Source organism: Saccopteryx leptura, chromosome 1 (assembly GCF_036850995.1).
Source record: "Saccopteryx leptura isolate mSacLep1 chromosome 1, mSacLep1_pri_phased_curated, whole genome shotgun sequence".
Lineage (NCBI taxonomy): Eukaryota > Metazoa > Chordata > Mammalia > Chiroptera > Emballonuridae > Saccopteryx > Saccopteryx leptura.
In genome coordinates, this window is record NC_089503.1 from 303,270,109 (window position 1) to 303,321,394 (window position 51,286).

Here is a 51,286-nt window from a genome sequence, read left to right on the forward strand (position 1 = left end):
GAGTATTCTTACATCTCAGTTTCAATGTTGGGGATACAATATCAGGATTTCTTTTTTTTTTTTTTTTTTTCATTTTTCTGAAGCTGGAAACAGGGAGAGACAGTCAGACAGACTCCCGCATGCGCCCAACCGGGATCCACCGGGCACGCCCACCAGGGGGCAATGCTCTGCCCATCCGGGGTGTCGCTCTGTCGGTACCAGAGCTACTCTAGCGCCTGGGGCAGAGGCCAAGGAGCCATCCCCAGCACCCGGGCCATCTTTGCTCCAATGGAGCCTCAGCTGTGGGAGGGGAAGAGAGAGACAGAGAGGAAGGAGAGGGGGAGGGGTGGAGAAGCAGATGGGCACCTCTCCTGTGTGCCCTGGCCGGGAATCAAACCCGGGACTTCCGTACGCCAGGCTGATGCTCTACCACTGAGCCAACCGGCCTGGGCCATATCAGGATTTCTTAAAGCTAGAACTCTGGTACTGTTGCATCATCAAAGTTTCACTATTTCCCAACATTTGTGGGGGGGGGGGGTTGAAAAAGAAATAAAAGATATAGTACTGAATATATTTTAAAACCACTCTGATAAAAATGGTAAACTTTGCTGTGCATACTTTACCACAATTAAAAAGAAACCTTGAAATTCTACATCAGAACAAAAAGTACTTTCCAAAGCTGAACAAAGCCAGGGATTACATAAGAATCCATTTGCCACCACCTCCCAAGTTAAAACAGTCAGTCTCCCAACTTTTGGATATAATATGCTTGCAGACAGGTTCTGGTAGTTCTGCAAACCATCTTTCTGAGAATGTCCTCCACAGTTCTGAGTTCAGGTTACATCTGCTCATCCAGGACAGTCCAGTGAGGTCTTTGACGCCCTTCCTTAAGTTTTCCTAATTTATTAGATGTCATTAGGGGGCAAAACACCAACTGAATATGGGACCTGAGATATGGCTCAAATATCAGACAGCAATCTGAACATTAATACTTTAGTGAAGATTACAAATAGTATCTTTCTTATTGATTTAAAACAAAGCCGAGGTCGCCGGTTCGAAACCCTGGGCTTGCCTGGTCAAGGCACATATGGGAGTTGATGCTTCCAGCTCCTCCCCCTTCTCTCTCTCTGTCTCTCCTCTCTCTCTCTCTCTCTCTCTCTCTCTCATCTCTAAAAAATGAATAAATAAAATAAATAAATAAAACAAAGCCATTGTTACTGCTTTTTTAATGTGTTGTTACATTCTTCTAAAATTTGGGACAATATCTAAAATTTATCAAAAATCTTGGCAATTTGTATGTACTGAAATCCATTAAAAAGGTCTGTCGGATGCCAAAGTTTAGTAGAAAGTAGGAGATTTAGAAAGCGCACTGGATTGTGAGCCAAGAAATCTAGATTCTAGTGTTTTTTCCTTGGCCGTGTTCATCAACTTCTGTAAGTTTTGATCTCATCTGAGAATAGATTGGCACTTCCTCTCCTGGCTTCCTCACAGGGCTTCTGTGAAAGCAAATGAGAAAATGGATGCACAAGTGCTTTGTTATCTTTGTAAGTCTTTGTGCAAATATACTGCTCATAAAAATTAGGGGATATTTTATCGCTTCATATGAGCAGTATATATAAGATGAGAAAAATTTTAAAAAAGACATCTGCTCTGGCCCTGGCTGGTTGGCTCAGTGGATTGAGCATCAGCCTGGCATATGGATGTCCCAGGTTCGAGTCCCAGTCAGGGCACACAAGAGAAGTGACCATCTGCTTCTCTCCCCCACCCTCTCCCCTTCTCTCCCTCTTCTTCTCCCACAGCCAGTGGCTTGATTGGTTTGAGCAGCAGCCCTGGGCGCTGAAGACAGCTTAGTTGATTTGAGCATTGGCCCCAGATGGGGGTTGCTGGGTGAACCCGGTTGGGGGCATGCGGGGATAGAACCAATAAACCAAGGCTTTGTTCAACTTTGGAAAGTAGTTTTTGTTCTGATGTAGAATTTCAAGGTTTTTAAAAAAAATTGTGGTAAAATACGCACACACGAGAAGTGTCTCTACTTCCCATCCTTTCACTTAAAAAAAAGAAAAAGACATCTGTCCCTTTGGCTTCCCTTTCTTTTCATTCCTTTGTATATGTCCCTACCAGCTGTCAGCCTGTTCTCCACCCCACCCCCCGCTGCCCACTGGCTTTGCCTGCTGCCCCACCACTATCTTGGGGAACAAGCCCTGCTTGCCCCTGGTAAAGACAGTGGCCAGGTATCTCTAGCTTGCTCTACTTTTGCTGAGCCCCAAGGTTCTCTGTCTATCTCTATCCATCTCCTGGGCTCCTTTCATAATTATTCTGATGAAGTGAGAATTCTGATCAGCTTGGAGCTACACAGCTCTCTTACATACAATGCATATACCCCCAGGCCTGGCTGCAGAAATCTGTCCCTTATCTCCATCAGCTCCTTAGCCCAGCCTCTATCTCATTCCCTCCCAAGGAAACCCACACCTCACATTCCACAGACAGACTCCATCCCCCCACTACTTCCGCTATAGGCTGGGCAGCTCTGCAGGGTTCTGATCCAGAAAAGGGAGAGGACAGCCCCACCCTGCTGACCCCACCCTCCAGGAATGAATTTATGTTTCATTGTTGGTGGTAACCATAGAAATGACAGGTGACTGTGAGTCAGATGGTAATAAACAAGATCCGTTACTAACAGAAGTTGCCTAGGACAACCTTGGATGGGGCAGAGCCTTGGATTTCTTGGTTTGGCCTCTGAGAACCTCCAAGAACAGTAGAGTCGACTGTCATATTAAGTAATGCCAATGGTTACCCAAAGCAATTTATAAATTCAATGCAATACCGATTAAAATACCAATGACTTACTTCAAAGATATAGAACACATATTCCAAAAATTTATATGGAACCAAAAGAGAACACGAATAGCCTCAGCAATCTTGAAAAGGAAGAATAAAGTGGGAGGTATCACACTTCCGGATATCAAGTTATACTACAAGGCCATTGTACTCAAAACAGCCTGGTACTGGCATAAGAACAGGCATATAGATCAATGGAACATAACAGAGAACCCAGAAATAAACCCACACTTTTATGGACAACTGATATTTGATAAAAGAGGTAAGAGCATACACTGGAGTAAAGACAGCCTCTTTAACAAATGGTGTTGGGAAAATTTGGACAGCTACCTGCAAAAAAATGAAACTAGACCACCAACTTACACCACTCACAAAAATAAACTCAAAATGGATAAAAGACTTAAATGTAAGCCCTAAAACCATAAGCATCTTAGAAGAAAACAGGCAGTAAGCTCTCTGACATCTCTTGCAGCAATATATTTGCCGATTTATCTCCACGGGCAAGTGAAATAAAAGACAGGATAAACAAGTGGGACTATATCAAACTAAAAAGCTTCTGCACAGCTAAAAACAATAAGAACAGAATAAAAAGACAAACTACACAATGGGAGAATATATTTGATAATACGTCTGATAAGGGGTTAAATAACCAAAATTTATAAAGAACATGTAAAACTCAATACCAGGAAGACAAACAATCCAATCAAAAAATGGGCGAAAGAAATGAATAGACACTTCTCCAAAGAGGACATACAGATGGCCAATAGGCATATGAAAAAATGCTCAACATCACTAATCATTAGAGAAATGCAAATTAAAACCACAATGAGATATCACCTCACACCAATCAGAATGGCGCTCATCAACAAAACAATACAGAACAAGTGCTGGCAAGGATGTGGAGAAAAGGGAACCCTCCTGCACTGCTGGTGGGAATGCAGACTGGTGCAGCCACTATGGAAAACAGTATGGAGATTTCTCAAGAAATTAAAAATTGCCCTGGCTGGTTGGCTCAGTGGTAGAGTGTCGGCCTGGCATGTAGGAGTCCCAGGTTCGATTCCTGGCCAGGGCACACAGGAGAAGCACCCATCTGCTTCTCCACCCCTCTCCCTCTCCTTCCTCTCTGTCTCTCTCTTCCCCTCCTGCAGCCAGGGCTCCATTGGAGCACAGCTGAGGATGGCTCTGTGGCCTCTGCCTCAGGCGCTAGAATGGCTCTGATTGCAGCAGAGCAAAGCCCCAAGATGGGCAGAGCATTGCCCCCTGGTGGGCGTGCTGGGTGGATCCCAGTTGGGCGCATGCGGGAGTCTGTCTGACTGCCTCCCTGTTTCCAACTTCAGAAAAATACAAAAAAAAAAAAAAAAAAAAAAGATATTAAAAATCGGACTGCCTTTTGACCCAGCTATCCCACTGTTAGGAATATACCCCAAGTACACCATAGCACTGTTTGAAAAGAAGAAATGCACCCCCATGTTTATGGCAGCATTGTTTACAATAGTGAAGATTTGGAAACAGCCCAAGTGTCCGTCAGTGGACGAGTGGATTAAAAAGCTTTGGTACATATATACTATGGAATACTACTCAGCCATAAGAAATGATGACATCGGATCCTTTACAACAACATGGATGGACCTTGATAACATTATACTGAGCAAAATAAGTAAATCAGAAAAAACTAAGAACTATATGATTGCATACATAGGTGGGACATAAAAATGAGACTCAGAGACATGGACAAGAGTGTAGGGGTTATGTAGGGGGGGGAGGAGAGGCAGAGGGTTGGGGGAGGGGAGGGGCACAAAGAAAACCAGTTAGAAGGTGATGGAAGACAATTGAACTTTGGGTGATGGGAATGCAGCATAATCAAATGTCAAAATAACCTAGAGATATTTTCTCTGAACATATGTACCCTGATTTATCAATGTCACCCCATTAAAAATTAATTAAAGCTGTTAAAAAAAAAAGTAATGTCAACGAACACAGGGAAATTATTTGCCATTCTCAGGACCCCAACTCCCACTTGAACTGAGTTCCCTGTCTGAGCTTCTTTGCAGTCCACAAACTCACCATTCTGTCTCTTGACTCTTGACTTTTCTACTTGAACTTCCAGTTTCTTGAAATTTTCTTAATTCTTTTTACTTTCGAAACACCTATTTGACCTTTAAATCTCAGGCTCTTTCAATGTCAAGTCCTTCTCTGATACCTGGGACTGTCAGGAACCCAGTAAAAGCTGGAATCTTATTTCTCTCTCACTTAAATAAGGTTTGGAGATGCAGGGTGCTCTCCCTGGAGTCTTTGATATCCAGGCTCCTTCCGTCTCTGCTGGCCCTATAGGGACTCTGTCAGCCTCCTGGTCCAGTGCCGGAATCCAGCCCCGGGGGGAATCCAGGGGTCCCACAGGAAGAGACAGCGTTGGCACGAATCGAGTGAGAGAGCTGAATTCTTTTTTAGCATTCACTGCCAGGCATCTCTGCCAATGGCTGGTCTAGCTTTATTTTTATACACACACACTAAGTTACAATAACATGGTTTTCAGAATACATTGATTAATAATTGTTTTTGTTTCACTATGGTTACATATTTCTAGGCAACAGTTAATTCATTTCTATAAGCGATAAATCAGGTGGTAAGTCATTCTAAGTATAGTTATACAATAACTTGAGCAGCAATAACAATATTGGCGCAAACTTCTAAAAGGTCAGTACTGATTAATAACTCTACCTTACCTAATGTCCTGTTGTCTAGTCAAATTTTATTTATCTACTATATTCATACACTAGTTAAGTTCTAACTTTATTTTTCTCAGAGTGTTCCACCACCTGCAGGTCAAGTATGCAAGAAGAAAGGAAAGTTTCTCTACTCTACCACATGAAAAGGCTAGGGAGGTAAAATAATGAATTAAGTGAAGGCTGAAAGGTGCTTCTGTGTATAGTTACTGTTTCCTACCTATTCATAAGTCACAATCTATTTTTTCTAACATGATTAATAAGAAGGAATTCTCCTACAAACTTAACCCTTTTCAAGGGATATCATAGCCAGCCTCTTATTTCTATGAGCCCAGGCAAAGGGGCTTATAGGCTTTTCTGTGGAACTCACACCCTCTGTCTCATTTCCAAAGAAATTACTATGAATCTACAGGGAAAGCATGGTGCTATTATTCCTGTGCCATAAATGATAGCACACACACCCAGAAAAAGGGGGAATAAAAGGCCAAATTAATTCAAAAGGGGAAGTATCGTTGTGCCTTTTCTCTGCTGTGACTTTGTCAACCAGCAGCTGTTGATCTTCTCTGCTGTGACTTTGTCAACCAGCAGTCATTGATCGGCTTCCAACAATCCAGGATGGCAGGACCTGTATCCGGACAGCAGGATGGAGAGAGGAACCAGTAGAAGAGGAGCCGACGACTATGCTGTAAAACAAGGCATTATATGCACCATGATACTCAGCACAGTTAGAAGGCAATTGATTTTCACCATCATCTCCTTCCTGAAATATTCCTGCCTACAGTCAAGGCATCTTCCTGGTCTCTTGACATGAGCCACTGTTCCGACACATTATAAAAGAAAGGTAGAACTCTTATCAACCAAGTGCAAGAGCAGAGTCGTGGAGACAGTCTCCCTTCACCTGTCACCGAGGGCCAGCAATATGGTACATTGTCTATACAGAATTTTAAAGCAATAATCAACCAGAAACCGGCTGCTCTATATTATCACCTTGACAGCAATTTTAAACAGCAGTGATAACACATTCCTCCCATAAGAAAACATCTTGTTGATCTAAGTTTTAAATCGAAACAAATGCTGGGATATTATTGGCTTTTGAGGGACACCAAAATTTTGTCACCCCGAAATATGCCTTTTGAGATATTGATCTTAAGCTAGTTATTAAGAAACAAAAGACTCAAAAAAGAACTTTTGACCCTCCCCCCTTCAGAGAAACAAAACTGGTTAAATAATTATAATATAAACTGAAATTGGCAAATAGGGAGAAATCTAGCAAAGCCTGTTTGTTGGCCTCCCCTCTGTGTCCCATTGTTTCTGTACAGCCCAGAAAGAATTTGTTTACCACATATTTGCTTGTTCTTGTCTACCTGTGAATTGCCTATTTTTCCTTTGAAATCCCAGACTCCTGTCCCTTCTCCTTTGTCCAAAACGGCAAATAAACCTCAACTGCCTGATGCTTCTTGGGTCTTATATCTTACAGCACCCCATAAGTACATCCTTAATAGATTCTAGACCTTTTCTCCTCTTAATGTCTCCTGTTAATTTGATTATTATCCCAGTTAGAAGAACTTAGAAGGTGGGAGAAAAGTTATTTTTTTTCTTCTTCATACTTTTGATAATAGATAAATTTCTAATTAACATTTTTTTATAACTTATCCTTTAAAAAACATTACATTTTACATAGAATTTCATTCAAGAAACTCTAGTTATCAGTGGGTCCCTGGAGCCCCCAACTCAGCCACATGGGCTGCTTTGCAGAATGAGGTTATGAGGGCCCCTCCTTTGGAATCACCCAAACCCCCTTCATTGTAGGTGGGCACTGCATCCCTGCAGAACTGCATATCTCTGCATTTAAACAGTGTATTCAAAGGAAACAAAGACCATTGTTGTAAACCAGTAGTCGTCAACCTGGTCCTTACTGCCCACTAGTGGGTGTTCCAGCTTTCAGGTGGGCGGTAGCGGAGCAACCAAAGTACAAATAAAAAGATAGATTTAACTATAGTAAGTTGTTTTATAAAGATTTATTCTGCCAAACTTAGCAAAAATCTGACATAAAGTACTTGGTAAGTAATTATTTTTATATGCTTTAACTTGCTGTAACTCTGCTTTATAAATTTTATAAAGTAAAGTTACTTCCCTACTTTATAAATCACCATTACTGTGGAACCGGTGGGCGGTTAGAAAATTTTACTACTAACAGAGATACAAAAGTGGGCGGTAGGTATAAAAAAGTTGACTACCCCTGTTGTAAACACAAAGAAATAAATCAAGTTATTTTACCTCTACTTACTTATACTTTTAATTTGTGTTTAAAATTGAAAACAGGCCCTGGCCGGTTGGCTCAGCGGTAGAGCGTCGGCCTAGCGTGCGGAGGACCCGGGTTCGATTCCCAGCCAGGGCACATAGGAGAAGCGCCCATTTGCTTCTCCACCCCTCCGCCGCGCTTTCCTCTCTGTCTCTCTCTTCCCCTCCCGCAGCCAAGGCTCCATCGGAGCAAAGATGGCCCGGGCGCTGGGCATGGCTCTGTGGCCTCTGCCTCAGGCGCTAGAGTAGCTCTGGTCGCAATATGGCGACGCCCAGGATGGGCAGAGCATCGCCCCCTGGGGGGCAGAGCGCCGCCCCTGGTGGGCGTGCCGGGTGGATCCCGGTCGGGCGCATGCGGGAGTCTGTCTGACTGTTTCTCCCTGTTTCCAGCTTCAGAAAAATGAAAAAAAAAAAAAAGAAAAAAAAAATTGAAAACAGTAAAAAGGAGGGTGAATTGCAAGTTGGACTATTTTTATTTGGTAAGGACATGAAATGTTATTTTACTTTATTATTGTGGTGTTAAAAAATACTCTGTGCTATTGTCACACATCTTAGGTACACCTTTGCCTGTCATCCTCACAAATTTTATTAAGCTTGGAATGTGAAAGCTTCATAGTCCCAAACAAAAAGACACCAAAATATCAGTTTTGGTGAATTCTCTTTAAATGTAATCACCACAGACCCGTGGTAGGTCCTCATATCTTCTCTGTCATGTATATATTTTTGTTATGGGCACAATGTGAAATTAAAAAGATCTTTTGGGCCCTGGATGGGAGGCAGAGTGGATAGAGTATTGTTGTGGCGTGGAGGTCACCAGTTTGATCCTGGTCAGTGCACATATGAGAAGCAACCAATAAGTACAGAGTAAATGGAACAGCTAAGTAGAACAAGTTGATGCTTCTCTCCTTCTCTTTTCCCCATCCTCTCTCTCAAACAAATGGGGGAAAAAAAGGAGATATTTTGACCCATGTTGGAATATTGTGGATTCAGATATAGAGTGAGGCAGCAGGAGTGATGATGGTATTCATTTCCATGGGCCCCAAATTGTCCAAGAATGCCTGCTTCCTGGTAGATAAATCCCTTGAGCAAAAAGCAATGACATACTAAAAGTAATGGCACCTTGTATTATGCAGGTGACAAACCCATGGCAGAGCTCCAGGCCTTATCTATTTATCTTAAAAACATTTATCATTCTTAAAAAGCATCTGGGCAATGACTATGGGCTACTGAGCGTGCTCGGTGCCTTTGCTTGGTTCTCAGTGGTTAGAAAGAGCTTGGCCAGCACTCTCAGCCACCCTGTCTGGGTCTGTTCCCCTTCGCATATTTGCATGACTTCAAGGAAGAGGAAGTGAAAGTTTCACATTTACTTTCAACAGATGAACATGACATTTTTAAATAAAAGGAACATATATCAGAGGCACTTCAGTGTTTCATATTTTTGTAAACATTTACTGACTTGTAGAAAAAATTTGTTCAGTACCTTTTACCCCCAAATTATTGGATAAGAGAAGGTCACATTCTTTTTTTCTTTTTAATTTGGGCACATGTCTCTTGCTTGCTGTCATTCAACCATCACTTACTGACTCCTTTGTTTATTCCTACCATTCCAAAACCATTCTTACCATATTCTTATTAGATTAACTTAACAACACTATGATGTGATCCTCCTAAAAAAAAATGCAGTTAACAATCATTATTACATCTTTTGTAAGCCTTTAACTTATTAATACTATAATCTCTTCATGTTGTTCATTAGCTCTGAGCTCTAATTCTTTTAACAATAAATAGTCATTTATTCATTGATACATTCTACTTATAGTATATCATAAACATGTATTGTGCTTATAAAATATCAGGTGATATTCCAAGCACTTTATAGTACTAGCTTATTTGGTCCTCACCATGACCATAGGAGTTAGGTACTATTACTAGAAAGAGTTTGAGGCACAGAGAGATTAAATAACTTGTCAAAGGCCACACAGCCAATCAGTGGAAGAACCAGGATTCAAATCAAGACTGCCTGACCCCAGACATGAGCACTACACTGCCCTTCTGAAAAATTTAGGGAAGTCACGGGATGTTCTGCCATTCTCATGGGGAAGTACAATCCTAATAAAATGTTTCCATTTAAATTCAATGTGAATTTAAAATATAATTCTGTTTTGATCAATTCTAAGGCTATGCAGAGAGAGTGTGAGCGAGAGCAAGTGGGGCAAAATGATAATAAAGGATGAACCTAAGAAGGGGTATAAAAGAAGTAACTATTTTTTGGCAAAAAAAAATAAATTTTTTTTTGTAAGCGAGAGTGAGAGACAGATGGACAGACTGACAGGGAGAGAGATGAGAAGTAGGGAGATGATACAGTCACAACAAAGACCTTAGCAGATCCCACAGGCAGCTCTGGGGCTAGGATGGCCCGGCAGAATTGTTCCAAGCTGGAACAAGAGGGCTCCAACTTTATACTTCCACATTAGCTGGTCATTGAACGTAGGCTGCCTCAGATAGGACCTAGGGTAAGGCAGCTTTTCAGCTACAGTAGTCACTGAAAGGGAGACTCAGCTTTGAGTTGTCAATGTTCACTATGTTCCCACTTTACAGAAAAGAAAGTTGAGGTACATAGAGATTAAACAGTTTGCCCAAGGTCACATAGCTTTAAATGGTGGCATCAGTTATCTATTGCCACATAAGTGCTGCATAACAAACACCCACAAAACCTTGAATTGCTAATGATAATTATTTACTTTTGTATGTGAGTCTATAGGTGGGCCAGGAGTTCTGCTGATTTGGGCAGGCAGGGCCAACCTCAGCTGGGCTCACTCATACATTTGGGGTCGTGGGTCAGTTTTACTCTACCTGGCCTAGAATGGCCTCAGCTGGGATAACTGGACTTTCCTCCACATGGTCTCTCATCCTCCAGGTTATCCTGGGCTTGTCTTCATGATGGTGGGAAGATTCTGAGAGAATGAAAGCACCTTAGGCCTTTAGGACCTAAGATTGGAACTAGTGCATCATCACTCTTCCACTCTATTGGCCAAAGCAACTCCAGACCACACCCAGGGGAAGATGCTCCCAGAGAGTACAGATCCACAGAGCACGGAAACCCAGGGACAGTCTACCACAGAGATGGAGCCAGGATGCGGGCTCTTAAGGGCCAGATTCTTAACCATTATTCTACAGCCACCTGTCAAATCTTTTATTAGTATCTATTTCAAGTTCCATCAATTTATGTGCCCAGCATTTGATGGACACCGTGAAGGGACAAGGTCCTCCTTTTAAGGAGCTTACAGCATAGCTTAAGAGACAAGACGCCCACCAAGGAAAGTTTGGTAACAATAAAGTCAAGACAAATGGTAGCAGCAGGAATCAAGGGTAGGAAAGGGTACTGTGGGTTGGAGAATCGGGAGGACTGGGGGCAGGAATTGATCTGGGTCTTGCAAAATGTACAGAATTGAGTCAGATGGTAAAGAGGGACAAATAACTTTACTTCTTCCTCCCTTCCACAGGTACTGACAGAGAGGGGAAAAAAGGGAGATGGAATGAGGGACCCAGGAGGAAAGTAGTTTTCTAAACCTCCTCTCAGCTGTCTATCAGCCCCTTAGGAGTTCCTTCTACCTGCCTTGAGTGCTCACAGACAATCATATTCAATTCTTATGTGGGTTTACTACCCACCTTTTGAGCATGGTGAGCTTCCAGAAAAATCTTTGGTTTTACTAACAGAAGGATGGATAGCACTCCCAAAGGGAAGACGAGTAGATGGCTCTAGAAAGGAACGGGAATGCAGCTATGGGAGGAAAAGCAAGCAGGAAGAAGGGATGGAAGGAAACAGAGAGTGGGAGAGGTCTGAACAGATGCTATGAGGAGTAATGTTTTGGGGTCAGGGACTGATGTGTAGAGATGCTCTTTTGGGAAATATTGCTGTGCGGTGAGCCACAGAACCTTGTGCTTCAGGTCAACAGCCTTTAGCAAAGACCAGTGTCACTTCTCAAGCCTTTGAGAGTTATATTTCTGTTACTTTGAATGCTGGGATGACCTTTAGGGTTGAAACGAGGCAGTCAGTTTTCTGTGGTTTTCTTGCCCTATGGCAGGCTTACCCATCGCAAGCACATTTTTTCCCCTATACAATAGTGGTTGTGGAGCGAGGCAATTTGAGTTCAAACACTGACTTTTCTTCCAGCTAATTCCATCATCTTGAATATGGAATGGAACCTCTCTGAGCCTGTTTCTTCATTTTTTATAAGAGGATAATGTCTAACTCATAGGGTTTTGTGAATATGAAACGAAATGTGTCACCTGACCAGGCAGTGGCACAGTGGATAGGCTGTTGACCTGGTATGCTGAGGACCCAGATTTGAAACCCTGAGGTCACCAGCTTGAGCGTGGGATCATAAGTGACTCCGTGGTCACTGGTTTGAGCCCAAAGGTCACTGGCTTGAAACTTGAGGGTGCTGGCTTGAGCAAGGCATCACGGACTCAGCTCAAGTCCCCTGGTCAAGGCACATATGAGAAAGCAACCAATGAACAACTAAGGTGCCGCAGCTACAAGCTGATGCTTCTCATCTCTCCCTTCTTGTCTGTCTGTCCTTATCTGTCCCTCTCTTTCTCTCTCTCTCGCTCTCTCAAAAAAAGGGGGGGAGAAAAAAGAAAAGAAATGTGTCAAGTGCTTAATTATGCTGGCACATAGAAATTGCTTTATTAAAAAGATAGCTGGTATTATTATCATCATCCTAAAATTTAGTCTTATTGTCCTTGTTTTACATATAAGGATAAACACCTAGAGAAGTCAGGTCTACCTGCCTCTAAAACACTTGTAAATGGCTTGCTTTTCAGCGAAGACACTGACATGAGAAACAAGAAACAAAAAACAGTAGGAAGGCATAAGACCATGAGTGAAGGATGAGAAGGACTGATGCAAAATTAGGGTGGAGACCAACATAAAATGGGCACGAGGTCAGAGGAAGACACAGGCCTAAATGCTCCCAGAGACCTTCTGTCTGGAGGCCAGCGGTCGGACTAAATGCCCGCTCTGAAGCCTTGTTAGATGCGGGGGTTGGATCCCAGCTGTCACGTATGCGGGCTTTGTGGCCCTAGCCACGTTACCTTGTAATGTTACCTGGGAAACTCAGTCTTGCATCTAATAATGGGATAATACCAGGAGTGCCTATCTCTCTGAGTTGCAGTAAGGGGGAGGTCGATTAGTCTATGCTGAGCATTCAGCACAGGCCTGGCACTCTGGATGGGTCCTGAGACCTAGGTGCCTGCCTGTGTGAACCCGAACTGAGAACTTTGGTCTCTGAAGGATGGGGTTTTGGGTCCTGCTAAAATGACCCGAATTGTGGTTCAATGATCCAAAGAGGAGTTCACAATACAGAGAAAGATATTTTCCAGAGCATGAGGAAATTACTTGAAGCTTAAGCTGGAGGTATTTGGGTCAGACATACAAAAGGACTTCCTGAAAATCAGGGTTGTTAAATTAAATTAGAAATAAGGATTTAGGACTGCTGTGCTAGCATCTACTCTCAGAGTGAAATATCTGCCTGTCTCCCTGGGCTGGGCATGGTGTGTCATAATGAGATGGGCTGAGACAGCCATAAAACACATGTGCCCTGAGCAGGCCGTGACCCTGGGCTAAGTGATATGGGTCACAGAGTTAGTAGTAGTTGACCATAGTACAGAGTGGGGCTGTTTATAACTTTGAAAACTGACCCAGAACCTTAAACTTCTTAATTACTTGTACTTTCGCTCACCCTCAGGGTAAGGAGGTAGAGACCCCATGTCAGTACAGACCTGAGACTGGAAATCAAACGACTGCTTAGAGCTGAGGGGACTTGAAGGAAGTGACCACACTTTCACGGAATAGAACCACTTGAAGGCACAGACTGAGAGCAGCATTGCTGGAGGTTACCAAGCAGAGGCAAGGGTCATCTGCCACCGCTGTCAACCAGCACTCCTGCATGGGGAGGAATGTTGGATTGCAAGGCCATATCGGTCCTGTTCAACTGGGAAAGACCAGGACTTGGGGGGCTATCTACTCCTCGCTCCAGGAACCATCAAATTTCATTGCATTTCCAGGGGCTGCCACTAGGGGAGACCATGGCTCCCAGATGCAATGGGGCAAAGATAGACAGCTATGAAGTAAAACACCCCTAGAGGTCACTCCCTTTTGTTACGTTTTTGTCATTCTTGAGGGCCTGCGCTGCAAGACAGGAGAGAAGAGTGGGGAACATTCTCCCAGGTGGGGGACTCAGTGTCATCGCCTTCGCCTCATCTGCTAAGGAACCTGTCAGGGATTCCTGAGCCACAAAGGCCCTATTGGCCTGGCTAAAATTCCACAGGCCCCCTGGGGGCTTGGTCAGAGCACACACCTGGATATTCAGACATCTGACTCCAAGCTCTGCTCCCAAGGAATTCCAAGAAGGCAAACCTACCTTTGGAGCCCTCTCCTCTTCTTCTATCTACACCCCCCCTCAGCTTCCACCGGAGGCAAAGGTCCCGTGACCTCACAGTGCCCCAATCTTGGTTTAAGGTAAGAAAAGTATCTGATAAACTAACCTCTTCACACTAAGACAGAAAGAGCCCCTCTAACCCCCCCCCCCCAGGCAGGCATTGCTAAGCCATCTTAGTGCTCTTTCTTCTGTGCTCTTTCTTCTGATTTCTCCACTTCAATAATCCATAGAACAGCGGTCCCCAAACTTTTTACACAAGGGGCCAGTTCACTGCCCTTCAGACCGTTGGAGGGCCGGACTATAAAAAAAACTATGAACAAATCCCTATGCACACTGCACATATCTTATTTTAAAGTAAAAAAACAAAACGGGAACAAATACAATATTTAAAATAAAGAACAAGTAAATTTAAATCAACAAACTGACCAGTATTTCAATGGGAACTACGGGCCTGCTTTTGGCTAGTGAGATGGTCAATGTCCAGTTCCATATTTGTCACTGCTAGCCGTAACAAGTGATATGACGCGCTTCCCGAGCCATGACGCGTGCATCTGGCGTCACTGGAAGTAGTACTGTACGTGAGCGACGCTGTGCTTTGCTCCTCTCACTGACCACCAATGAAAGAGGTATACCTTCCAGAAGTGCAGCGGGGGGCCAGAAAAATGGCCTCAGGGGGCTGCAGTTTGGGGACCCCTGCCATAGAATCTTTCTTAATAGACTAGGGAAACCACTACTAATCCATCAGAATTGACACGTGAGCAAGGTAAAATTTGTATGACTTGTTGGTCTGAAAGGGTTAGAGCCTTCAGAAGGGGCACCAAAGAAATGCTTAAGCGACAGTAATGAACCAGGTATGCCAAATGGAAGTTATGGAAAAATTCCAGTTATTTACAAAGCAAAGGCAGGAATAGAGAGATGACAGAGTAGGCAAGTCTACCTAAATGTCGATTCTATATGATTCTAGCAAGTCAACGCAGCTCAAGTCCATAAACACCAACCCAGAACCTTATACTTCTTCTTTTCCTTTTTTTTTTTATTTTTCTTGTGATAGAGACAGAGGGAGGGACATATAGAGACAGACAGGCAGGAAAGGAGAGAGATGAGAAGCATCAATTCTTTGTTGCAACACCTTAGTTGTTCATTGATTGCTTTTTCATATGTGCCTTGTGGGGGAGGGAGGCTTCAGCAGAGCGAGTGACTCCTTGCTCAAGCCAGCGACCTTGGGATCAAGCCAATGACCATGGGATCATGTCTATAATTCCACACTCAAGCTGGTGACCCTGCACTCAAGCTGGATGAGCCTGCGCTCAAGCCGGCAACCTCCCGGTTTTGAACCTGAGTCCTTTGCAACCCAGTCCAATGCTCTATCCACTGCGCCACCGCCTGGTCAGGCTTAAACTTCTTAATTACGTATACTTTTGGTCACCATGAGGCTGAGGTGCCCAGGCCCCACTAGGAGCTGGTCCCTGCCCTCAAGGAGCTCAGAGTATAGTGAGGGACACAGACATATATATGCAGCAGTACTAGGCAGAGTAAGAGCGATGCCTTTTGGAGAAACACAGAGGCCGAGGCAGTTGAAAACCGGGAAGAGAGTGATCACTCTGGCTGGGGGAGCATCAGGAAAATTTTCCTACAGGAAGCAGTTCCTGAAGGGCCTTGAAGGACGAGGAAGTGGAGATGTAAGAACAGTATGGCATCTGAGGAAAAGTGCTTGGGCAAAGGCGTGGAACTAGGGAAGCCAGGCAGATGCAGAGAGGAGGGACATGTCCAGGGGTAGAGCAGGAAGTATATCAAGGTCACATTGTGGATGTCCTTGAATACCAGGAAGAGGGTTTGTCCTCCTAAGTCACCACCCAAAGATCAGCTGCTTGGAAGATGGAATGTCCCCAGAAGTCCATTTATGCAGACTTTTAGGAGGCCATTGAGAAAGCCTGCCCTCTCCTCCTTTCTTTTTAACCATGCTTCTATACATCTCTGTCTTTGCTCATGCTGTTCCCTCCTCCCGAAAAGCCCTTCCCTCCTACTCTGCCCAGCAAACTCATCCTTAAAGTCCCAGCACAAAGCTCACCTCTTCTATGAAGCCTTCCTGATTCTCATATGTAGTTATTAGTCCCTCCAAAGTGTTCCCACAGATCTTGGTTCGTTCTTTATATGTATAACATATATCAACATTCTGTTCACCATTAGTCTGTCTGTCTCCTCATATTAGTCTGTAATCTCCTGGAGGTCAGGGGCTGTCTCTTTTTCCAGGAACAGAACAATCCCTCATACTAGGAATATATATTCTGTATACTCTTAGTGCCTTGAGCAGAGGAGTACTACCAATAAGCATGAAAGGAAGGGAGGGAGGGAAGGAGGAAGTAAAAAAGAAAAGAAGAGGGCATCAGTTCTGGACTAAGACACTGGCAGCTGTGACCAGTGGCCTCACCTCTCGGTCATGCCTCACAGGACCTGGCACCCTCCACACTGAGCCCTCAGCTTCCCCAATCCCCCACTCTAGGCCAAAGAGGACACCCTTCCTCTCAGCTGCCTCCATTTGTGCCTGCTAGCACCTCATTAACCCAGATAGCTGGCTTGGCCCTGCCCTCCAAGGTGAGGACTGGGCAAAGCCCAGAGCCCAAGTGAGTCCTCCTTGACCTTCCCGCCTGTGAGGGAGGGGAGAAGAGACTTGGGTCCCCTAGGCCAGCCCCAGAAAGTTACCTCGTGCTGTGTGAGATAGAAGCTTTTGACCCTCAGAGCTCTGAGCTTGGACAGACACCTTCTCATCAGCTGTGGAGTCCAGCTGGGGCCTGACAGGGGTATCTGCACTAGGAGAGAAAGAGGCATGGAGCAGGGATAGGACTAAAGCTAAAGGTGTGAGGAAAGTCCGGGTTGGCCAGCAAGAAAAACAGGTATCCAGGTTTCCTCTCTGGGCCAAGGGCCAGGTGCTCCCCAACACCACTTGATGGGGGCCAACCCTCCAGCCTCCTAATTCTTCAGGCTTCATTCAGCAACCTGAGCTGTGTCCCCTCAGCCTGTCACGCGTGTCTTCTCTCCATAACACAGAAGGGGCTAGGAAAAAACAGAGGTTGTGCATGCAACAATCTGGCAACAGGACCAAAACAGAACATAGGAATCCCGCCTCCCAGCCTACACACTTACAGGCCACACCTCCAGCTTTAGGACTCCGGCTTTCCCGGGAACCTCTCCTCCCAGAGAGGCTGAAGACAGGCCCTGGGGCAGTAGGTGGAGACTGGATCCCAGCCTTGAGGGAAGTGACAGGGAAGTGAAAGAAGTGCCCAGGCCAGGCTAGCCAGCTCACCCCAGAGTGCTCTAAGTCCAGGTTTTTCTCTGGTGTTCTTTCCATTTCCCCCTTACTCTTCCTTCTGCCTCTTTCTGGGAGACATTGGGGGAGAATCCTTGGCACCGGCTCTCTGTGCAGTGTCATTTATTACTGCCGGTAATCACCATCTCCTGGTTTCTTATCGGCTCTCTTTCCCTCGTGGCTACTCTTGTTATCCCTGGATCAACTGATCTCTTTCTCTCTCTCTCTCTCTCTCTCTCTCACTCTCTCTCTCTCTCTCTCTCTCTCTCTCCAACAACAAAAACAAGGTCTATTCACACACACACACACACACACACACACACACACACACACACACACAGTCAATGGGAAGAGAAAAGGGCCTCTCTCCGCTGCAGTTCTTGCCCTAAAACCCTGAAATCCGTTGGGAGGCAGGAAGCAGGAGGTAGGATGCAGGGGCTACAGGTACAAAGAACTCTTCTAACCAACAGAGCAATCCCAGAAGAGCAAGCTCAGGTATCAAAAGGCAAAGAAGAGGAAGATGGACAAAATTAGAAACCAACAAATGATAAAGATTCCTCTCCTAAACAAAATAGCCATCAGAGTCAGAGTGAGGATTAGAACACTTCAGATCATTTATGCCTTTAGCATGCCAGGCAGGAGAGTGGACAGCTTTCCCCTAGTGATATGAAATTATACTTTTGAAAGTGGTTTTGTAAATTTCAGAGTACTCTACAAATGTAAGTTATACCTGAAACCTCTATAATTTTATTAATCAATGTCATCCCAATAAATTCCATTAAAAAAAGATGTATCAGTTCCTGCATAGCCAGTTTGCGGGAGGAAGACCACAGGATAGGGTGGAGAGGGGGCACTCAGACCTGCTCCTGCTGGCATTGCAGGGTCTTTGGCTTCATGATGATGAGTATATATGATCACACATCCATGGACATTCTGAGTCCCAGTATCCACTGTTTCTGTCAGACAATGTGTCATGATTTGGGGATGTGAAAATGTGGTCCTTTCATGTCATGCCCAGCAAGTGCCCTTCCGTGGGCAGGTCTGTTCCCTCAGCTGCTGCAGGAGCTGAGACAGCCCTGTGAAGCCTGGAGTGTGCCTGTTTGCCATGAAGTGTGAGGGGCCCCCATCTGATGCTCCTGTCCTCCCACCCCAGTCTCAGATCAAGGGAGAAGTATTGGGTCAGGGGCCTGGCACCAGAGGCGGTCCCCAGAGCAAAGGCGAAGTCCAGCCTTCCACAGATGGCTTGGGCAGTGAGATAAGGGTCATACTTTGGACTCCATGCCAGAGAGCCCCACGATGTTCCCAGTGTCCCTGGGCCCTATGTTTCTTCAGTTGACTGTCCTGCTCCCCTCCCTGGTTAAAGGAGGAAGACGAGGCAGAGGAAGGAGGGGATAGCCGAGCACTCAGGGCACCCAGAAAGCGAGATGGCACCTACCGCAGATCACTCGTTGGTTCCCCGCGCCGCCTCCCCCAGCGCGCCCAGCCCCGCGTTTATGCCTCATTACTCCGGCGCCTCCCCGGGTCCGGCCGAGAAGTGGGCGCCTGAAGACGGCGCGCGGCTTCCGCCCTGCAGCTCGGGCTCGGGCCAGGTGGGTGGTGAGCTCAGGTGCAAAGGAAAGAGGAGAACGAAGATCCTCCGAAGCGAGCTCTCCTTCCCGAGAGGGTGGTGCTGTGTCCCGGGCAGGGGCTCCTCAGTCCCCAAGGCCCCACGGGCGCCCTCGGTGCGCGGCTGGTCCAGCGCCCACGGAGAGGGGGCGGTGCCTGCGCGCGTTCCCGCCCCCCTCCCGCCACCTTCCCTCCCGCCCGGCCCTGCGCTGCGCTGCGCTGCGCTGCCCGGGTCCTGCGGGCCGCTCGGTCCCAGACCCAGGCCGGGCAGCGGGGCTGGCATCGCAAGAGGAGCCGTCGGCTAGCGGAAGCCCCGAGGGCGGGGGCTGGAAGCGCGGCCGGCCAGCGCCGGGACACCTGCAGACACAGGTGAGCGATCGGGGGCGGGGCAGGAGGGGGCCGCGGGGGCGACAGACGCAGGGAAACCCGGTCAGAGCTCAGAAAGGACCGCGGGTAGGAAGAGAGCGAGAGGGAGACAGAGCTCTTGGAGGGAGACGTACTGGGAGGGGACCTGGGAGACAGTGACCACTTTTCTTCCCTGCTCATAAATCAGAGAAAAGGGGGAGAGAGGACCAGGGGTCTCAGGCCCACCTGGAGGGGGACTTCTTCTATTCAGGCCCTGCCCACCCAGAAGGTGGGTCCTCTACCCAGATGGAAGGGGAAAGGATAGAGCCCCACACCTGGCCCCCAGCTCCATAGAGGTGTTCCCAGAGGCTGGGGAAGATCAAATGTAGCCCAAGACCAGAGACCTCGCTTTCGTTGGCTCATTTCTAAGACCGACTGGCTTGATAGCTGTCCCTCCCTCACATCTTTGTCTGTAGCCAACAGGGTCCAGGTAAGGGCTGGACACACTTTTCAGTAAAGGGCCAGAGAGTTAATATTTTAGATTTTGAAGTCTATATGATCTCAGTTGAAACTAGCTGGAAAGCAGTCAGGGACCATCAGTACATGAGTAATGTGGCTATGTTCCAATAAAACTTTCTTTATGAACAACTAAAATGTAATTTTATTATCATTATTATTTTTAGAGAGATAGAGGGAGAGAGAGAGAAACATCAATTTGTTGTTTCGCCTGTTTATGCATTCATTGGTTGATCTGACCAAAGATCAAACCCTCAACCTTGGCGTAGCGGGATGACACTAAGCAATTGAGCTACCCGGCCAGGGCCTGAAATGTAAATTGTGTATAATATGGTTGTGTGATGAAATAGTATTCTTCTATTCTTTTTCCAACTATTTAAACATAAAAAGCATTCTTAGCACGGAGGTTGTCCAAAAACAGGTGACAGGTCCAGGCAGTCTCCTGCCCTCTCTCTCTCCATGACCTCCCTACAGCTTCACCCCAGGCTACGTCTGGGGAAAGGAAGGCTGTAACTGGATGCAAGGGGAGCCCCCCCCCAACCTGAAGGCATCCAAAAAGCTGGGGACTCATCTAGCACCCGTGCTCCCAGTTACTCTTAGGACGAAAGCATCATTTGAGGCCAGTGTGAGCTTATACACCAAATGTGCACAATTGTGAGGTAGGAGAAATTGCTCCAAGGGGCTTTCTACCCAGCATGTGGGGGCATTCCCCACCCACCCAGACTTAGATGAGGCAGCCATACTCTTCCAGCAAGTGACCAAGCCCTTGTCCCTCCCGCCTCCTTTCCTCCTTATCCCCACCACCTTGGGCTCAGGCCTGGTGCCACCCACTAATCAAAGCCGGCCCTTCCATTCCTTCATTTTCTTTTTGCAGCCTCAGGGGACCCATTTCTCCTGGAACTTGGAAATATGAAGCTTTGGAGGTGACCTAGGAGAGAGGGGATGCAGGCCTTTGGTTCTCCAGATGAGGGTCCCCTCCAAGGACTCGTGGACTCCCTCATTGAGAGTTATGAGGGCCGGCATCAGGCCTCTGCCCAGAGCGCTGCTGGCGGTCTCTATCCCCGAGGAGGCCTTGCGCTGGTGAGTCCAGGCTGTGCCCCAAGGGTGACCTGGGTGGGGCAGGAGGGAGGACACCGGGCTTTCAAGTCCCTGCCTTTTACAGGTGCATGGGTTGCTCTATTCTTATCCCGCACCCTACCTTCTTTCCTGGGTTGGGAGAGTGAGGAAGGCAGTGTTGGGCCAGGCTCCCAGGACTCCACACCCATCCCAGACAGATGGGGCACTAGAGGCAGAGAGCCAGGAGAAGCCAGGCCTTCAGAAGAGCTGCTGTTAGACAGGTCTGAGGCAGGTAGCTAGGGAACTTCGCCAAGCCCTGAGGATGGCATCTCTCAGGCTCCCACCTCTATCTGGGAGGAGCCTGTGGGCTCTGAGTCAGGGCTGGAAGAAGAGCAAAGGTTCAGAGTGTCCCTACTATGAAAGCAGGGAGGGGTGTGAGGGCTCCCTGGGCTCCACCCTCCTGGCCTGCTTCCAATGCTGACCAAGGAAAGGGGTGTGGAGGCCAGCGGTCCTTCCCTCAGCCTCTAGGCTTCCCTCCACCTTGAAAACAGTTCTGCTTCTGGATGGGGGTATCCTCAGCCTTACTGGAGGGAGATCTGGCCCTAGAATACAGGGAGGACAGCCGGGGACTCTCCAAGCTAAAGGTGGAAAGGGAGACTAAGAAGTCTGTAGAGTAAATCAGGCCACAGGCAGAACAAAGAATGTGACCAGGCCTGTCCAGGAGGAAACTTGTGGCCATGGCCTCAATCTCTCACATGGAAGGGCAGCTACTCCCCACTGGATGGGACACAGGCTGCGTGCCCCTGGATGAGGAGCCGCACATATATATGCTCTCATTGCACATATAAAGGAGGGTGTTTGCAAACCAGGGAAGCTGTAAGAGACCCAGATGTAGTATGCACCATGCACTGTGCATGTGAGCCTGTGTGCAGGGAGCACACACATGAGTGGATAGACATGGGGGGAGGGGAACACACCAGTGCCCAGGCGTGTGCATACCTGTGCACTGCTCTGCAGGAGGCCCCTGCTTCTGCCCGTAGGCCCACTCAAGAAGCCAGCTTGGCATGTCCCTGCCCAACCCACTTGGCCTCCCTGGCAGCAGCCACTGTGACTCAGGGCAGGAGCGGCTCACGCCGAACTGGTTTGAGGGGAGAAGTGAGTCAGCTCAACATGCACGGGTGAGGGATGCCATCTTGAGCAAAGCCTGCACCTCTTTACCTCCATAGGACTTCTCGGGGAAGGGAAGCACCCTCCCCTCAGATTTTTCCCTGCTCTTTTCCCAGGATCTCAATCGCCTACGCTTCCAGGACAAAATCTCCTTTGTCAAGGGTTCTGGCCAATCCCGAGGCCTGTCTCCTCTGAGGTTACGAGAACCAGAGCTTGAGAAGAGGCATGGAGGCCATTTTGGGGCTGGCCCACCTCACTCCCCCAAATCCAAGGTAAAGGGTCCCCTTCCTCCCTTCCCCATGCACACATTCTGAGTTGTGATGTCCTCCACAGACATCAGAGCTGAGAGTTTAGGCAGCCCCTCCAATAAGCTGCCTGGATCTGTCTACAGACCATCTCAGGGGTATATCCCCTGAGCCACACCACCTTATAAAATGTCCACATTATGGGCAAATGTCACAATGCTGCCTGAGGCCACTGATTTCCTAAGTCCTAGCTGGTCTCCACCTGAAGGTCCCTCTGAAGGGTTCTGTCTCAAAAGACCCCTGGAAGGCACCCTTCTGGTTAGGGAGCCCAGGTCAGACCCCTCTATCCAGGAACCTTTCTGCAGACCAAAGTGCCTCTCCTTTCATGTCCCAGTAACACCCTTGCACCTGGAATCCCAGCTGGGGTCGATCCCTGTGCCCCAGGCTTCCACATCCTCATGCGCATTCAGTGCTCTCTCTCACACGCACATGTGCATGTGCAGCCCTCCATGGGCCCATTGGGCTAGGTGCCCAGGCTGTGGCCACGACTGATTCTCTTCTCCCCAGGACGTCACCAAGGTCCGTGAGCTGGAGGAGAGGCTGTATAAGTTCAGCGTCTATGGGATGCCCCGCCTGCCCCCTGAGGACAGGCAGCACTGGGAGATAGGAAAGGACAGTGACAGCAGCCCGACCATCGAGAAGTCCTGGAAGGAGCTGGTGCCCGGGCACGAGGTGGGTCTGCAACACAGACTGTCCCTGTGGGGTTACAGACCCACATCTCACCTCTGCCTCTTTTCAAGGGAAAGGCCTCAGATCACGTGGGGAAGTCTTGCTCTAGGTTCAAATCCCAACTCCATCACTTATTAGTGAGACCTTGATCACAACAGCAAACCTCATTGCGCCTCAGCTGCCTCATCTGTAAGATGGGAATGACACCTACACACTGGAGGACTGGTTAGAGGATTAAAATGGCATCTGTGAATTAGATCCAGTAGCATTTAACAAATGGTAGCTGCTGTTCTTGCCATTGTTCCCCAACTGAACCAGCCCCATCTCCACCCTAGGAGATGAGCCTGGAGCTTTGCCACCAACAGGAAGCACTCTGGGAGCTACTGACCACTGAGCTCATCTACATACGGAAGCTCAAGATCATGACTGACGTGAGTCTCCCTCAGTCCCAGCCCTGGCTCCATCCTCAGCCATATACCCATCTCCCCTGCCTTTTCCCCAGGTCTCGCAGGCCATAGGGGCAGGGTTGCTGGGAGCTGGAGGGGCACTATACCAAGAGATCCTTCTGAATTGAGAACTTCCCAGGATCTTGGGAGAGAGGCTGGCAGGACTGAAGTGGGGCGGGGGGGATGCATTGAAAGGCTGGTCCCGAGAGGAAGAGGTCAGGCGCTGAGACCCTCATCTCTCTCTGCATCTAGCTTCTAGCCGCCGGTCTGCTGAACTTGCAGCGAGTCGGACTTCTGACAGAAGTGAGTGGAAGCTCAGGAGCGGAGCCTGGTGCATCCCAAGCTCTGAGCCTGAGGAGTTGGGTGTGAGGTGGGGGGAGGGTCACAGAGAGCCCTCCAGGCTTCCCAGCCTGAATATCCCCTGCTCCGTTTTCTAGGATACCACCCACCCTCCCGAATCCCCTTCTGTTCTAGACCCCAAGCAGGCCAAGGTCCCAGCCTACCCCCACCATCCAAGCTTACTTAGCCGTTCTTGTGTCTCCACGGCCAATGCTACTTGATGGTGACCTGCCAAGGCACGTTGCTAAGTTCCGCTCCCTCCTCCAGGTGTCAGCTGAGACTCTGTTCGGAAATGTCCCCAGCCTGATTCGAGCCCACCGACGCTTTTGGGAAGAGGTGCTGGGGCCTACCCTGGCGAAGACTCGAGCTTCAGGCCAGGCTCTGGACCCTGTCAGCCTAGAAGATGGCTTCCTGGCGGTGAGGCACTGCCAAGGGCTGGGGGAGGCGGAACTGGGAGAGGGGGTTCCTGTCTGTAGGGTATGTCTATGCAACGGGAACCCTCCCATGGTTCCTTTGAGGGGGCTCAAGGGCATAGCTCCTACCCCAAATATCATCTCACCTCCTGCCCTTCACTTGATAGTCTGACCTCTGCCTCAGAGGTTCTCTGGGCTTCTCAAGATCCTTAGGACATAAAAATGCATTCGTCTCAGGGAACAGTTACACCTAAGCTCTATCAACTATAAAATCCTACTTCTCAGACAGAGATCCATTGACAGATAGCTGGGAGCAAAAAGGGGACCTAGGTGAGGTGTCCCCTTGGGGACTGAGGGAAGGAGGGTGTGTAAAAGACCACAGGGATACCCGGAGCATAGAGAAGTATGACAAGAGAAAGCAAGAGGCTCAGGATCCGGTTTTCTTCCCCGGTTTTCTCTAGCCAGGATGATGTGGACCTTGCAAAGTTGGGATGGGGTACAGAGGTGGCTGGTCAGTGTCCTGGGAGCCTTAGGTGGCCCCCTTCCACAGGACAGGGCTTCTGGGCAAGCCTCAGGTCACTACCCCTCCACCGGGTGAAATGGGATCTGCAGTGTCCTGAGAACGTTCCGCTGAATTATTGATGGCAGGAGTCAATTCAGAGCAGCAGGGCACAGCTGGGGCTGTGGACAGGAGCTTAGAGAGCAGCCATGGGTCCACCAGTCAGGTCCTCAACTCTTCCTTGGAATCCAGAGAGAAGGGCTGGCAGTCATGGGAGGTAGAGATTGGCAAAGCTGGACCAAGGGTCTATTGGAGGCTGTCCCCACCCCCACCCCTACCCACTGCTCCCATGTTCTGCTGCCAAAGCCTGTATCTCATGACCTTCTTCCCCTGCCCCCCTACATCTGTCCCTCTAGTTCAGCCAGCGGTTCCAGCCCTATGTCCAGTACTGCCTGAGAGTGAAGCAGACTATGGCTTATGCCCGGGAGAAGCAAGACAGCAATCCTCCCTTCCGTGCCTTCGTGCAGGTGCGAGAGGGGGTGCCGGGAAGGGGGATGGGCAGACCTTAGATGACCAGGTTTCCCCCACCCACCGCACCCCCAATCTCCAGCTGGGCCCAAGGTGGGCAGGTAGGAGCTTGCAGACTGCTGACCCCCTGCCCACCTTCCCTGGCAGTGGTGTGAAAAGCATAAGCTCTCGGGGAGGCAGACGCTGGGTGACCTACTCATCAAGCCCCACCAGCGCATCACCAAGTACCCACTGCTACTGCGAGCTGTGCTCAAGAGGACCCCTGAGGCACGAGCCCGCAAGGGCCTGAAAGCCATGGTAGGTGGCCTGGCAGAGCCAGGATCCTCGGGAGTCAGGGACTGGTGGGTGGAAACTGTTCTCCAGGAACTTTTGCGGGTCTCTTTTTCCCGTGTGTATGGGTCAGTGTGGCACGGACTGGCCAGCCTGTGTTCGCATGCTGTGGTTGTCATCGACTGGGGGGGATGTGTGGGGTGCAGAGCTGAGCTGCTCCTCCTTCCACACCACGCCCGCCCCTAGATTGCATGTGTGGAGTTATTTCTGCGATACATCAACAAGCAGGTCTTCCAGGGCGAAAAGCAGCAAAGCTTGGTGGCTGCAGCCCAGCGCATTGGGCCCTATGAGGTGCTGGAGCCATCCAGCGAGGAGATGGAGAAGGTGAGAGAGGGAAGGGGCTCAGAAAAAGCAAGATCCCAGGAAAGTGGTTGAGGCAGAGGCCTGGAGGGGAAGGGACAGAGGTGCCACAAAAGGACGTGCCCAGGATTCCTTCCCAGTGGTAAGGGTCTGAGGAGCAGAGGTCAGAAAAGTAAAAAGGAGGCACTGAAACGTTTCATGTCCTTCCAAGTGGAGGATGGATGGGAAGAGGCGGTGCTGGTGATGGAACAAAGAACCACCTTGGCTGGAGGTAGACACAAGCCCTACCCAGTCTCCTGACCCTCTCCTCTCTGCGTCCCTCAGAAGCTGCATCCATTCTCCAACCTGGACCTGATGTCCCCCATGTTGGGGGTTGCTCCTGAGCACACCAGGCAGCTGCTGCTGGAGGGACCCATGAGAGTGAAGGAAGGGCGAGAAGGGAAGGTGAGAGGCCAGTGAGCGGGAGCAGTGATGAGGAGAGATGGATTGAAGGGAAGGGAGAGATGATGGGTGGTAAGATCAGAGTCACATAAGTAGGAAACAGGAGGGGTGTGTGTGTGTGTGTGTGTGTGTGTGTATTTGTGTATGTGCCTGGTTATGTGTGTGTCACATCTGTGTGTGTATTGGGAAGAGGACATGGTTCTGGCTAAAGCTCTGGTTGTCTAAGAGAAGGGACCAAGCTGACACCCTCTCCAGCTCTAGCAGTGCATAGTGTGCACTGGTCCCTGTGTATGTGGGCACCCACGTGTGCACACTCAGGCATGAGCACCATCCCTGTCTGGCTCCGCCCCCTGCTCCAGCCGACCCTTCCTCTCTTTCCTGTGCATGCTCCCAGCTGGACCTGTACCTGTTCCTCTTCTCTGACGTGCTCCTGGTGACCAAGCCCCAACGCAAGGCAGGCAGAGCCAAGGTTATCCGCCCCCCCTTCATGCTGGAGAAGCTTGTGTGCCGACCACTCCAAAACCCTAGTATGTCTCTCCTGAGGGGACCTTGTCCTTGTCCTTTCCTCTTGGCAAGGGGAAGAGGAGTCGGGATGTAGTTCCAAAGCAGTCCAGACCTTGAAGCAGACCTTCTCCTCCACCCAGACAGCTTCCTGGCGATTCACCTCACTGACTTCCAGTGCGCCTCCAGTGCCCTCACTGTGTACTGTCCCAGTACCACAGTCTGTGCCCAGTGGCTGGAGAAGATCCAGCAGGCCCAGGTATGTGACAGCCAGGTGTGGGAAGGGATGTCTTGGGTCCCCAGAGCTCAGTAACTGGAGCACAGAATGAAGAAGCAGGAGAGAGAGGCTGCAGCGCGTGCAGACTGAGGCTGTCCTCAGGAGAGGGATGCAGCCTTGCCCACCTGGAAGAGCAGGGAACTGCACCTTGAGCTGGCTGCTCTGCCCATCCCTGGGAGAGCCCAAGACAGCAACCCCGAGAGGTTTCTACACCCTGAAACAACTCACTTCTGAACTTCATCCTCCATTCAACACGCATTGATGGGGCCCTGGCTGGCTGCAGGCACTGGCCAGGTGCTAGGGAGTCAGAAAGCAGTGAAACACCATTCCTGCTCTCAAGGAATGTGCACTGCAGCCTAGCCAGACAAGTTAGTGTACGAACATAGAAACATGCATGCGTAATGGAACTTGGGCCAGAAAGGAAGAATTCGTCCTGCCAGGTGGGTTGGTTAGGAAAGGGATAGTTTAGAGGGAGGGTACACTGGGAAACCTTCGCAGAGGAGCTCTGATCTGGTCACGTTTGTGAACATATCTAGGAGTATTTCAGACTAATGGTGGGAAGGAAAGGTATTTGAAATGGAAAAGCAGAATGTGCAAAGATCAGAGGTATAAAACAGTTGTGTGTGTCGCAAGAGGCACAGACCTAGTAGTTCGTATCACGGGGACGAGAAGCACTGGGCAGGCACGGCGGCAGAGAGGCTGGGAGGCAGGCACCAAAATGCCCTTCACAGGACGCCACGTAAGGAACTTGAACTTTGTCCTTCAGATGACAGGGAGCCCGCGAGGGTGTTAGCAGGGGAGAGATGTGGGCAGATTTATGTGATTAAAGCTACAGGAGTTCATACAAGAGAGCGAAATGGAACTGTATTGGCACCACAACTGGGTACATTTAAAGTAACAGAAACTCATTCTTTCCCAGTCTGGATGGACACCAGAAGTTGGAAATTAAGGTGTCAGCAGGGCCACTCTTTCCAGTGCTCTAGGGGAAGATCCTTCCTTGCCTCTTCCAGCTTCCAAACGTCCCTTGGTTTCTCCACTCTCTGCCTCTGTCTTCTCACAGCCTTCCTCTCTGCCTCTCTGTCCAAATTCCCCTCTCCTGAATCTTATAAACACACCAGTTATTAGATTTAGAGCCCATCCTAAACTTAGGATGATCTCATCTTGAGATTCTTGATTTAGGATCTTTGAACCCTCTTTCAGAATAAGGTCACATTCACAGGTCCTGGGACTTGGGACCTAGACATTTTTTTTTTCTGGAGCCACTGTTCAACCCATTGCAGGAGCAGAATAACCAAAGAAGTATGGGGAGTTGAATGTTTAAGGACAGGGAAGACTGTGAGCCGAAGAATCAGGGGAGTGCTTGGGCTGGATTCGCTTTGGAACAGTTACCTTGTCTGCCTGAGTCTGGAGCAAAGGGTTTATGTGAGTTGGTGGTTGAGGGGCCAGGCTTTGCAGGACTCCAAGAGCTACAGAAGAGTATAGACTGGACGGGACTAAACAGAGCTGGGTTGACAAGAGAGAGCCACCATAGATTCTTGAGCAAGGAAATGCCGTGATGAAATCAATGTGTTTTGTCCTGAATTGTGAAGTGGCAGTAATAGGTGAGTTGGGGGAGGGAGAGGTTGGTGGCAGATTTACTCTATTAGTTTGGGTGTGAAACATTGAGGTTTAGTGCCATGGCCTTAGAGACATGTTCCAAAAGGCAAAAGGGAAGGAAAGAAGAAAGGAAAGGAAGGAAAGGAAGGAAAGGAAGGAAAGGAAGGAAAGGAAGGAAGGAAGGAAGGAAGGAAGGAAGGAAGGAAGGAAGGAAGGAAGGAATAGGGAAGGGAAAAGGAGGGGAGGGGAGGGGAGGGGAGGGGAGGGGAGGGGAGGGGAGGGGAGGGGAGGAAGAAAGGTGCTAAAGAAGAAAAGACAGGTGAGCTGTAGGGAAACTGGTTAAAAGCCTATACTGAATGCATGAGAATCTAGACTTATTACCAGTTCACCTGCTGGGTGACCTTGGCTGGTTATGTGCCTTCCCTGAGCTTCTATTCCTTCACCTGCAAATGGATATAAATAATAACAGTCCTTGCTTCACAGGGAAGAGTCAAAGATCATTCTGATTAAGCACACAGCATGGTGTCAGCTCTAGGTAAAAGCTCTGGGACGCTTCTACAAAGACAAAGGATGATTTGCTTCCTGAGGTTCCTGCTTTGGCAATGGTGCCGCTGACGGAAATGAAATCAATAGAAAGGGAAATCTGTTTAGTTGTTGTTTCCTGGGAGCTGTTGTTTCCTAGGGTAGCAATATTCAGGCTTAAACAGAAGCACATTTAAATGCATCAGTGGGAGACAGCCAAGCAGAGATAGCTTGGGGGCTGGCGGAAGTAGAAACACAGATCTGGAGGTCAGGCGAGAAAGGAGGCTGAACAATGAGAGTTGCTAAGAGTAGATCTTAAAAGTTCTTATCACAAGAAAATTTTTTGTAACACTCTATGGTGATGGATGTTAACTAGACCTATTATGGTGATCATTTCATAATATATACATATATTAAATCATTACCTTGTATACCTGAAACTAATATAATGTTATATGTCAATCATACCTCAATTTTAAAAACAGAAGAGGCATTTTGAACAAGGCAAGATATCTTATTGTAGACTATTTCTGAAGAATGCAACTTCATTATTTTTAAAGCGTTTCAATCAAATTAGTGTTCTTCATCGGACTTGCTTTATTGACTAGATAATAAAGATTTGTCATTAGCACATTAGGTAGGTAGGGCTTCTGAAACTTTTGAGAATGTATGAAGAGTCTGTTCTTTAAATAACTATAAGCATTCTTTCCACAATCCTATCTACGATATTGTATCATAATGTAGAGAGCTTATTTGAGAAAAGGAAAGCTAGAGCTTTGTCTCTTTCTAAATAGGGTATTAAAAATGCTAAATTAGGAGAGTAAAAAAATAAATATGATGTTTTTGGCATTAAAAAAAAGAAGAATGAGGCCCTGGCCGGTAGGCTCAGTGGTGGAGCGTCGGCCTGGCGTGCAGGAGTCCCGGGTTCGATTCCCGGCCAGGGCACACAGGAGAAGCGCCCATCTGCTTCTCCACCCCTCCCCCTCTCCTTCCTCTCTGTCTTTCTCTTCCCCTCCTGCAGCCAAGGCTCCACTGGAGCAAGGATAGCCCGAGCACTGAGGATGGCTCTGTGGCCTCTGCCTCAGGCACTAGGATGGCTCTGCATGCAGCAGAGCGACGCCCCAGAGGGGCAGAGCATCGCCCCCTGGTGGGCATGCTGGGTGGATCCCGGTCAGGCGCATGCGGGAGTCTGTCTGACTGCCTCCCCGTTTCCAGCTTTGGAAAAATGCAAAAAAAAAAAAAAGAAGAATGAATTAAGATGAAAGGTTGAACCTCAAGATGTTGTGTCCTCCAGCTCTGCATGGCTCCTCTTCCTTAAATACCTAAACAAGATGGTGACAGTCCCCAGGAAGGCAGAAGGTAGGGGGTGGGGTTGGGAATGGTTTGTGTGGTGAGAGTAGTCTCCATCTGCCCTGCTTCAGCCCCTCTCATAGTCCCCTCTCTCTATGTGACAGGGACTTCTGTCTCCACCACTTTCCCCAGCACCCACAGTGTCTACATGGCTGGACTGGCTGACGACTGACATCCCCAGTGGTTAGCTGAGTTGCCCTGGAGGCTGGGTAGGAGTGGCACAGAGGGCAAAACAGGCCCCCCCCACCTCTCCAGGACCGCAGGTGGGGGCCCTGAGTGGCAGACAGCCTCTTTCCTTGACCACTCCCACCATCAGAAGGTTCTCCTTTTCCTTCCATTCTGACTCCCATGACAATATCTCCCCTTCTCTTTTTTTTTTCTTTTGTATTTTTACAAAGTGAGAGGGTTGGGGGAGGCTGCCTGCAACCGTAGCCATTCTAGCACCTGAGGTGGAGGCCATGGAGCCATCCTCAGCACCTGGGCCAACTTTGCTCCAACGGAGCCTTGGCTGCAGCTGGGGTGGGGTGGGGGGGAGGGTGGAGAAGCAGATGGACGTCGCTTCTCCTGTGTGCCCTGGCCGGAAATCGAACCTGGGACTTCTCACATGCAGGACCGATGCTCTACCACTGAGCCAACCGGCCAGGGCCTCCCCTTCTCCTTTAAAAGGTTTTTTTTTTATGTTTATTGATTTTAGAGATAGGAAGAAAGCAAGAGAGAGAGAAACAGGAACATCATTCTGTTCCTGCATGTACCCTGACCAAAAATCAAACCGGCAGCCTAGGAGCTTCTGGAGGATGCTCTCAACTGAGCTATCTAGCCAGGGCCCCCCTTTCTCCTTTTAGAGCTCCCAGGAGACCTCTAAAAATTGCTGGTATTTTATGATGCAAAATAATTTAGCTCGCAGTAGTCTCCTTCCTGGCTAATAGAGGAAAGGACTCCCGTTCTGATACCTAAAGCTTCGGGCTTCCCTTTGCAAAACAAAGAACTGAAGCTCTGAAATTAGTTTGTCCTGCTATTATCTAAAATCAGCTTCTTAGAGAGTCCCACTCTGTATCATCATTGTAAACTGCAGAGGACAGAAGCATATCTACTTGGCCCCTGAGACAGTGACCCCCAGGGGCCAGATGAATTTTTCTCCCCCTTACCAAAATGGAGATGGAGGTTATTCCTGGTGGATCTACCCACGCTGCCTTAAGCTTTTAGAGAAAAGAAGCTTCCTCAAGGGAAGAGAGACTGACTCTTGGGAAATGCCCATATTTAGGGGATGACAAGAGGGAAAGACCTTTTCACGAGTGACAGGAACAGAAAAAGTTGTCAGAGAAGTTGAAGGAAGGGAGGAGCCAGGCTTCGAGGGCGCAGAGCCCAGCTCTGGTTATCTCTGGGTTCTGGTAGGAGTTACTTCATTGCTCTGAGCCCAGTCCCCGTCTGGGAATTGCAGTGATAATGGGAACTGCCACGCAGGATAGATGAGAAAAAGATGTTTGTAAATGGCCCAAGACCCAGCACTTAATGAGCACTCCATAAATGCTTGTTATTGCCATCATGAGACCGGGGGGAGGGTGGGGGGGCTCGGTACTGACTGGGGAAAGGCCTCAGCATCTGGGGAACTCTGGAAGGAGCTGGTGAATCTGGGAGCCGCCTCAGAGGCAGTGGGAGAGGAGGCGTTTCCTCTTAAGGCTTCGGGTCCCCACCCAGGCAAAGGAAGAAGAGGCGCCCTGAAGGAGACCTCCTTTCCTTTCCCAGCTTTGTGGGGGTGTCACGTTCTGGCTCAGGCACCAGTTTTCTCTTCCTTTCCCATCTGTCCCCCAGCGTGTCTCACCTCTTACTCAAACCTCCCTGGGTTGCTGAAGAGGCTTTGGAGTGCTGGGGGCCCTTCAAACAGCCCCAGGCCCTGGTGCCTGAAGTCCCTGCCTCCCTGCTTTTTCCCGGGGCAGGGCCAGGGACAAGTTTAGTGAAGATGCTGGTATTGGCTATTTCTTACAAACACCCCACCCCCCTTTCCAGTTCTTTTCTTCCACACACCATCCCTATCCTGAACATCCCAAACACAAAACTGAACTTGGGATTGTGGGGCAAAGGGGCCCAGCATCTCAGCAGGACAAGCAGCCTGCCCCAGCCTCTTCCAGGCCCCAGGAATGGCCCTTCTCACACGCCACACAGCCGGGAGATGCGGTCTGGAGACAGGGAGAGGGCTCAGGCTCTGGCCTGGTGTGCTGGTCTCCTGCCCCCAGGCACCGTCATCCCTTGCTCTGGCTGACAGACCAAGTCTTGTGAGACAGCTAAGCATCCTTGCAGTGCTCCCTCACTCAGGAGACTGAGTGACTGCAGAGCCAGGCAAGGAGAACTGGAAATAGAAGCCCATGTCACTGATGGCATTTCCTACCCTGTCCTCCATTTCTCCAGCATGTCTCTTCTGCTGACCTAGCTACCCACTGTGTTTCTGGAGAAGCTATAGAGAGGTCCAGGTGCCTCAGAATTGTTGGTTTATATACCTGAAGTGGGGAGATATTCAAAACACTTAACCACCAGTGTGGTGTGGGCATCAAGCATCAGAGTGGAGCATGGGAAAAGGGTCTTAGAGGTCCCCGCCTATGCCAGCCGCTGGATCTTGGGGCAAGATAGTCCTGGGGAAGGGAGGTGGGAGGCTCAGACAGCAGCCCTTGGCTTACCAGCACGGAAGTACTTCAATATTTCAGCAGTGAAGATGCCATCCAGTGCGCACTGACATCAGCGCCGCCTGTGGCAGTCACCACTCCGTTGCCAATCCTCACCTGTGGCCTCTCCTCACTTCTGCTGCCTTCCCTCTCCTCCCCAGCAAGTGTTGACCTCTAATAACTTTACCCTTTAAGGCTGCCCTTGAAAACAGTAAAGTTGACTGCTCTGGGACTACAGGGAAAGGCCCAGTCCCAGTTCTGTTTGTCTACCTGTGTGACTTTGGGCAAGTCCCTTTAGCTCTCAGTCTTGTTTTCTCACCTATAAAATGGGCTAATATCCATGCTTCCCATCCTGCAGGGGATGGTGTGTTTCAAATGACTGTGTATATGTGGAGCTGCTCTGTAAACCACTTCTCCAGTGTCACTATTGTATCCTGATGACACCTGAATGAGAATGTTGAAGGAGGAAGACAGAAAATACAATGTATCCTCTCTCCAAAACTCTGAGACAGGCTTGCTTTCCTCTCTGAAGGACAGCATAGTCCTCAGCGCAAAACTAAGCCTGCCCCTACTCACCCTGGTGGCAGGAGGAAGAATAACATGAGGACCCAGGACTTATAATCACTACCAATCAAGGAGGGCTTCCTCAAGGAGGGAGCAGAGCAGATAGAGGGCTTGCCAAGGGGGCATAAGAAGCAGGAAGAGAAAGGGCCTCCTCAGCATACCAACCCTCAGGACCAGCTCAGGAGTCCAAATCCTGGTTCTATCCCACTTTCTTACAGCATGACCTCGGTAGTTACTAACCTCAGTCTCCATTTCTCAGTAGCAAAGCAGGAGTAAAAAATGATATCTGCCTCATCAAGTTGTGAAGATTAAAGGAGATAATGTATGTAAAGCACTTAGCCCAGTGCACGACATACAGCAAATGCTCAATAATCCAGGATCTTAATGAAAGTATCCCGCCCTAGGACACCCTGCGAAAGCTGAAGGAAGAGGAATATGTCCGACAGAAGAGGGAGCTCCTGGCCCTCTACAGGGACGCGGACCAGGAGTCTCTGGGCACCGGGCCCTCCACGCCTTCACCAGAGGGCTCTCAGAGCAGCGTGGAGGGGAGGTAAGAGCCTCAGGGACTATAGGCTCTTTCACAGTAAGGGGACTGCAGACAGGGAGGGAGAGAAGAGGAACCCCCAAAATGGTATGCCAGCCCCTAGAAAACGGTATGACTGCACTTGGGGGGATTAGGACTAGATTAAGGAACCCAGGCTACAGGTTGGAGAACAGGTTGACACCAGCTGTGCAAAGGGCCTCCTGGAAGAGCCTAGAAGGCTAGACAGGCTGGGATTGGCACAGACTGAAAAAAAGACACAAGAGACTTAAACTCCCTGAGAGAAGCAGGCTCCCCAAGCTAGGGATGGAGAGTGAAGGCCAGTAGGGATTTGCAGAATGTGGAAGCTGCAGACATCAGCTTAGCCCAAATCCTGAGCTGAGAGGTTCATCCTGAATTAACACAGCTGTTCAGCAGCATGGTTAAGGGGGAAAATCCATCACTGGGGGTAATCTCAGGGGATCTCAGGAACCTCGCAGAAAATACCCGAGTGCTTACTTGATGCAAGGACCTAGACTAAGTGCTGTGGCTAAAACGTCTTAGAGGAGCTTACAGCCTAACCAGAGAGGTGATAAAAACAGTCAGTGCAGTGTAAAGGATATACCAAATTAAGTTTGGAGGGGCCACTCTGAATGGAGTGATCAAGGATACTTCCTGGACTTGAACTTGACCCCCTTAGCATCTGACTCTGAACTTTCATTAATTTATAGGACTCCTGAGTTCTCCACTGTCATCCCCCAGCTGGTGGTGACAGAAGACACAGATGGAGACACTCCCTCAGTACCAGATGACATCTCAGACTCGGGCTACAGCACTCTGATCCCTGACTCCCCCAAGGGGTCCCATTCCTCACTGAGTCGTCTACGCCCGTTGGCCTTTCGGCGGCACCCCGGCCTCACTGCCTCTGCCCTGGACCTCCGGGATGTTACTTTGCGCCCCAAGCCTCCTGACCCCCAAGCTCCCCAACGCCGAAGCACCCCTGAACTGCCAGGAGAAACTCTCCGAAGAGGAGGCAGTCTTCCCAGGGGAGAACCACCACCCTGGTCTGAGGAAGAAGACGGAACGTCGGTGGGAGGGAAGATGGTCGTAGAAACCTTGCATAGGGCCCGACTACGAGGGCAGCTCTCACACTCCCTGACCCATGCTGACTCTGCTGGGGAAAGCTCCTGGGCTTCCTCAGAGGATGAGGAAGAAGAGGGACCCCGCGTCCAAGGACCCCACCCTACCCCCTCACCCCGCCCCCTCAAGCCTGAGGACATGCTCAGAGAGATCCGGGAGGACCTGGCCAGCCAAAGGATCGAGGGCATCCCCAAGACTGGAAATAGCAGGCCTCAGAAGCTGACTCGGGCCCAGTTGCAGAAGATGCGTGGGCACCACATCATACTAGACACCCCCACGTCCGCATCGTAAGTGCTGAAGGGAAGGTGGCCTGGGAGGGAGCAGAGGGGAAGGCCAGTCCGGAGCGGGAGGGGGTATCAGAGTGGGAGGTTGGTGGGGAAAGGGTCAGTAGAGGAGGGCCGCACCAGAGCAGGGGCCATGGCACGCAAGGGCCCCTAGCCTCACTCTTTGCCCCACGTCTGCCTTCGCCTAACGCCTCCTTTCTTTTCAGAGAGGTATGAGGAACCCTCAGGAACTTTGGCATCACTCCCTGAGGACGTCTCTCCCCAAGAGTGCTGGTCACCACCCCCACCCCTGGCCTCCACATCAAGGTCCACACTCCCCATGAAGAAGCCTGGCCCAGGATCCCCTGTGCTTCCTGCTCTAAGAACTCTGGGGATCAAGAGCGGCACATTTGTGTACCACAGACACCTGAGCCCCCACATAAAGTTGTGCATAAACACGGCTGCCCCATCAGCGCTGGATGAAGGTGGGAAGAACCCGAGAGGGGAGAGTAGCAGAGACCACCGGTGGCTTCTCCGGCAGCTGGCATAATGGTGGTGGGTTCCTGGCCTGAGCCCAGGACTTCTCAGCATCCCACCCCTCAGGATCCAGACCTCTGACCCAGGCTACCACCCCACCCCACTCAGAAAGACCACTCCGCCCAGCATCAGAGCTTTGATTCTCAGTCTTAGTGTATTTACACAAGTTGACAGCTCCAGCTGGAGGCCCCATGATTCTGTGCTTGTCCCTACCTTGGGACAGTCAGCTTACTCTGCTTGAATGGGCAGGGAACACAGGGGCGCCCAGTTTCTAGTAGTATAACATGATTGATACAAAGATTGCTTATCTACTGTTAAAAAGGCTCAGGAAACAACCAGGGGCCCCTAAAGGGCCTTGCTGGGTCCTCCAGGCCAGAAATAGGCAATGAGGCATGGCGTCCCTTAACCCCACAACCACCCACTGGGCTCCTGGCATACTCCGCCTCTCTCACAACCACACACACACACACATCTATCTCTATATACTCTCTCTCTCTCTCTGTCACACACACACACACACACACACACACACACACAGCGCTGACCCTCCCGCAGTGCTCAGACAGCTGAGAAAAGCTATGTACACTGAGGGAGTAGCACCAAGTAATTGGCTGCCAGCTCATGCCTGTCCGTCCAAGACCCTTCCTCTCCAGAAAAAAGGGGGTCCAGGGGCCTCTTGCAAAGTCCTTGGTGGGGGGGCCTGGGCAGGTAGCAGCTGTCCTCAGGGCAGGCCCCTCCAAGCGGGTGTGGCCTCATCTGGGAACCTGGGGTGGCAGTGATAGGGAGGAAGGGCCACTCAGAGCGTTCTCGATGTCCTCCAGGCAGCCAACCAAGTCCATGTCGCGGAGCACCTGGCCCAGCAGCTCCAGCGTGGCCTCTCGCCGGGGTGTGCGCTGCCGCCAGGCTGCCAGCATGCTGTAGTGAGCCTCACGCAGGCAGCGTCCGTTCTGCAGCTCCAGCCGCTCGATCTCATGCTCGCTCAGCCCCAGCCTCCGCACAAACTCCTTCCAGCGCGATGGGGGCACGCTGTTCACCACAGCATAGAGCATCGCGGGGTCTGCCCAGGGAAGCGAGAGGTGAGCCTGGCGCTGTGGCTCCCAGGCCCACCCTGGCCGGCTCCCTGCTCACACATGTGTCTTCTAGGAGTCCCCTACCAACACACCCACACCAACACCCCAGCCTGCACCCCTAGCCGGGACTCCTGGCCGGGCGCTCACCATCTGGGCCTGGGCGCTGTGTGTAAGCACTGCCTTCCCACTTCGAAAGAACGGTGGGGATGGGGGTGGACTCCGGAGCTGCTGTGAGGAGTGGGCCAGCCCCCTGGTGGGAGGGGCTCATCTCTCTGTGGGGTGGTGCAGTTCTGAAGTTGGACCAGTCAGTAGGGCTGAAGGTGGGACTTGAGGTGGAGTTGGAGATGGGACTGAAGCCTGTATTGGGGCTGAAGGCTGGGGCTGAAGCCCTGTGCTCAGGGTCCCCCTGAAAGAGAGGAGGTACAGCATTAGTAGCGGAGGGAGAAAAACAGCTAGCCTTCTTTATTCTGGATGGGGTGGGATTGGAGGGAGGAAGGGCACCCCAAGGGTTAAGGGTGACAATACCCTGATTTGGTTCTTACAAGATTAAAATGGACAGTCAAGGAAGAGTGGGGGTAGGTCTCTGGTTTCATCTTACCTCTTTTTCAGGTGTCGATTTCCCAAAAACTGAGAAAAAAGAAACAAAATGTCACAAATTTCACTTCCTCCCTCAACCCTGGTGCCTATACTAGGGCTGGCCCTGGGGAACTTGTGGTGACATGCTTCAGGGCCTCTGTGGTCCCAGGGACAAGAGAACTACTGATGCAGTGTGACCGCCATCCAGGGCCATCTCCTGCCAAGGGAGCCTTCGGCAGCAAGCTAAGGGGATGCTCATTTCCCTCCATGATGGTGCATCTACCACCTAGTTCCCTCCCAGATCCTCACTGGCACCCCTTCTCCTCTCAGAGGCCTTACTCACGAATGGATAAGAGCTTGGGCTTCCACCGTTTAAAGCGGCATAGTAAAACCACGAAGAGGATGGATACAAGACAGAGGCCAAAAATGATCACCAGGGGCAACAGCACTGCGGTACCTGGTGACAAAGCAGATTGTGATCAAAGGAGAGGGCTGCAGGAGGTATCAGGGCCAGATGGCTCAGTGCAAGGTCAATATTAGGAGAGGGCAGGTGAGCATGGGCACCATGTTATTTCTGCTCACCTGAGTCCTGAGGGCTTGTAACATTGTCAATTTGGGGTAGGCACAACTTCATGCATTCCATGTTTTTCCTACAGCTAAAAAAAGAGGTAGCACAGGTGAGTAAGGGCCCTACCAAAAGAGAAACACCGGTTAAAGAAAAAGGAGGGGTCCTGGCTGGTTTGCTCAGTGGACTAGAGCATTGGTCCAGCGTATGGACGTCCTAGGTTCAATTCCCAGTCAGGGCACACAGGAGAAGCAACCATCTGCTTCTCTCCCCCTCCCTGTCCCCCTTCTCTCCCACTTCTCCTCCCATAGCCAGTGGCTCAATTGGCTCGACTGGCTTGATTGGCTCATTGGTTCAACTGGTTTGAGCATTTGCCAGGACACTGAGGAAAGCTCCCGTGGTCTGAGCCCCTCAGCCTCAGGTGCTAAAAATAGATTGATTGATTCAAGCATAGGCCCCAGATGGGGATTGCCAGATGGATCCTGGTCCTGTTCCTGGCACACGCAGGAGTCTACCTCACTATCTCCCCAGCTCTCACTTAAAAAAAAAAAAAGAGAGAGAAAAACACACTGTTGGAAGTTCTTTGCTTTACAAATATTTTAGCTATCTCTTGGTATAAAATGGAAATTAAAACTATTTTGGAAATTGATGCAAAGGAATGAAACATAAATTAATCAAAGAATCATTTAATTTATAACTGGAATTGATCTTGAAGAGGCTGTGTAGGAAAAGTTAAAAGTAGTCAGGGTCAAAAAAGAAAGTCAAATTCAGGGTTTAAATTCCAGCCAAATCATTGGCTAGCTGTGTGATTCCAAGCAAGTCATTTAACCTGTATGCCCTGTATGAATGTATGCCTCAGTTTCCTCATCAGGAAAACAGGGGTCCAACCCACCTGTTGGAATTGAGAATTGAATGAGAGAATTCTGCCTGACAAACAGTAAGTGCTTAACAAATGGGAGCAGTCATTGTGTTATTTTATCACTGCTCTGCTGATGAGAATCCTGTGGCAAAGAGAGGTTAAAGAGCTTTTTCTCAAGGTGGCACTGCTATTGACAATACCTGACTTTGAGAGAGGGGTCAAACATGCATGTGAAAAATTTTAAATACATGTTACTGAGGGGTACCAGAAAGCACTCTAGAACAGTGTTTTTCAACCTCCAGTCTGGTGCCAGTATGTGAAAGAGTTAACCACCCTTATATTGTATGAAGATTATAGACCTAATGATCTATATGCATAAGTTGAATTCACTTATGCTCAGGGTGATTTCTGCCTTAGCAGTCCCCAAAATAACCTATTTTCACTGGTTCACAAGTGTAAAAAGGTTGAAAATGACTGCTCAAGAATAAGCACATCTTCCCATGTTGGGAGCTGTCAGCAGGCAGCGTGAAGTGACAAGAACCACATGGGATGGGTGTAATAGCTCTTTCAAGGAGAAGAGACAAAAAACATAGTGGAAAAAAGAAAACAGTTTCTTGTCAGACACTTTGTAGTTATTTTTTGTGGTTCTTACAACTTCACCAAGTGGATGCCATTATCCTTACTTTACAGGTAAGAAAACTAAGACTCAGAGACATTAAGTCATTTGCCCAAAGTTACACAGCCAATAAGTGGCTAGGCTGAGATTTAAATCCAGGTCAGTTCAACTTTAGAGTGTCCTCAGAATTTCTTCTTTGCAAGCAAGTATTCAAGAACAGCCTCTGTGGAGCCAGGAGTGAGGAGGTCTTGTCAAAGACCTGGGGAGGAAATACCATATTGCATCAACCCTAAGATGCCATCAATAATAAGAGGCCCCATTATTTGCATAACACATGCATTCACAAAGAGCTGGCAATTAAACCACGATACATCTTCGATTGTTGTAAGAGTCAGTCAGATTTCAGAGAGGTGAAAGTGTGTGTCCTAGAGTCAATAGTAGACCCTGTCACCCAAGAACCTCAAAGTCAAAAAGAAGGAAGAATCTGAATGTCTAAATTAGAAGAATTACTAGTCCCTGGTATATGAGCCTCTACCCCCAAAGACTTCTTAAGATTTGACGAACAAGTTGGGGGAAAGGAGGGCTATCTGGTGTCCTGACATCCAGTGTCTCCCACTTCAACAGCCAGCAGGAGCCACAGCTCCCTGAGGTATCTCCCTTGTTTTGCTGGTGGCTCTCACCACAGCCACCCTATCCCACTCCATGCCCCCTGACCTGAACTGGCCCAGTGCCCAGCAGCTGGCAGATACTCACTTAGCACAAGGCACACACTTGTCATCTTTTAGAAAGAAATTTGCATGGCAGGTGCACACGGTGTTCTGTATCTCACTGCCTGTGGGGAGAGGGGCAGCACAGCTAAAGGAGGACCACCCGGAGGGAGAGCCAGGAGGGGCTACAATAGATGGGCAGAGTGAAGGTGTTCCCCCAGACTTTGGGAGTGGGGAGGAGGGAAAGCGCTGCTTCTCAGGGCAGGGGTGCAGAAAGAGGGAGACCCTCCCCCTGGGACAGAGTCCACCCCCACAGTGAGGACGGGACTTGGGTCAGGAGGGCCGTGCTCACAGGGGATCTGCACCTCGCCATTGGGGCAGAGGCTGCAGTTTATGCACTGGAAAAGATTGTTGCTCCCATGGTTCTTCCGGTACTGGTTCTTCTTGCAGCCACACACAGTGTCCCGGTCCACTGCGCAAGAAGAAATCTCCACCTGGCCCAATTCTGGTGAGGGGAGCAGATGGGGTATGAGCCTCTCTCTCTGTAGCACATGCTCACAGCCACGCTCTCTATCGCATGTGCACACGCGGTCCTGCCCACGCCCAGCAGCACAGATGTGCACACCCTCCCAGGTGCACAGGCACGCACACCCCTCTCAGCGCTCATGGAGCCCATCCTATTTAGAGCCTTTGCCCTCTTCTGAGGCTCACCTTCTCGGCATTTGGAGCAGATGTGGCAGTATTTGAAGTGGTTCTCAAAGGCATTATAGGTGCCGTTTTCACACTCTTTGCAGTTTGTGTCCAGCCCTGGGCCAGAACAGTGCTCGACCAGGTAGGTCCCTGTGACGGGGGTGTCTGGGTTAGGCTGCAGCCAAGAGCTACAGGAAGGAGCCCCCGGCTAGAGAGACCAGCCGGGGCCACCTCACCAAAGTCTTTAGGAGAGGAAAGGAGGAAGAAAAGCCCAGCCCAAGAGAAGCAACTAAGTCAGGAGACTTGGGGACAGAGACCCCAAGTTCTAGGACATCGGGGGGAAAACAAAGAAAATAACAGGGCCTCAGAACTGAGGAGATTCACTACCACATTCTCCTACCTTTATGGCACTTCGTACAGCAAGTAGAATTATTATCAGGGTGGATGTATTTTCCATGGGGACATAGGCTGTCTCTCTTGTCTTTGTCCTGGAAGTGAAGGGCCAGCCCAGTAACCCTTGATGGGTAGATTTCCATCAACAGAGCCAGGAGCACCTGGGGAAGAATCAGTAGAGGAGACCCCATCAGGATTTAAGCTTGGACAGTTAACATCATGCAATCTAGTACTTAATTGTTCTCTAGTTGTCCTGTGTACTAATGTCTTGTGTCTCTTCAATTCAAGTTTGGGAGACCCCAGGCCCAGCTGAATTTTATCCTTATTTCCCCATAGCAGCTAGTGGTGTTGGGCAGAGAAGATACTCAATGCATGTTTTTTGTTTGTTTGTTTTTATTGGTCAGTCACCTCAATTCTGCCCATTTCTTCCCAACAAGCAGTCCCAAAGATTGAGGTGGTGTTTCTCCGTCTGAGCACTACATTCCCACAAAGTGAACGTTCACAGAGGTAAACAGCTGGGATCTGCTCACTTCCCTATGTTATGTTATACCAGTAAAGTTTCTTTATAAAATCAGATTGGCCTGACTAGGTGGTGTTACAGTGGATAGAGCGTTGGACTGGGATGCAGAGAACCCAGGTTTGAAACCCTGAGATCGCCAGCTTGAGCGCAGGCTCATCCACCTTGAGCATGGGATCATAGACATGACCCCATGGTTGCTGGCTTGAGCCCAAAGGTCCCTGGCTTGAATCTAAGGTTGCTGGCTTGAGCAAGGGGTTACTCACTCTGCTGTAGCCTCCCCCCCCACCCCTGTCAAGGCACAAATGAGAAACAATCAATGAGCAATTAGGTGCCACAATGAAGAATTGATGCTCTCATCTCTCTCCCTTCCTGTCTGTCTGTCCCTATCTATCTCTCTCTGTGTGTCAGTCACACACACACACACACACACACACACACACACACACACACAACCAGATTGGAGTGATGTCCCTGTGGGCACTGTTCCTGGGCAGTGCACAGAAGCAAAAAGAAGAGTTTATCATTTGTATCAAAATCTCACTTAGGACCCCACCCTCAGCTCCCATGCTGTATCCCCATTCACCACTAAATCTGTGCAAATACTCCAGGTCAGCCAGGACAAATGGGAAGAGGAGTAAAAGAAAAAGTTGGTGGTCGGGGATGGGGTAGGTGGGTGATAAAGTTTTGGTGGGGACAGGAGTAGGCAAAAGCATGTAGGTGACATGCAACTAGAGCTGGCCAGAGGCTGGTGATCCAGTTCAAGTGACCATCAAGTCAAGAGCTAAGGGTATGCCTGGGAGTCCTGAGGCTCTTGGCCCACAGAGGCATTCTGGAAAGCGTGTTTTACAGATTCAGGCCAAGCCCACAGAAGCTGAATCACTTGCCCATTTCTGGCTTAGTGCCTGAATGGTAAAGCCAGGGGTGAGCACTGAGCTCCAACCCAGACTTTGCTCTTTGTTCAGTCTCTTGTGGGCTTTCCCTAGGCCTCAATTTTTTTTCCTCTGCTGTAAGAGCCACTTTATATAAAGATAAGAGGATATTTTCAAAGTATGTTAAAGAATGGGGAGCGCTAGACCAATCAGACCACAGACATCTCAGCCCAGAATAGGAGGGCCCAGCAGCCTGCATTCTGCATCATAACAGGCAGGTAGGCTGCTCACAGACTGAGTCACTCACTGGGAGAAGCTGCAGCAACCCAGAAACCCCGGCCGGCCGCAGGCACACTCAGAAACACAGCAGCAAACCCCAGCAGCCCCCGACTCAGAGGACAGCAGTCTTTCCTGGCCCACTCCGGCACCGTGCCATCTCCCCTAAGAAGAGGACAGGGGCTTCCAGGGCAACAGGAAGAGTGTACGGTGGTTAATGGGAAGAACTTCCCGATCTTGAAAGAAGAGCTTTCCCCGAAGAAGGGCTCACAGCACCTAAGGTCATGGGCATTTGGCATTCCATCCAGGGACGCTGGGAGTAAAGCCAACGGGCAGAGACAGAGTCAGGAAGCACTAGGGGGCTCTAGTTCCGGGACAGCGTTGAAGGGGAGCTTTTCAGGGATCTCTAGCCAGTGAGGAATAAACTTCCCAGGAGGGCGGGCGGGAGGGAGGTTTTCTCAGGCAAAGTGTCCCCTATCCTCTACAGCACTTTGGGGGTTAAGGCAGATCCGGGAAAGGGAAATCTTTTCCCAGAAGCTCCGCCCAGTGACTCAGGCCAGAGGGAGGGAGAGGATCTGGGGGAGGGAAGAGGGAACCAGCAGCTTCCCCAGCTCCTCAGGGGTCATGATTCAGCATAAAGATTAAGGGACTAGCCAGCAGTTCTTCCCATCTGATCCCTTTGTCCCATCCCCGTGGGCTAGTTTCTCCCTCCAATCCCTACATAGAGCCCCCTTCCCTCCCCTCCTTCCCAAAAGAGCCAGGCAATGGACCCCTGTCCCACTGGGCCCCCATAATTCGGGAAATGGCTCCCTCTCCAATTCCATTCCAAAGGGAAGTCTCCCGGCGACCCCTGGCTTCCTCCCATCAAGTCACTACCCGCCCCTCCCTGAGGGCCACTCAATTCCTTCCTGCCCCTCAGCATCCTTCCTTTAAACTAGGCCCCATTAGGCCTCCTCCTCCCTGTTCAACCAGCCCCCTACAGATAAACCCCCTCCCCAGGTTCTCCCCCAGCCCCGACACTCCGCAGCTCCAGAGGGAAGCCAGCCAAGACTGCCCTTCACCCACTAGGGTTCACTGCATTCCCACAGCCTGGCTGATTCTGGCCAGTTAGGTTGAGTCTGGGACTCTCTCTGGGATCCCAGACCATCTTTAGGAAATAAGGCTATTTCTGTCACCTCAGTCCCTCCCCCAAACCCACTGGAAGCAAAGGAAAAGCTCCAGAGCCCTGGACACCCACTTCCAGGAGTGAGGGAGCAAACAAGAAGGGATATGAGACAATCAGCACTGTGGCCCAGGTCCCCCATGGCTCTCAGCAGCGGTGACATTTGTTAGCTCTGGTTGGCTACAGTGAGCACCATCCTTAGCAGCTACATCTTACAGCAAAACAGCAGAAACAGTAAGCTCAGAGCACCCAGACCCCAGCCTGAGTGCCTGTTACCTGGAGCAAGGGAAGGGCAGGAAGCTAGGGGTGCCTGTGGAGAGACAGTGGAGGGGGTGGCCCTGCACCCCTCCAACTCCCCCACAACTTCCGCCTGTGTAGGCTTTAAAGTGTGACTTCCTGTGCTGGGGCTGCAAGTGTGGGATGGAAAGCGACCCTGTGGTCTACTCCGACCCAGTCACCTCACTAGACTTAGCTGCTCCCTTCCCCTGTATGGCACAAATTCTTTCCCCATAAGAATTTGTTTGTTAGACCCTGCCCGGTTGGCTCAGTGGATGTAGCGTCGGCCCAGCATACGGACATCCAGGTTTGATTCCCTGCCAGGGCACACAAGAGAAGTGACCACCTGCTTCTTTCCCCCTCTCTCTTTCTTCCCCTCTCTCACAGATTGGTCAGAGCGTTGGCCCTGGGTGCGGAGGATAGCTTGGTTGATTGAGCATCAGCCCCAGACAGGGGTTGCTGGGTTGATCCCGGTCAGGGCACATGCGGGAATCTCTCTGTCTCCCCTCCTCACTTAAAAAAAAAATGTCTGGCCTGACCAGGCAGTGGTGCAGTGGATAGAGCGTCGGACTGGAATGTGGAGGACCCAGGTTCAAGACCCCCGAGGTTGCCAGCTTGAGCACGGGCTCACCTGGTTTGAGCAAAGTTCACCAGCTTGGACCCAAAGTTGCTGGCTCGAGCAAGGGGTTACTCGGTCTGCTGAAGGCCCACGGTCAAGGCACATATGAGAAAGCAATCAGTGAACAACTAAGGTGTCGCAACGAAGAATTGATGATTGATGCTTCTCATCTCTCTTCATTCCTGTCTGTCCCTAAATGTCTTTCTCTGTGACTCTCTCTGTCACACACACACACAAAAAAATAATGTCTGTTAAATTAAAATGTGTTTGTTCATTTAATGTCAAAATCTTTGAGGAGCTCATGATAGCTTCTCCAAAGGCCCAGTTCCAATCCCACCTCCCTGCCCTGAGGCCCTCCATTAATAAAGCTTCTTCTACCCAAGCTCATTAGATGCTCAGCCATCCATCCCCCTGTGAACTTTAATAATGTCAATTAACTATATGTATTCTTGGCTCTTATCGTAATATAATTATCTTGGATGAGTAGAAATGATCTCCCCAACAGACCACAAACTCTTTCTAAGAGATCAGAAAGACCATCTTGGGAAGAGATAATAGCCTATCTTCCTCAATCCAGAACTGGGGAAGCAAAATAACCATGGTTGATCTAATGACTGATCTGTCTTCCACTGCAGATAAAGCCAGTGATTTCTGAAGAGGCAAGCAGGGAGTCCATGCTCATCCCACCACACCCCACACCCCGCAGGAACATATTTATCTCCAGGGGAGAGTTCTCAAAGTACCCCGCTCCACCCCCCACACATGCACACCCTCACTGGAGATTGTGATGTGTTCCTTTCCTCTCCCTTTGATAGTCACTGGTGAGTAAAAGCAGCACCTACGAAGGGTACAAAGGCCGATAAGAGTTTGAGAACCTCTACTCTGGCCTGTTAAGACATGTATTTCACTTGGCTATTCTCCGGACCCTTAACATGACCCAAATTAAATTCATCAATGTCCGGGCCTGGAAAAATCTCATATCACCAACTTCTCAGCACCAATGCTGAGACCTCTGCCACCTGTCTCTGCTCAGGGCCCTCCTTAACCCCTGCCGCCATCCAGTCTGACATACTTCTTGCCAGTACTTCCTCTGTGATCTCCCAGGCCTCTCCACATCCATGGCTACCTCACACCTGGATTATTGCAACCATCTTCCAGCCAACTGCCCAGCCCCTTTCCTGTTCCAACCCATCCCACAGACTTCCTCATCTACATTCATGCTTCAACTTGTGCTCAATGTGTAAGGAATCTTCCTTTCCAGGAAGATTTCCACAGATCACTGTTATCTTGAATGAGTCCTTGCAGTGGTATCTCACTGCTAGTCTGAATACAGGACTGGGTGCAATGGGCCCTCAGAGAACCCTTTCCGAATGAATAAACAAATGAATGAATGAATGAATGAATGAATGAATTCTTGTACCTGGACCAGAGTTTAAGATTCTCTCTTCATCTCCTCCTATACTCCCTCCAATTTCCTCATTCCCATTTCTTGTTTCCCAGTATGGTCCTTCCCCTCCAGCCAAGGTTTTCAGCTTCCTGCTGTCACCACCCCTAACCCAAAAACCCCTCTCTCCCTTCCTCTAATTTTCCTCAGCCAGTCTCCCTTCTTTCTAGCCACATTGCCAGTCAGTGATATCAAATCTGATAGCATAGTTGGTTAGAAGGTCTTCCTGATATGCCAAGGTTGCAGGTTCAATTCCCAGTCAGGGCAGATATAAGAAAGATCAATATAAATTTAAAAAAAAGAAAAGATCTCAGCTCCAAATCTGTTTTTCTATGCAGCTTTCCTTCCTTCATCTCATCTGACCAATATTTTGTTCTTTTATTCATTCAACTAATAGTTAAGAAGCAATCAATCTATGCATCAGGTCCCTGCTGGTTGCCCGGAAGCCAGAGATGAAATATACCACTCACGCCTGAGCAGTGGTGGCACAGTGGATAGAACAGTGACCTGGGGTGCTGAGGTCTCAAGCTCAAAACCTCAAGGTTGCTGGCTTAAGCATGGGTTCATCCAGCCTGAGCACAGGCTCACCAGCTTGAGTGTGGGGTTGTGGGCTTTGGGATCATCGACATGAGCCCAAGGTCCCTGGCTTGAGCAAGGGGTCACGGGCTTGGCTTGAGCTCCCCAGTCAAAGCTTGTATGAGAAGCAATCAATGAACAGCTAAAGTGAAGCAACTCGAAGTTGGTGCTTCTCATCTCCCTTACTCTCGGAAGGAAGGAAGGAAGGAAGGGAGGGAGGGAGGGAGGGAGGGAGGGAGGGAGGGAGGGAGGGAGGGAGGGAGGGAGGGAGGGAGGGAGAAAGGAGGGAGGAAAGAAAATAAAAAAGAAAAAGAGAAAAGAAAAAAAATGCACCCCTCATGCTCTCATGAGTTCTGCATGGGTCCCAGACAGTCCACTGTAGGCTCTGCGATCTGTGCATGGTGTGCTCCAGGAGCAGGGACACCCGAATTGAGATCTGCTAAGCAAGAAAAGGCAGCTGAACGAAGCTCCTTCCCCTCCCCAGCTCTGCTTCTCATCATTGTTCTAGGATACCACATCACAGTGCTTTGTGAAGATTTTCCTCCAGACTGTTCTGAAGTCAGTTTTTGCTGCAAGCTGTCTTGGCTCCTAGACTGTAAGCTCTTTGAGAGTAGCAAAGTCCTGTTTGCTTAGACTCCTGTATTCTTTCCCACTACCTACCACACATGCACACGCGCGCGCACACACACACACACATGCACACACACACACACACACACACACACACACACACACTGTGTGTGCTCTGAATTGCCCACTGAATGGTGAGCAACTGGAACGCTCTTGGACAGCCTTACCCAGACCTTGCACACTTTCTGTTTCTCCTCTAGCTCCAGGCTGAGCTTGTGTTCCTTAACTGTCAGACTCACACCTGAGCTGGATCAGCCCCAGCCCCTAGGTATCTTCCTTCATCTGTTTGGGCTGCTGTGCCCTATTTTTCAAACACAGTAGCCTCCAAGTAATTATTACTAATACTACTAACACTAAAAATATAAAAGCTAACATTTAGCTCTGACCAGATAGCTCGGTTGGTTAGAGCGTTGTCCTGATATGCAAAGGTCGTCAGTTTGATCCCAGTCAGGGCACATACAGGAACAGATCAATATTTCTCCCTCTCTCTCTAAAAATCATTAAATAAAAAAAATTTTAATTTAAAAAAACAAACGTTAACATTTATTGAGTGCTTTCTATTTGCTATATTCTGTTCCTCTACCCGAATGTAGACTCTGAGGGCAGTGATTTTGTATACTGCTGTAATCCCAGCACCTAAAAGTGTCTGGCACAAAGCAGGCACTCAATAACTGAAATACTTAATGTATATCAATCTACTTAATCTTCAAAACAACTTTACGAGGTAGTGACTACTATGCTCGTTTTAGAGATAAAGAAAGGAGGGGTTGCATAACCTGCTCAAGTTCAGGCAACCAGTATGTAAGGGAGCCAGAACTGAATCCAGGTATGTACTTCCAACGAGAGAAGTTAGACGGCAAGGCAGCTGGAAGGGGGGCTGGGGGAGGCCTGGGAGGACAGCCTTGACAGAAGGGAAGAGACGGGCTGCGGAGACAGGAGGTGGGAGAGCTGGAAGGTTAGTGAGACCAGGATAGAGAGAGGTAGTATTGGGGAACTAAGGTCTAGGAATATGGAGAAGAGAGGGAAAGGAAGGAAAAGTAGAGAAAGGGTTTCAAGAAGGGAACTCTGAGAAGTCCGAGGAGACTTCTGGGAGACTGACAGCAAAGAAGGAATGAAAATATAACACCCTGAGGAAGAGGAGGGTGGGCCAGGACTCAGAAGAAGAAAATGGCCAACACAGGCCGGGGAATCCACCCAGTTGGGGGCAAGGGGGCTCAGGGCAACTGCACAAGGTGACTCCAGGACATGAGAGTGATCATGGATACCTCAACATAAGGCTGAGGAAAACAGAAAGGGACATTTTCCAGTGACGAAAACAAGTTTCTTCTAACTTCCCCAAACTGACTATAGAAGAAGAAACCAAGGAATTGTTGTCTATGGCTGTGGGGAAGGGCTGGAGGCAGGCAGAGGGCCTGTGTCTAGGTGGAGGTGGGGTTAGCCACCTAGAAGGTCGGTCCAACAGAGGCCACCTGCCTAGAAACTGAGGCACAGAGGCAGAAGTGGAAAAATACCCCCATTAACAATAGACTTACAAATACAAATATGGCATCTCAAAAAAAAAAAAAAAAGAATGCCTCAAGTGTACGGCCCGGGCCTAAGGAAAGCACTGATGATCTCCCCACTGGGCTGCCCTGCCCCATCCCTTTTCACATTCCACTCCCAAAGAGTTCCCACCATATGGCACCCTGAACTTACCCCACAACCCACCATCTCTCCCAGACTCAGTTTCCCCATTTCACTATCATCCAGCTCCTGCCCTCCAACAGTTTGCTCAGCCACGGCCCACTGGCGGCCTCCCCTCTCCACAACCCAATGAGCGAGCTCCTGAGCCAGCTGGCTGACCAGAGGGACAAAATTCTGAATCATCTGGAAGCTGAGAGGACTGACCTTCCTTCCACTCCTTTCCTTTCCTACCAAATTGCCATCACCTGCCCTACATTTTCTGACACCCCCAAGACCCAGCAAACCTCCTTGGCTGTCAGGGGCCAGAGCTCCCTTTTACCTCCCACCTTTCAAACTTCCCCCTTGCCCTTGATTGCAGGCAAGCAAATGAATAGGAAAAGCTGGGCTTCTGGCAGAGTTTGAGGCCAGGCCCGGCCCTCTTCTGGCCAGGGCCCATTCCAGGCCGCGGCGGCACCCCACGCCCATCAGCCCACTCTGCCCTTCGTCCTTGGTCTCACCAGTGGCAGCAGCAGGCCAGGCACGGTGGGGAGGCCCATGTCCGGCCAGCTGTGGCCTCTCACTCCCCCATCAGGGCTCAGGCAGTGGCGGCATTGGTGGAGGCAGCAGCGGAGTGGCAGCAACACGGGGGTGAGCCAGTGGGGAGGTCCCAAGTAGAGCCCAGACCTTGGGTCAGGTAGTTAAAGGGTTGAGACTGGAATGAAGATCATGCCCTGGTCCCAGGGGTCTCAAACCCCCGAAGGCCAGAACCGAAGCCTAAGTCCGGAGAACTCGGAGAAAAGAAAAGCACATAGGCAGCTGGCGAGGAAGGGAGAGAGGCTGAAGGGTGTTGCAACAGCGAGACAGGAAGAGCTTGGGGGAGGAGGCAGGAGGAGGCGGGAAGAGGCGGGAGGAGGGGGCAAAGGTTTCTTAACTCTTTCTCAGCTCAGTGAGAGGCGGCTGAGCCCCGGATCCCCCAGTTGGACCACCCCCAACCAAACACCAACGTGCAACAAGTCCCCTCCCTCCTCACCCCCATCACCTGGCTTTTCCCAAAATGAACAGCAGTAGAAAGACTCAGGGCTTTTGGCATTAAATTCACTGGGTTCCAGTTCAGAGTCCTCTACTACTTTTTTGCTGGTTGGTCTTGAACAAACAACCTAAACTCTCTTAGCCTGTTTTCCATCTTGCAAAATGGTGAGAACCTATCTCATGTGATTACCATAAGGATTTATTGAAACAGGACAGATAAGTGTCTGGTGCATGACAAGTACTCAGTGTACTAACTCTGCCCTTTTCCCCAGAGTT

At 49.5% G+C, this 51,286-nt stretch overlaps 2 protein-coding genes and 1 long non-coding RNA gene across 6 annotated transcripts; 1 reads left to right on the forward strand and 2 right to left on the reverse strand.

The window, feature by feature from the left end:
- Positions 1-5,796: 5,796 nt before the first annotated feature.
- LOC136386174 (uncharacterized) lies at positions 5,797-19,328 on the reverse strand. 2 transcript variants are annotated; one of them, XR_010747904.1, is made up of 4 exons: positions 19,024-19,328; positions 17,426-17,528; positions 16,985-17,335; positions 5,797-6,223 (listed from the first exon to the last, which is right to left on the reverse strand). It is a non-coding gene; the product is annotated as an uncharacterized lncRNA (long non-coding RNA). The 2 variants fall into 2 exon arrangements; XR_010747901.1 differs by lacking the exon at positions 5,797-6,223 and having other exon boundaries at positions 15,717-17,335; positions 19,024-19,320.
- A 78-nt stretch (positions 19,329-19,406) lies between these two features.
- Positions 19,407-37,008, forward strand: PLEKHG6 (pleckstrin homology and RhoGEF domain containing G6). 2 transcript variants are annotated; one of them, XM_066357586.1, is made up of 16 exons: positions 19,407-19,562; positions 20,929-21,134; positions 22,337-22,549; positions 23,090-23,254; positions 23,587-23,682; positions 23,950-24,000; positions 24,304-24,453; positions 25,365-25,475; positions 25,624-25,773; positions 25,993-26,130; positions 26,431-26,550; positions 26,942-27,074; positions 27,192-27,307; positions 34,416-34,561; positions 35,263-35,958; positions 36,162-37,008. In XM_066357586.1, the coding sequence occupies exons 2-16, from the start codon at positions 20,997-20,999 to the stop codon at positions 36,169-36,171; spliced, it is 2,433 nt and encodes an 810-aa protein (XP_066213683.1). In that variant the 5' UTR covers positions 19,407-19,562; positions 20,929-20,996; the 3' UTR covers positions 36,172-37,008. The 2 variants fall into 2 exon arrangements, with proteins under 2 accessions (XP_066213683.1, XP_066213688.1); XM_066357591.1 differs by having other exon boundaries at positions 22,394-22,549.
- On the reverse strand, positions 36,607-50,845 carry TNFRSF1A (TNF receptor superfamily member 1A). 2 transcript variants are annotated; one of them, XM_066357611.1, is made up of 10 exons: positions 50,500-50,845; positions 41,955-42,108; positions 41,576-41,704; positions 41,217-41,369; positions 40,911-40,989; positions 38,700-38,773; positions 38,461-38,574; positions 38,140-38,168; positions 37,689-37,947; positions 36,607-37,528 (listed from the first exon to the last, which is right to left on the reverse strand). In XM_066357611.1, the coding sequence occupies exons 1-10, from the start codon at positions 50,536-50,538 to the stop codon at positions 37,224-37,226; spliced, it is 1,335 nt and encodes a 444-aa protein (XP_066213708.1). In that variant the 5' UTR covers positions 50,539-50,845; the 3' UTR covers positions 36,607-37,223. The 2 variants fall into 2 exon arrangements, with proteins under 2 accessions (XP_066213708.1, XP_066213700.1); XM_066357603.1 differs by lacking the exon at positions 50,500-50,845 and adding an exon at positions 45,682-45,791.
- Positions 50,846-51,286: the final 441 nt, after the last annotated feature.

Excerpts from the sequence above, each read along its gene's own strand:
- PLEKHG6 (XM_066357586.1), top strand. The coding sequence starts at position 20,997 with ATGCAGGCCTTTGGTTCTCCAGATGAGGGTCCCCTCCAAGGACTCGTG. Across the intron at positions 23,255-23,586 it reads AGCTGGTGCCCGGGCACGAG|GAGATGAGCCTGGAGCTTTG; the intron begins GTGGGTCTGCAA and ends TCTCCACCCTAG. Across the intron at positions 26,551-26,941 it reads AGGAAGGGCGAGAAGGGAAG|CTGGACCTGTACCTGTTCCT; the intron begins GTGAGAGGCCAG and ends GCATGCTCCCAG.
- TNFRSF1A (XM_066357603.1), bottom strand. The coding sequence starts at position 45,774 with ATGTGCCTTGACCGTGGGCCTTCAGCAGACCGAGTAACCCCTTGCTCG. Across the intron at positions 38,169-38,460 it reads GCCCAAGCTCTTATCCATTC|TTTTTGGGAAATCGACACCT; the intron begins GTGAGTAAGGCC and ends CTTTTTTCTCAG. Across the intron at positions 37,948-38,139 it reads AATCGACACCTGAAAAAGAG|GGGGACCCTGAGCACAGGGC; the intron begins GTAAGATGAAAC and ends CCTCTCTTTCAG.